Source organism: Helianthus annuus, chromosome 10 (genome assembly GCF_002127325.2).
Source record: "Helianthus annuus cultivar XRQ/B chromosome 10, HanXRQr2.0-SUNRISE, whole genome shotgun sequence".
NCBI classification, from domain to species: domain Eukaryota; kingdom Viridiplantae; phylum Streptophyta; class Magnoliopsida; order Asterales; family Asteraceae; genus Helianthus; species Helianthus annuus.
Genome location: NC_035442.2, coordinates 103653357 through 103725445, shown reverse-complemented (window position 1 = coordinate 103725445; position 72089 = coordinate 103653357). Strand labels below are relative to the sequence as shown.

The window sequence follows — 72089 nt, the reverse complement described above, 5'->3', positions numbered from 1 at the left end:
CGTTTTTATTATATAACAATCAACTGAAAAAGAAAATTAAAAAAAAGAATATATAAACAATTGATCTTCCAAATCTTAACTGTCACCGGTCTCTTTCTTCTTTTTTGAATCATCTTAACTGGCTGGTTTGACTTTCGTATGATTCATTTTGTTTTTTTTTTTTCAAGTAGTTTTTTTGTATCCCTTTGGAAACCCAAAGTCTGACATCAGCATCTTTTTCTTGAAAATTTGTCCATCTCATACAGCAAAATGTTATTAAGTTTACACCCTTCAGCCAACAATCTTGAATTTTCCAATGAAAGATGATTGATTTTTTAATTTTGGCGTTTTACGGATAAAAAGAACGCCACTAAATAAAAGCACCTTAAACCTCAAAATTTGATCATGCTAAAATCAATAATGTTTTTGATGTGTGCAAAATGCAACATATAAATTACATTAAATGTGGCATAAAACTTCCCTTTTTTAGTACTAATGTTGGAAAAAGTGTGTTTTTGTCTTCCTTTTGTATTTTCAGGGTTAAAAGAGCTTAAATGAACAAAAGAAACAAAAATGCAACCAAATCTAACAATAATACAAGAAAAAGAATAAACGTGGCATGCCCGACCCCTCGACAGCATCTCCCCAAGCAAAAACAAGAGAACAGAAAGCTGAACACGCCCCGTGCTCATTGAGCACAAGGGCGTGCCCAAGTGTCTGCTGAAAAGACAAAGTTATAGAAGCTTCTATCACCCAACACGGGGGCGTGCCCACTGGACACGGGGCCATGGTCAACGCTAAGATTCGCAGAATCCAAGCAATCTTGATAGTACAGATACGCTTTTGCACACGGGACCGTGCCCAGCAGACACGGCGGCGTGGTCAACTAATGTAGACAAACTGCAATTAATGAAGACAGAGAAGATGAGTGGACACGGGGCCGTGCCCAATGGACACGGGGCCGTGTCCGGGCTTCTATGCATGGATACAAGAGATTTACTCGATTTAATGCAGATGAATTGGATGCTCGAGCGAGATACGATGTGCTAAGAACTAGGCCCAAGGAATACCCACGACTAGCATGCATGGATCTTCTAGGAGCAGTGAACCAGCTAGACCGCTTCAACAACGTTGTCACCGGCCCACTACGAGCTGCCCTTTGCACTCGGCTTCGCTACGTGCATGAATACAACATGGAATTTTACAGCACATTCGTCTTCAAGAAAAAAGCGGAACCGTTTGATAATGAAGGGGTAGAGTTCCATTGTGGAGGGACCACGTATAGGATCTCAATCGCTCAATTTGGGGCTCTGGTGGGGTTGTACGCTGAAGAGGATGCTGGAGATGAAGAGAACACCGGTGGTTGATCGGAGTGTCGCGCTCCGGTCAAAGATAATATTTATAAGCCCTATTTACCCTTAGCAAATAGCTAGTGGTAGCAAGGGGTCGAAACACGAAGAGTATGTGGTTTGTGAATGGATTCGATTGAATTATCAAAAGTGTCACAAATTATGAAGCTTGCTAAAGTATTTTTGTATTTTTATTTGATTGAAAAATTGTAAAGTAACTACTGAAATTGATTAACAATTAAGATTTTGATTGCAAGAAAGATTGATTAATAAACAATAATAAGAAAAAGGATTCACACCCGGTTTCGGTAATTGCCAACCTAGGGTTTCTACACGTTTTTAGATTCAACTCAATTGCATATGATTAGCGGATTTAGTATACCGTGACTTAGGTACTAATAACTATCAACGTCCCGAAGAACGGACAAGAATACACTCTGTAATCAACACAAGTAAAACCTAACCACGATAATGCACAATTACATATAACCATTTCGTAAAGTCATAACTTTTAACATCGTTCGACAATTTACGAATTCGCAACAAATGTAACACTATTATCAATGGTTTCAAAAATCAACACAATTTGTCACAAAGTTGAAGCAATAAACAATTCGAAACCCTAAATTAACAACTACCTACTCCGGGGTGAAACTAAGATGATTAGCCGCTCATGGTTGAAGAAGCTTGATCACCGGATGTGTGGAACTTGATGTAAATCATCTCGAAGCTTGAACAATGGATGATTGATGGATGACGAAGGTTTGGTGAAGGATGATGATGGAAGGATTGATAATATGGAGAATTAGGGTTTAGGATGAATTGATGATTGTGAATTGGATGGTGATGTTGATCTTTGATTCGGATGATGTTCTTGAAGATGGATGGTATAGCTAGGTGAATGGTGATGAATAATGAATGAATTGAGGCTCCAAGATCAAAGTTCAAACTCCCCAAAACATGTAACTCCCGAATTGAATGACCAAGGAACCAATGAAACTTGAGTTTAACCAATAAAACCTCAAAATTCGCGTTCTGAAGAACCTCTACCCATCGCCGACGGGTCCCACCCCGTCGCCGACGGGCTCCCAAAATCACGAAACTGGCCGACGGCCTATTTAACTGGATACGGGGACTTTTGGTCTACGAGCATTTTAAGGGGGCGTCGCCGACGGCCTTGGACCCGTCGCCGACGGGCTCTCTAACCCACTTCTCCGATTTCTTTGTTTCGCACTTCTGACTGATCCGTAACGCATCCCGGTGCACCGGTTTTTGACTCGGTGACTCGTAAAGCTCCCGAAAAGCTCCTTAAACTTCATCAAACCTGCAAAACACATTTTTGATTAAAAGTAGGCCATCCGAGATTAAAACTTACGTAAAAACATCAAGTTACGCAATAACGAACACCAGTTTCCAACCACGTATCAGTGGTCTACGTGAAATTCAAGAAAATCAACGCCAAGCTGCTTGGGCTCAACTAGGGGAAGGCAACTATAACCCGAGCCGGACTAAGAGCACATAGTTGAGAGACCCTTTTTACCGCTACATTCACAGGGTCCTCACCTACTCTCTTAGTCAGAGACACGACAGCAGCGGTGTTGTAGGGTTACGAGATCTGGTAGTTCTCCATTGCATCCACAACCGTGTCAACCTTAATGTTCCATGCCTGCTACTCCGAAACATGCACCTGAACCAGCTTGCTAATCCCCCGATTCCTATCTTCTTTGGAGGGTGGATTTACCGCCTTTTCAAACACTTTGTTTGTGACGTGGATGATGAACTTTGGTAATTTGGGATGTTTGTTATGTTTGTTGTGGTATTTATTAGTTAAACAGGTACATACGAGGCTTAGAGCACTAAACATTAGTGCTACTAAAGCTGGGACCGGAAAACCGAAGCCAGAAACCTGTTTTACACTTTTGCAGTTTGTCCACACGGGGTCGTGCCCAGCCGACACGCCCCCGTGCCCACCGCCCAAACCTGCTGTTTGTCTATTTTTTGCAGATTTTTGCCCAACACGGGGTCGTGTTCGCCAGACACGCCCCCATGTCCACCTTCTGTAAGTCCTCGTTACTGGCAAACTGACCACGGGGCCGTGTTCATCCAACATGGGGTCGTGTCCAGCTGCCCAGTAACATTAAATTTTGTTTTTAACACACTTTTTACACATTCAATCAACCTAAAAACTTATTTTTTGGACACATTGAGGACAATGTGTAATTTAAGTGTAGGGGGGATGCTAAAACCTTGAATTTTGCAAGTCCTAATCACAACCCTTACACAAAACTCTATTGGAACCGCTAAACACCCCAAATTTTTTCAAAAATTTTTCATTTTTTTTACTTGTCTTGGTTTAATATGGGAATTACAAGTTTTAAAAAGATTATATTTTTACAAATTTACAACCGATAGCGTCGTGAAAAAAAGAACCAACATAAGAAGATTATGAAACGGCATAACAAATCTAGTTAAAATTTGATTATATATACTTGATCACATAAAGACCCATTCCCACAAAAAGTGAGTTTTGAGCCTTTATTGAGCATACAAATACACATCTTTAAACTAAATGCTCATTCTTCGTTTCTTGTGTGAATAGCCGTTTTGTTTCTTACGACTCTAGAACTTGTCATGACGATACATTCCCGGTCCTTACCAACTTAAACCCAAGTAAGTAAATGATGGAGGCATTAGGACTAACCCTTTTTCTTTCAACACCATTACTTTTCTTTTTTTTTTACCACCTACCCAAAATCCCCCTAGTGCCTAAACCTTTTCATTTCTAAACCCACAAAACAACCACCCTTTACCCACCAAAACCCTTTTTATTTTAAACCCTTTATTTTACTAAGAAGCTCGGTTTTTCATATGACATTGCTTATAAAAAAAATGATGAATAATGAAGCCAAGAAATAAAACAAACAAGTTCATCAAAAAGAACTTTGTTTTAAGAAATGCTTCATTAAAATAAAAAAGTCATAAAATAAAAAGTCTTACGAAAACCGATGTTTTTTCGCCTTTCGCCCTTTTTCTACTAACCACTAACCTAACCACCTACCTTTAACCCAAGCCTAACCCTTCCCCCAAAAGTCCTCTTGATATTTACAAAGGTGTAAAGTTAAAAAGGAGGAGGATTGATTGCTTGGCAAGCTTATGGTAGAAGTAAGTTCCATGCCGCTCTCGAGTGTTTCACAAAAATACATTTTCGGCCGAGTGTTGAGTGATCTCCCGTGAGGTATGTGAACTTGTATATAAATGGAATTTTAAAGAGGCATGTTATGCCCAAATAAGTAATTTATCTTATGTAATGTTCTAAATAAATCATGACGAATAGGATTGTAAATAACATAAAAATAAAACCTAATAAAAAACTTGGAATCCCGACACTTAAGACAAGCCCAAAACCTTCTCTTTGACCCGTTCCATTTGGGAGTGTAAGCCACATTATAAAGACTTTTGCTTGAGGACAAGCAAAGATTTAAGTGTGGGGGTATTTGATGTGTACAAAATCCAACATATAAATTACATCAAATGTGGCATAAAACTAACCCTTTTTTAGTACTAATGTTGGAAAAAGTGTGCTTTGGTCTTCCTTTTGTATTTTCAGGGTTAAAAGAGCTTAAATGAACAAAAGAAGCAAAAATGCAGCCAAATCTAACAATAATACAAGAAAAGGAATAAACGTGGCATGTCCGACCCCTCGACAGCATCTCCCCAAGCAAAAACAAGAGAACAGAAGGCTGAACACGCCCCGTGCTCATTAAGCACGGGGGCGTGCCCAAGTGTCTGCAGAAAAGAAAAAGTTGTAGAAGCTTCTATCACCCAACACGGGGGCATGCCCACTGGACACGGGGCTATGGTCAACGCTAAGATTCGCAGAATCCAAGCAAATATTGATAGTACAGATACGCTTCTGCACATGGGGCCGTGCCCAGCAGACACGGGGGCGTGGTTAACTAATGCAGACAAACTGCAATTAATGAAGACAGAGAAGATGGGTGGACACGGGGCCGTGTCGGGCTTCTGTGCGGGCTATAAATAGGGGTGCTTGGCTCACTTGTAACTCATCCCTTGGCAAACCACCTCTCTCACACTTCACCCACCCACCACCACCATCACAACCCACATCCACCACCATCATCCATCATCCATCATAGAGTGTGTGTAGTAGTCTCGGGATCCAAGATTGACGGTAAGAGTTCTTGACAATCAAAGGCCATGTTTGCCTAAGTCTCTTACATCACTTGGTGAAGACAAGCATTTAGTGTAATACTTTTTATTTTTAATCTTTTCACACTTTTTATTTGGTTATGTATTAATGACTTTAATAACTAGTTTCTTATGTTGAATGTGAAACTTCCTTATCATTTGTTCGTGGTCTCTTGGCGTTATTTTACTGTCTATATAAAATAAAAGATTTACACCATTCATATCTCCACGGTCTATATCGAGATATGTTGGCTACCTGGTCGGGAGTTAAGGGATTGGTTTGGTAAGAGTCTTGCCTTGTTTAGTGTATAGATCCTGCAAGGACCTGGGTCAAGCTTAGTAGGACCTCCTTCAATACCCACTGGTATTGGATGGCGGGGGTTCGAATTTCTTGATCCCCTCATATGTAAACTACTATTAAAATATTAACCCGGATATTTAGGATTGTATCCCTGCTGACTCAAACTACTTAGCCGAGGGTAACGTCACCTTCAAAAGAGGGGCCTACCACATTACGCATTAATAACTTAATTAATTATCTATCAATAATCCAACCCTTTAGGATTGTATCCTTGCTGACTCAAACTACTGGGTTGAGGGTAACGTCACCTTCAAAAGAGGGGCCTACTACTATAACTAAGATAATCTCTTAAAAAGTGCAAAGGAGCGGAAATAATCAAAGGTTACACTAAAGGCGAGTCGGATCCAAGTGATTTATCTTGTCTATCTATTTTATTTTTATTTTTATTTTTCAGCATTTTTAGTTTTTATTTTGAGTAAACTGCCATTTTGGTCCCTGTGGTTTGGCCAGTTTTGCCACTTTAGTCCAAATCTCAAACTTATTACATCTCGGTCCCTGTGGTTTGCATTTTGTTGCCATTTTAGTCCAAAATCCAAAAAACCTATTTTTTTTACTGTTGCAACCTCCTATTTTGTCCTGTAGTGCAGGGGCATTTTGGTCCATGTTAATTTATTATAATATTTCAGTAATTAATAACATCTATCTTCAAGAACATCATCAAACTTCATCATCAAAACCCAGAAAATCAAGAACATCATCAAACTTCATGATCAAAATCCAGAAAATCAAGAACATCATCTTCAAGAAAATCAAGAACCCAGAACAAAACCAGAAACCATCACAAAAATCAAAATACAGACAACAAATCAAAACAAAAACCGATTTGTAAAAAGAAACGAGGCTCAGATCTGTATCTTCAAGAACATAATCAAACATTATCATCAAAACCCAGAAAATCCAGAAAATCAAGAACATAATCAAACATCATCAGAAAATCCAGAAAATCAAGAACATCATCTCAAATGTTGACCCGATTTTGACTCGGATTAGGTGAAATCATCACAGCCTCATGGTGAACAAGCATAACAGAACAAGTAACAACACACACCACGAAAGAACAGTTGTCTCTCTGTCTCTCTCTCTCAATACATATACATATATAACGGAGGGTTGTTGAAGATAATCAAAATCACTGGTGGAAAGAGGCGGCAACCACCCTCAGAAACCCTTGCTCCTCTCTGCCTCATAGAGTAAACTGCCATTTCGATCCAGATCTGCAGTGCCACCACCGTCACTCCACCCGCCACCGCCCCACCACCTGCCCTCTTGCTAAAACCATCCAAAAAAGACGCACAGCCGCCGGAGCTTCTGCTTCATTCTTTCACCGCCACCACCATAACCACTGCCACCACCAATCTCTCTGATCTCTAACCCCCACAAACAATCAGATCAAAATATTTCTGATTTCGATTCAGATCTGAAACTCAAAGCTTTTCTCTCCAACACACACGAATGAGAGAGAAACATGAGAGAGAGAGAGAGGGGAACCCAGAGATGACGATGACAATGGTGGATCTGAGTTTCGGTAGGGACGACGCCGGAGTGGTGCTCAGGTGGGACGATGATGATGATTTATTTGGGGATTATGTTGATCGATCTAGGTCTCAACTTAACTGATCGATTTAGAGAGAGAAGAGAGAGAGTCTGTTAGGGTTTTATGATGATGATGATGATTTATTTGGGGATGAAGTTAATTAAGAAAATGTAAAATGAAAAGCAAAATGACCAAAATGCCCCTACACTACAGGACAAAATAGGAGGTTGCAACAGTAAAAAAAAATAGGGTTTTTGGATTTTGGACTAAAATGGCAACAAAATGCAAACCACAGGGACCCAGATGTAATAAGTTTGAGATTTGGACTAAAGTGGCAAAACTGGCCAAACCACAGGGACCAAAATGGCAGTTTACTCTTTTATTTTCATGTTTAAACCTTTTTTCTAAAATTTTGATTTGATTAGACGTTGAGGATAAACCGGTACTAAAAGCTCTTGTGTCCTTGGACGACCTCGGTATCTTACCAACGCTATACTACGCTCACGATGGGTGCACTTGCCCATATGTGTGTTTAGTGTTAGTAAAATATCGTGTTTTATAAATTTAAAACTTGACTAAAGTGTAAAAAGGGCTAAAAATAAACAAAAAAAATATACCACGCACTACGCACATCAGTTTTGCTGTATGAGATGGACAACATTGTTAATCCTCGGTTAAGAAAGATAGCTGTCAATGTTGTCCACCCCCATACAGCTAAACTTTATTGACAACAAACCTTAATAATGTTTTTGTATGTTTTGGCGTTATAAATTGGATGGAAGTTGAGGATAAAGTCAATAAGATTTTTACTCATTGAAATGGACAATATCCTCACTTAAGGATTTTTGTCCATTACATTGAGTGAAACCTTAAAGACAACCCAACTGAATTTCAAAGAAACGTTTTGGGTTAGAAGATATTTGATGTTTGGGGTTTTTGGTGTTTCTAAGACGAATGGTATATATTAAATATGTCGTTTGGGGTTTTGTGTGTGTTTTTAATTGAAGGTCTGAGATGTTGTATATATAGGATTTTTTTGGCCGTTTTTTAGGTATGATTTTATTATAATTAAGTTTGGCGTTTTATATCTAATGGCATTTTTAGTTAGAATGGTGTGTGCTGCATGTTTGGCGTTTTATTTCATGAGATGGCGTTTTGCGTGGAGAAGTCAAAAGACTTTTTACCCTTAATGAAGCGCGTCCACGTAATAAAATTGATGTTATTTACGAAAACGCCACTGCGCCAATCTAGTCCATAGATTGTTTTGATCGGACGATTCATAAGCGTTCTCACCGTTCTCACACTTTCCACTGTTTTCTCTAGATCCTGACCCTATATATATATATATATATATATATATATATAGTTCCATTAACTTAGAAAAATAACCATAAGTGTTTAGTTTAAGCTTTTCACCAAAGTTTGCCTAATCATGATCTCGTTTAGTGATGATAATCACTTGTTAAAACACACTTTAATCATGATTAGGATTTTAGAAAATTTCACCATAGTTTCCCCTATACTATGGGCGTTTTCCACTTTTTTAAAACGTATTTTTAATCAATCTTTACCCCCAATATGATCATCAACTCAAACAAGTCCCCAAAACATCAATTTTCATGCATAATTACATAAACACATCTTCAAGTTTCATGAACTTATCTATATATTTATCAAGACCACTAAAAGTAACCATACTTTTTTATGTTCATCTTTCATTTTAAAAAGTTTTCATGAACCACTTTAGCTTGTATTTTTAAGATCATCATTTTATAAACATATTTTTAGTTTCTTGATAACTTTATATTTTTCAAGAACCATTTTCAAGACTAGTTGTAAAGTTCATGAACTTCAAAGATGTAGATCTTTCTAGATCTAAACATCTTTATGTTTAGATCACATTTCAAGTATAATCATGCAAGATCATCAATTCTACATAATCTATACTGCACTAATCATCAAGATGAATAAGAAAACACATAATTATGTTAGATTATCTTGTTTACTTTTAGGGTTTTCAAGTGTTTAGTTAGTGAGCTTCAAGATGATCATTGTGTACATCCATAATCTACTAAGTATAAGAAGCATAAATAAGGGTTTCAAGGATCTTACAACTAGCTCTTAGGCTAGGGAAGAACAAGGTTGTCACACCCCGGCCGCGTGTAACGTGCAACGGCGGCGGAAACGCCGGGGAGTGTTGTGGACATAACTAATTGTTTCATAACCATGGAAATCAAAGTTACATTTTATTTATTAAATAGAAGTGTTACTTAGTCTTAAACAGGAAACAGAGAGTTCATAACAAAATTTAAACTAGTCTATCTTCATTTTTAGTCTCTAAGGCACAGGTCCGCCCTAGTGTCATGATCATCATCCTATGGAATAGCTCCTGAAAACACATGTGAAAGTAGGTACGTCAGCATAAAAATGCCTGTGAGATACATAGGTTTTGTGAAAATGGGATTCATGACTTGAGTTTAAAGAAATGTTTAATAACAGTCAGTCATGAACCTTGTAATTTGTCTTGCTTTGTAAACCATTTGAAAAACGATAATATCAGATGATATGTATAGATAAGTGTAAGGTTAAACGAATAACCAAGTAAACTGAGTTGAATATGATAAGTTGTTTGTAAAGCAATGTCTTGTAGAAAGTATGTTATTTGTGTAAAATGTAATGTGTCTAAACTGAAATGACTTAGATAACGCTACGATATGTAATATTATACAAGCATTTATATATAGGAAGTACCAGCGGCGTATCCACCATGTTTGTATCATATTACATATGCCACGTTACTCCAATCATTTACCCAAACCAACCACCATGTAAATTATTCATGTATAACTCAATTGTCAAGTGTTATTGTGTAAACCATGTCGAAATGTCTATGTTCAATGTAAACCACCAAGTATGTATATCAATGTCGAAATGTTTATGTTTAATGTAGATAATGTAATGTGTACCCAAAATATATCTTGTATGGTAAGCGAGATGTATCAACTCAACCATATGTAAAATGCACAAAACAAGGTGTTGAAGTAAAACATGGTTTAAATCAACGTTATGTTTTGTGGAACAATGCATGCTCTACTGATATAAACATTTATGCGGTATTGTGAAATATGCATACATCCAAGCCTTGAGACTGTGGCGATAAACCCTTAAACAAACTAAAGGTTTATCTAAGTTATGTATATCGAATTCGGTCATTCCTTCCAGTCCAAACAAACCCAGGATTTCAGGAACGGGAGTTGTCAATTCCTATGGTACCACTACCTACTAACGAATGGCGTAGCTAATGTTAATGAATGTATTGTTCCATGTTAAACAACCCAAATGCTGTACCAAAATGAAGGCATGTGATGTAAACAATTGTACTAAGTATGCACACAATGGGCATAAATAGCATGAAATGCAATGTGAAACAATGTACTAAGTACGCACACAATGGGCATACATAGCATGAAAATGTAATGTCAAGCAATGTACTAAGTACGCACACAATGGGCATACATAGCATGAAATGTATTGTAAAGCAATGTACTAAGTACGCACACAATGGGCATACATAGCATAAAATGTATTGTAAAGCAATGTACTAAGTACGCACACAATGGGCATACATAGCATAAGATGTATTGTAAAGCAATGTACTAATATGCACTAACGAACATAGCAGGTATATGATGTGAAAACATGGAAAGCATGAAAGTAACAGGTAGGCACATGTGTTTCACCCCAAAACAGTTTGGAAAACAGTAAAAAAGGGGTTCAATGTACTCACCTGAGATTGCTTTGAATTCCTTGTGTAATAATCATACAATGCTAGAGATCACGGGATATCAGACGGCACCTAATAGGTAGCTATATTAATATACCGGACAAAATCGGAAGGATCGGATAGTATGCGGGTTTGTAAACCAAACGAGTATGGAGACTCGTGAAATATGGTTTAACAAAGCCTACATACTAAAATGAAACCTATCCTAAGTGCTTACGATCCATTACGACCCGTTTAGGTAGCTTATGCTACCTTAACACGTCGTTCGCGTAGAACGCATTTGGAACGCCTAACATTGTGACCACAAGGTATAACCTCGGAAGGTTATAGCTATGGTCACCTAATATGTTTGGTCGGATCCTAATGATCGACCAAATGGGTCGGGTTCGAAAGTATAAGCGATGGTTTAGATCGCTTACCTTACGACCCTATATAAGCACTATACTAAAAGTGACGAGCTAAGCATGTTAGAACATGCTTAACTAAGTTTAGAAAATAGGTTTGGCATCAAAACAAACGGCCTTGATGCTCACGAGTAGTTTGGTTACAAAATACACAAAAATGCGTATTTTGGCCGAAACTACGACTCGTCACTGAGCCTAGATAACGTGGTAATCAGTAGGTATAGTCACTACGGACTATAACCATCGTGATCACGCTCACGTTATGAAGTTCTAATGAACTTCGTGTTGAACATAGGCTGGTTAATGCAGAAAGTCAACAAAACGTTGACTTTCAGACTCGAAAAGCGAATAAAAGAACGAAAGAATACTTACGGAGGGTCCCCGAATGCTAATCTAGATCATAATAGCTCAGGTATGAAACAAAGGTTCCAACTTAGAGCTTAGATCAGATTTTTGTGGGTTTTAACAAGAATGGGGGTGGGGTATTTATAGTATTTCCCGAACCGTTAGGATCGTTTCTTGAAAAACGTGATCGAATCTCGTGCGTACACTTGTCGAAAAGTGGTGGTTACTGAAAATGACCCTTAATGAGCTGAAAGGGCAAGTGAAATCATGTGGTTGTGGTTTAATCAGCTGAGATTTGCTGACTAATCGATCTTATCTGATCTGCATGTCCCACGCGGCCCGCGTCAGGATTCACACAAGGCTCAAGCGGGCCGCCTGGCCCTGTCTGATCCGCCTAAACTTTCAGCAATTACAGTTTTAGTCCCTGTTATGTATTTAAGCCATTTCCGACACTTCTAAGGCCCGTAAAGCCAACTTTAGGGCCCTAAAATGATGTCTAAACATTGTGGACATGAAACATGCTCAAAAATGTGTCGGATGTTGGTTCGTTTGGCCGTACGATCGCGATGTTCGGTTAATTACAACGGAATGCGCATAAGCGCGAAAAATGATCCAAATGACGCGACGAATGGATTTTTCTCATGCCAAACACTAAGGCATAATATAAGGATGCTTACATAAATTTTTGGATGCCCGGATGTATTCAGAACGTAAGTTATGCGCGAAAGTGCAAACTTGTGCACTTTTTGACACTTTTAGCCCCTGAATGATCCAAAAGTTTGTTTTAGCATACCAAACCCCTCAAAGCCTATTTCTAAGCTATGTAAAGGATCTTTATGGTATGTTTAACTTATGGACATGTTCCGGAATGTTCGTTACAGTTCAAATTGGCATACTTTCGTAGTTTGTCAAATTTAGTCCCTGTAAGCGAATTAACTTGTTTTTGCCATACCAAAGCCTTCAAAACTTATTTCTAAGTTATATAAAGGTTATTTAAGGTATGTTGAGTATATGTTGATGTTCCGGAGTATTTGTCGCGTTAAACTGAGTACGTTTACGCACCAGTTTGCGTATAACTCTCTAGAAAGCGATGTAGAGTTTGAAATTGAACAAAAGTCAAAACATGAAAAATGTAAAACACAACCAAACAAACATTGGGATCAAATAACATTGTTTTATTGATAACTGAACGGTTCACAATGATTACAAGCACAAATGTTACAGTCTCCCCTACTTGTGGAAATTTCGTCCCGAAATTTATTTAGAGGAAACTCGTGGAAAAAGATGCGGATATTTTGCCTTCATTTGATCTTCACATTCCCAAGTAAAATCGGGTCCACGTTTAGATTCCCAGCGAACCTTGACAAGGAATGCGTTTGTGTTTAAGCCACTTGACTTCACGCTCCAGGATTTCTACCGGTTTCTCAACAAATTTCAGTGTTTATCAACACGAATTTCGTCAAGCGGTATGTGGAGGTTCTCATCGGCTAAACACCTCTTGAGATTGGACACGTGAAAGGTTGGATGAACATTTCCAAGTTCAGGAGGTAACTCAAGTCTGTAGGCTACCTTACCGATTCTTTCGATGATCTTGAATGGTCCAACGTATCTAGGTGCAAGTTTTCCTTTCTTCCCAAATCTGATCACAGCTTTCCAAGGTGAGACCTTAAGCAATACACGATCACCGACTTGAAAATCCAAGGGCTTGCGTTTTAGGTCCGCGTAACTCTTTTGACGGCTTCTAGCTGTCTGAAGGTTATCACGAACTTTCTTTACCTTATCTGTTGTCTCTAAAATGAGGGCAGGTCCAGTAAGTTGAGCCTCGCCAATCTCATTCCAGCAGACTGGTGAACGACATTTTCGACCATAGAGAGCCTCGAAAGGAGCCATGTTGATGCTGGAGTGATAACTGTTGTTGTAGGAGAATTCAATCAATGGAAGATGTGAATCCCAACTACCACCAAAATCGATCACACAAGCTCTAAGCATATCCTCCAGTGTCTGGATTGTTCTTTCAGATTGACCATCCGTTTGCGGATGATAAGCTGTGCTCAGATTAAGTTGAGACCCCATAGCAGATTGCATGGTTCTCCAAAAATGAGAAGTGAAACGAGCATCTCTGTCAGAAATGATGTTCAAAGGAACACCATGTCGAGCTATAACTTCATCCACGTAGATTTGAACAAGTTTGTCAGCCGAAAAATCCTCACGGATTGGCAAGAAATGCGCTGACTTGGTAAGACGATCAACGACTACCCAGATGGCATCATGACCTTTCTTTGTGCGCGGGAGTTTAGTAATGAGATCCATAGTAATGTTTTCCCATTTCCAAACTGGGATCTCTGGTTGCTCCAATAAACCCGAAGGACGCTGATGTTCAGCCTTAACCTTAAGACAGGTAAGGCATTTTGATACATATAAGGCAATGTCTTTCTTCATACCAGGCCACCAATACTGGATACGAAGATCCTTATACATCTTATCTGAGCCAGGATGAATAGAATAACGAGACTTATGGGCTTCATCCATAAGCAAGGTACGAAGATTATCTTGGCTTGGGACCCACAAACGGTCCATGAAGTAATACGATCCATTGTCCTTCAGTTCAAGAGCAGGAGTTATGTGATAAGGAAATTACTTATCCATCAATCCTTGTGAAACACAAGATTGTTGAGCCTGAGAAATACGGGCTTGAATATCGGATTGAGCTTGAATAACAGATTGAACACGTACACAATGAAGCTTAGTACATTCCTTGCGACTCAAAGCATCGGCTACGACATTCGCCTTACCAGGATGGTAGCGAATTTCGCAGTCATAGTCGTTTAGAAGCTCGACCCAACGTCGTTGCCTCATGTTGAGCTCTTTCTGACTGAAGATATGCTGGAGACTTTTGTGGTCAGTGAAAACCACACATTTTGTACCGTACAAATAGTGTCTCCAGATTTTGAGAGCGAAGACAACTGCACCCAACTCAAGATCATGAGTGGTGTAGTTCTTCTCATGTATCTTCAACTGTCTCGATGCGTATGCTATGACTTTGTTTCTTTGCATCAGGACGCAGCCAAGACCCAATTTAGATGCATCGCAATAAACGACGAAATCATCATTGCCCTCAGGCAAGGTTAGAACAGGCGCGTCGCAAAGTTTTTGTTTCAAAGTCAGAAACGCTTCCTCTTGTTTGAATCCCCAATCAAATGGCTTGTTCTTCTGAGTTAGAGCAGTTAGAGGAACTGCAATCTTCGAGAAGTTCTCAATGAAGCGGCGGTAATAACCCGCCAGACCAAGAAAAGAACGAACTTCAGTAGGAGTAGTAGGCGTATCCCAATCCTTGATCGCATTGATCTTGGAGGGATCTACATGAATACCTTGTTCGTTGACAATGTGTCCTAAGAATTGAACTTCTTTAAGCCAGAATTCACACTTGGAGAATTTGGCGAAAAGTTGCTCTTTATTTAGGAGTTCCAAAGTAAGACGGAGATGTTGCTCATGGTCGGCTCGCGTCTTAAAAATATATCAAGATGTCATCAATGAAAACGATGATGAACTTATCCAAATAAGGCTTGCATACCCTATTCATCAAGTCCATGAAAACAGCAGGAGCATTAGTCAAACCGAATGGCATGACTGTGAACTCATAATGCCCATAGCGAGTACGGAACGCTGTCTTGGGAATATCTTCTTCATGCACACGGAGTTGATGATATCCAGATCGCAGATCAATCTTTGAAAAATAAGAAGCGCCTTGCAATTGATCAAAGAGAGCATCAATGCGGGGTAGGGGATATCGATTCTTGATGGTGAGCTTGTTAAGCTCACGATAATCGATACACATCCTAAAAGATCCATCCTTCTTTTTGACAAAAAGAACGGGAGCACCCCAAGGTGAAAAGCTAGGTCGGATAAAACCTTTGTCAGAGAGTTCCTGAAGCTGCTTAGACAACTCTTGCATCTCAGACGGTGCAAGACGGTATGGGGCTCTGGCAATGGGATTTGCACCAGGTACGAGATCAATACGGAACTCGACTTGGCGTGCTGGAGGTAGACCAGGTAACTCTTCAGGAAAAACTTCAGAATAATCCCGAACGACAGGAATATCTGAAATAGACTTACCCTTGCCTTTATCTGCTGTAACATGTGCTAAGAAAGCCACATAGTTCTTCCGCAGATACTTCCGAGCTTTAAAACAAGACATGAGTTTGAGACCACCGGCAGGCTTCTCACCACGAACCTGTAGGATCTCGCCTGTCGACAGTGGCACACGAACAATCTTCTCAGAACAAATTATCTCTGCGCGATGCTTGGATAACCAATCCATACCCACAATAACATCGAAGCTTCCAAGTTGCATTTGCGTGAGGTCAATAGGAAAAATATGGTCGTTAAGGTTCAACTGGCAGTTGCGGAGAACAGAATCATGAACAATGGGTTCACCGCTTGCCACTTCTACTGTCAAAGGTTTACCTAGTTTCGTTCTAGACACGCGAAGCATTGGCTCAAAAGACAATGACACAAAACTCTTGTCGGCACCCGAATCAAAAAGAACAGATGCTGGCTGATTATTAATAAAGAACGTACTGTTCACCACTTCATTGTCTGCTTGTGCCTCTTGAGCATTCATGTTGAAGACTCGCCCTCGAGCCTGAGCCTGATTCTGGTTTGCATTCTGGTTCTGGTTGGCTAGCCTTGGGCACCGGTTTCTGTAATGGGTCAGATCCCCACAGTTATAACAAGCACCTGGTGGGTATTGTGGTCGTGCAGCTTGACCCTGTTGCTGAGCAGGAGGTTGAGCAACTTGTTGAGCCGGGTTCAGAACTGCGCGATTTTGAGCAAACCGACAAACATCGGCAAGATGACCTGACTTCCCACAGTTAGTACAGAAACGGCACTGATGTTGCGGCTGATGGTGACTGTTGCATCGATTGCACAAAGGTGCACTTCCTGAATAGGGCTTCTTTGCTGGAGGCTGTGCGGCTTGGTTGGGAGCTGCCTGGTTAGCTTGGGCAGTGACAGCATAGTTTTGGGAAGCCTTACGCTTCTTTCCCCTTTTTGATGAACCAGAATCCCTTCCATTCTTGTTTTGACCTTTCTTGCTATCTTCCTTGTCAGACGACTGTTTCTTGCCCTTGTCACCCTTCCTATGTAATTTATTCTTTCGAATCTGCGACTCAGTCAGTGTCGCTGATAACTCGATTGCCTGACGGAGTGTGGTAGGGTTGCTACCAGTAATAATGTCTTGTACCGAGTCAGGCAGGCCGTCGATGTACCTTTCGATAGCCTTGTCGAGTGGGGCGACCATAGTTGGGCAAAGCAGACTCAACTCCTCAAACCTATCAGTATATGCCCTGTGCTTGCCACTATCTTGCTTCAAATCATCAAACTCTTTCTCCAACGCTCGTTGCTCATGACGAGGACAAAATTCCCTCATCATAAGAGCTCTGAGTTCAGCCCATGTCTGTGCTAGAGCAACATCTGCACCACGGTCTCTCATTACCCCATTCCACCATGTAAGAGCCCTCTTCTGAAACACGCTTTAAGAAAACTCGACCTTGCGATTATCCGGACACTGCACATGGCGAAAAGTATTCTCGATGCTCTCGAACCATTGAAGAAGCCCAATTGCTCCCTCAGAACCACTAAACTTGAGTGGTTTAGCCGAGTTAAAGTTCTTGAAATTGCATGTACCATTGTTTTTATTGTTGGCTTGGTTCCATTGAGCAAAGAGATTTGGGAATTGAGCAGCCATCTGCTGCGCAATAATTTCTGCCAGCTCGGCAGTTGCTATCTGGTGTTCGCGTCGAGGAGGCATTCTAAAAGAGGAAAACATGAAAGGAAACGAGTGAGATGACTGGATGAAGAGAATGAGATGAAACAGAATCAACAAAAGCAAAGATGGTGGTTACGCATCGCAAAGCAAACAAGCGACACGAAATGTCTAGTCAAAGTAAGTGGGTCAAAATAATGTATCGCGAAGACATGTTCGCCTATAAGTGAACACTCACCCCAAGAGTTCCCAAGTAAGAGTGTCTGGTCCGATTATGTGGATTTGTACGAACACTCTAGCCTTAGACAGAAAACTCAGGGTACAGGCATTCACTCTTCCAGCTCACACGTGTTCACACTATTAAAACCCGAAAACCTTGACGAGATTTTGAAAATTCAAAGGGGTTCAAAACCTTATAACAGAGGGTTCAAAACCTAGAAATCAATCATCCTAGAACAGATGATTAATTTTCAAAGCGGATTGGGAATCGAAGTTCCCGTTGTGGTTATCACCTAAGGATAGGTGAAGTGCATGTTTTAAAATCTAAACACAAGATAACTTGTGTTAGGGTCCTAGAAAGTTATAGTCTAGGTCAAAGCATTACTAATAACCTAATTCCCTATAACCAATGGCTCTGATACTAACTCTTCTGTCACACCCCGACGCGGAAACGCCGGGGAGTGTTGTGGACAGAATTAATTGTTTCATAACCATGGAAATCAAAGTTACATTTTATTTATTAAACAGAAGTGTTACATAGTCTTAAACAGGAAACAGAGAGTTCATAACAAAATTTAAACTAGTCTATCTTCATTTTTAGTCTCTAAGGCACAGGTCCGCCCTAGTGTCATGATCATCATCCTATGGAATAGCTCCTGAAAACACATGTGAAAGTAGGTACGTCAGTATAAAAATGCCTGTGAGATACATAGGTTTTGTGAAAATGGGATTCATGACTTGAGTTTAAAGAAATGTTTAATAACAGTCAGTCATGAACCTTGTAATTTGTCTTGCTTTGTAAACCATTTGAAAAACGATAATATCAGATGATATGTATAGATAAGTGTAAGGTTAAACGAATAATCAAGTAAACTGAGTTGAATATGATAAGTTGTTTGTAAAGCAATGTCTTGTAGAAAGTATGTTATTTGTGTAAAATGTAATGTATCTAAACTGAAATGACTTAGATAACGCTACGATATGTAATATTATACAAGCATTTATATATAGGAAGTACCAGTGGCGTATCCACCATGTTTGTATCATATTACATACGCCACGTTACTCCAATCATTTACCCAACCCAACCACCATGTAAATTGTTCATGTATAACTCAATTGTCAAGTGTTATTGTGTAAACCATGTCGATATGTCTATGTTCAATGTAAACCACCAAGTATGTATATCAATGTCGAAATGTTTATGTTTAATGTAGATAATGTAATGTGTACCCAAAATATATCGTGTATGGTAAGCGAGATGTATCAACTCAACCATATGTAAAATGCATAAAACAAGGTGTTGAAGTAAAGCATGGTTTAAATCACCGTTATGTTTTGTGGAACAATGCATGCTCTACTGATATAAACATTTATGCGGTATTGTGAAATATGCATACATCCAAGCCTTGAGACTGTGGCGATAAACCCTTAAACAAATTAAAGGTTTATCTAAGTTATGTATATCGAATTCGGTCATTCCTTCCAATCCAAACAAACCCAGGATTTCAGGAACGGGAGTTGTCAATTCCTATGGTACCACTACCTACTAACGAACGGCGTAGCTAATGTTAATGAATGTATTGTTCCATGTTAAACAACCCAAATGTTGTACCAAAATGAAGGCAGGTGATGTAAACAATTGTACTAAGTATGCACTCAATGGGCATAAATAGCATGAAATGCAATGTGAAACAATGTACTAAGTACGCACACAATGGGCATACATAGCATGAAAATGTAATGTCAAGCAATGTACTAAGTACGCACACAATGGGCATACATAGCATGAAATGTATTGTAAAGCAATGTACTAAGTACGCACACAATGGGCATACATAGCATAAAATGTATTGTAAAGCAATGTACTAAGTACGCACACAATGGGCATACATAGCATGAGATGTATTGTAAAGCAATGTACTAATATGCACTAACGAACATAGCAGGTATATGATGTGAAAACATGGAAAGCATGAAAGTAACAGGTAGGCACATGTGTTTCACCCCAAAACAATTTGGAAAACAGTAAAATAGGGGTTCAATGTACTCACCTGAGATTGCTTTGAATTCCTTGTGTAATAATCACACAATGCTAGAGATCACGGGATATCAAACGGCACCTAATAGGTAGCTATATTAATATACCGGACCAAAATCGGAAGGATCGGATAGTATGCGGGTTTGTAAACCAAACGAGTATGGAGACTCGTGAAATATGGTTTAACAAAGCCTACATACTAAAATGAAACCTATCCTAAGTGCTTACGATCCATTACGACCCGTTTAGGTAGCTTATGCTACCTTAACACGTCGTTCGCGTAGAACGCGTTTGGAACGCCTAACATTGTGACCACAAGGTATAACCTCGGAAGGTTATAGCTGTGGTCACCTAATGTGTTTGGTCGGATCCTAATGATCGACCAAATGGGTCGGGTTCGAAAGTATAAGCGATGGTTTAGATCGCTTACCTTACGACCCTATATAAGCACTATACTAAAAGTGACGAGCTAAGCATGTTAGAACATGCTTAACTAAGTTTAGAAAATAGGTTTGGCATCAAAACAAACGGCCTTGATGCTCACGAGTAGTTTGGTTACAAAATACACAAAAATGCGTATTTTGGCCGAAACTACGACTCGTCACTGAGCCTAGATAACGTAGTAATCAGTAGGTATAGTCACTACGGACTATAACCATCGTGATCACGCTCACGTTATGAAGTTCTAACGAACTTCGTGTTGACCATAGGCTGGTCAATGCAGAAAGTCAACAAAACGTTGACTTTCGGACTCGAAAAGCGAATAAAAGAACGAAAGAATACTTACGGAGGGTCCCCGAATGCTAATCTAGATCATAATAACTCAGGTATGAAACAAAGGTTCCAACTTAGAGCTTAGATCAGATTTTTGTGGGTTTTAACAAGAATGGGGGTGGGGTATTTATAGTATTTCCCGAACCGTTAGGATCGTTTCTTGAAAAACTTGATCGAATCTCGTGCGTACACTTGTCGAAAAGTTGTGGTTACTGAAAATGACCCTTAATGAGCTGAAAGGGCAAGTGAAATCATGTGGTTGTGGTTTAATCAGCTGAGATTTGCTGACTAATCGATCTTATCTAATCTGCATGTCCCACGCGGCCCACGTCAGGATTCACACAAGGCTCAGGCGGGCCGCCTGGCCCTGTCTGATCCGCCCAAACTTTCAGCAATTACAGTTTTAGTCCCTGTTATGTATTTAAGCCATTTCCAACACTTCTAAGGCCCGTAAAGCCAACTTTAGGGCCCTAAAATGATGTCTAAACATTGTGGACATGAAACATGCTCAAAATGTGTCGGATGTTGGTTCGTTTGGCCGTACGATCGCGATGTTCGGTTAATTACGACGGAATGCGCATAAGCGTGAAAAATGATCCAAATGACGCGACGAATGGATTTTTCTCATGCCAAACACTAAGGCATAATATAAGGATGCTTACATAAATTTTTGGATGTCCGGATGTATTCAGAACGTAAGTTATGCGCGAAAGTGCAAACTTGTGCACTTTTTGACACTTTTAGCCCCTGAATGATCCAAAAGTTTGTTTTAGCATACCAAACCCCTCAAAGCCTACTTCTAAGCTATGTAAAGGATATTTATGGTGTGTTTAACTTATGGACATGTTCCGGAATGTTCGTTACAGTTCAAATTGGCATACTTTCGCAGTTTGTCAAATTTAGTCCCTGTAAGCGAATTAACTTGTTTTTGCCATACCAAAGCCTTCAAAACTTATTTCTAAGTTATGTAAAGGTTATTTAAGGTATGTTGAGTATATGTTGATGTTCCGGAGTATTTGTCGCGTTAAACTGAGTACGTTTACGCACCAGTTTGCGTATAACTCTCCAGAAAGCGATGTAGAGTTTGAAATTGAACAAAAGTCAAAACATGAAAAATGTAAAACACAACGAAACAAACATTAGGATCAAATAACATTGTTTTATTGATAACTGAACTGTTCACAATGATTACAAGCACAAATGTTACAAAGGTGAAGATGATGAAGTAAACAAGATGATCTTCAAGCTCCAAGGGTGAGAACAAAGCTCCTACAAAGCCTCCATGTCTTGAATCACCTTAGATCATCTTCATGAGGGTTGTGAATTCTTGTAATTAGGGTGTTAAAGTGTTGAAGATGGAGAGACTAAAAGAGGGTGTTTGGCCGTAGCTTTCTAGAGAGACAGAGAGAGGAGTTTTGGTTGTTTTTAAAGTTGGGGAAATGAGAAGTATGGTGAAGTGTTTGATGGTTATAACCTTCAAGTGTCTCATAAGTCAAGATACCATCTTTCTACATTTTCATCATCAAGCCTAGTATGTAGGAAATGTGTGCGGGACCCACATGGGGGATATAGGTTATGGTTATTTGGTTTAAAAAAAATGTATATAGGCATGTGCTAGAGACTTATGATAGATATTTATGCCATTAGTTGTGTTCTTGCATCATTAGGGTGTTAATGACGTTTAGGATGCTAATATAAGTTTAACTAGTTCATTAGAAGAGTTATTTCCATGTTAGGATATTAAATACACCACTCGTTTCAATACCGGGTCATTACCGGTTAGTATACGGAAAGTGCACGACGATACCAGTAATAATATCTTGAATAAATATTCGATATCCTCGAGATTGTTTAAGATAATTAGCATTATCTAATAGCCTTGTTGGTGCTGCGAAACGCTGAAAAATGTTGCGAAGTGCCGAATTTATTAGTTTATTATTTAGATCGGATAATTTACGTGTTTAGGCATTTTTCCGGAGAGTTTATATATATCATTGCAATTGTTTCTCATAATTAGGGATATTGTATAAGTGTTTAACATGATATGTTTTCATATCGTCAGTTAGTCGTTTCAGGGAGTTTCTGAACTCTCCTAGCATGAATAGTTTGTTCGCATTGTTTACCAACGTATTAGGACATAGTTGTTTGTTTTCGTGACACGGCGATAATGAAAATATAAATTGTAATGTATTTTGTGACACGAGCCTATTTTATGTTGTACCATACAAGTTTAACACGTGTCATGAATAAATAAAAGGCTATATTTTGTTGATATTGGTGTTTATATATGGTATTTGATGTGTTGGTAAATCCAAACATGGTTAAAAATTATGTTGGCAATAATAAGATAAACGCTTATCGCGTAACAAACAAAATGCGAAACGAACGTCGGTGACCGCCCGATTGATGTTAAAATCATAAAAATATTCCGTTATGATTAAAATGGTATTTTTAATCATGTTCGGGAGGAAAAATAAATTAAAACACTAAGAAACTCTATTTTTCGAGTTTAAGCGCGTACCGCATGATACTGCGCGTATATGACAAAATACTGTCAACGCAGCCAGTCAAGGCAACTGATAATTATTTCAGTAATAATTTTGCGAGTTTATTTTTATAGAGTGATAATAAATAATTTAAAACGCCCTTAAACGGGATTAAAACGCTAGTTAAAATACCCGGTGACCACTAAAATACATGTTTTTGCCTAATATATAATACATGTGTATGTATATATGCGAAATGTGTGTGCATATGAGAGGTGGCGGCTAGGGGGAGTCCTCACATTCTCTCTTTTGACAAGTGTTGAACTTGAAAACATCACCTAATGATTAATACTATTTCAGCAGTCCATATTATTACAATTCCAAGATCAAAATAAAAAAAAAATCTTCACTCTCTCTCTATCTCGGCCGAACCCACCTCCCACACCTCCATTTTCAAATTTTGAAGCTTTTCTGGAAGATCCAAGTTCATTCCAAGGTGTTTCCAAGTGGTTTTGAAGGTCCAAAGGTGATTTCAAGAAGAACCAAGCTCCATATCATCAAATTTCGTCAAAAACCCACCAAAACCTTGAATGTACAAAGCTTACTTTAAAAATCTTGTTCTTGGTTCTTGGTGATGTTGATGATAGTGGAAAGCTTCTCTTAATCTTTGGATTGTTCACAAGCTTGAAAATAAGAAGAAATGGGTTTTTAAACAAATAAAAATGGAGGCTAGTGTGTATATATATGTGGCCGTAGGTATGTATGTATGGGTGTTAGAGTTTGAGTTTTAACTTTTGATTGATTCTTGATTGTCACGATTCTTGGAAAGTGAATGCATGTATGATGTGCGTGAAGTGTGTTATATTTTTGATGAGTATTTAAGCCCCTTTTTACACTTTTAGCCAAGTTTTAAATTTATAAAACACGATATTTACTAACACTAAACACACATATGGGCAAGTGCACCCATCGTGGACGTAGTATAGTGTTGGTAAGATACCGAGGTCGTCCAAGGACACAAGAGCTTTTAATACCGGTTTATCCTCAACGTCTAATCAAATCAAAAAGTTAGAAAAATGTTTTAAACTAAGAAAAATAAAAACTAACTAATTGCTGAAAATAAAAATAAAATAAAAACAGATAGACAAGATGAATCACTTGGATCCGACACGTGTATTAGTATAACCTTTGATTATTTTTGCACTTTTGCACTTGTTTAAGAGATTATCTTAGTTATTGTAGTAGGCCCCTCTTTTGAAGGCGACGTTACCCTCAACCCAGTAGTTTGAGTCAGCAAGGATACAATCCTAAAGGGTCGGATTATTGAAAGATAATGAATTAAGTTATTAATGCAAATTGTGGTAGGCCCCGCTTTTGGCGGTGACGTTACCCTCGGCTAAGTAGTCTGAGTCAGCAGGGATACAGTCCTAAATAGCCGGGTTATAGTATTAATAGTAGTTAACTTATGAGGGGGTCAAAGAGTTTGGATCCCCGCCATCCAATACCTATGGCCATTGAAGGAGATCCTACTAAATTTGACCCAGGTCCCAAGCAGGACCTCTAAACGCTGAACAAGGGCAAGACCCTTACCAAACCGTTCCCTTAACCCCCGACCAGGTAGCCAACATACCTCCATATAGACCGTGGAGATATGAATGGTGAAAATCTTTTATTTTATATAGACAGTAAAATAATGCCAAGACACCACGGACAAACGATAAGGAAAGATCACCTTCAACATAAGTAACTAGTTATTAAAGTCATTAATACAAAACCAAATAAAAAGTGCAAAAGATTAAAAATAAAAAGTATTATACTAAACACTTGTCTTCACCAAGTGATGTAAGAGACTTAGGCAAACATGGCCTTGATTGTCAAGAACTCTTACGATCAATCTTGGATCCCGAGACGACTCACACACTCTACGATGGACAATGGATGATGGTGGTGGATGATGGTGTTATGGTGGTGGTGGGTGGTGGATGAAGTGTGAGAGAGGTGGTGTGCCAAGGGATGAGAGAGAATGAAGCCAAGCTCCTCTATTTATAGGCTGAACAGAAGGCTGGACACGGCCCCGTGTCCGCTGGACACGGCCCCGTGCCCGTCTGACATTCTCTCTCTTCATTAATTGTAATTGCGAATTACAATTAATGCGCCTGCTGTACTTTCACCACGCCCACGTGCCCGCTGGACACGGCCCCGTGGTGGGCAATGGAAGCTTCTACTGGTTTGTCTTTCCTGCTGCTTCCTGGGCACGCCCCCGTGTTCGCTGGACACGGGGCGTGTTCAGACTCTGTTTCTTCTCCTTTGCCTTGGGAGGTGCCGTTGAGGGTCCGGGCAGTCTACTTTTGTTCCTTTTCTTGTATTTGTGGTAGAATTAGTTGTCTTTTTGCTTCTTTTGTGATTTTGAGCTCATTTCATCCTGAAAATACAAAAGGAAGACAAAAACACTCTTTTTCCAACATTAGTACTTAAAAAGGGTTAGTTTTATGCCTTAATTGATGTGATTTATATGTTGCATTTTACACACATCAAATACCCCCACACTTGAACTTTTGCTTGTCCTCAAGCAAAACTCTTTAAATGTGGCTTACACTCCCAAATGGAATAGGTAGAAGAGAATGTTTTAGCTTGTCCTAGAGTGTCGGGAATCCAAGGTCTTTATAAGTTTTATTTTTATTTATTTACAATCCTATTCGTTATGATTTATTTTGAACTTTTCATAAGATAAATTACTTATTCAGGCATAGCATGCCTTATTAAAATTCCATTTATATACACGTTCACATACCTCACGGGAGATCACTCAACACTCGGCCGAAGGTGTATATTTTTAGTGAATCACTCGAGAGCGGCATGGAACTTACGCCTTCCATAGGCTTGCCAAGCAATCAATCCTCCTCCTTTTTAACTTTTTACCTTTGTAAATATCAAGAGGACTTTTGGGGTTTAGGGTTAGGCTTGGGTTAAAGGTGGGTGGTTGGGTTAGTGGTTAGGAAAAAGGGCGAAAATCGTAAAAAGCGTCGGTTTTCGTAAAATACCTTATTTTTAGTGACTTTTTATTTTGAAGTATTTCTCCAAACAAGCTTTTTTTATAGCTTTTGTTTGTTTTTTACTTCATCATCATTTTTTTTTTCGTCACATAAAAAGGCGAGTTTACGGAAAAGCGAGCTTGTTACTAAAATAAAGGGTGAAAAAATAAAAAGGTTTTTGGTGGGTAAAAAGGGTTTTGGGGTAATGAAATGAAAGGTTTAGGCTCAAAGGGGCTATCTAGGGGGATTTTTGGTAGGTAGTAAAAAAAATGAAAAATAATGGTTTTGAAAGAAAAATGGTTAGTCCTAATGCCTCCATCATTTACTTACTTGGGTTTAAGTTGGTAAGGACCGGGAATGTATCGTTGTGGCAAGTTCTAGATTTGTAAGAACCAAGCGGCTATTCACACAAGAAACGAAAAATGAGCATTTAGTCTAAATATGTATATTTTTATGCTCAATAAAGGCTCAAAACTCACTTTTGTGGGAATGGGTTTTTATGTGACCAAGTATATATAATCGAATTTTTAACTAAGCTTGTCATGCCGTTTCATAATTTTCTTATGTTGGTTCTTTTTTTTTTTTTTATCACGACGCTATCGGTTGTAAACTTGTAAAAATATAACCTTTTTAGAACTTGTTATTCCCAACTTAAACTAAGACAAGTAAATAAAAAAAATGAAAAAGTTTTTGAAAAAATTTGGGGTGTTTAGCGGTTCCAATAGAGTTTTGTGTAAGGATTGTGTTTAGGATTTTGCAAAATTTCAAGGTTTTAGCATCCCCCCCCACTTAAATTACACATTGTCCTCAATGTGTCCAAATATAATGTTTTTGGTTGATTAGAATGTGTAAAAGTGGGTTTAAAAGCAAAGTTTTGTGTTACTGGCATCCTGGACACGGCCCCGTGTTGACCGGGCACGGCCCCGTGGTCAAGTGCCAGTAACAAAAATTAGAGAATTGAAACAGAAGCCTGGACACGGGGGCGTGTCCGCTGAACACGGCCCGTGTCCAGTTACCTGAACTGGGTGATTTTCTGCAGGGGCTCAGCACGGGGCCGTGTTGGTTGGGCATGGCCCATGTTGAGCCTTCTGTGATGGAGATTTTTGTCGGGTTGCTCTGTTCTTCGTGCATGGTTCCATTTTTCTCGTTCCCTTTTTCATCCATTACCACCATGAGTGTGTTTTATTCTGCAAAAACTAAAAGATTAAACTAAACTAAGGATAGTTCCGCGGAATGCCTCCGTGGTGCGCCACGTTTATAAGGGTCCTTGGCTAGACCCGAGTCGAGGTTATATATCTTCTGAGTGGGATGCCTGGCTTCCCATGTTACACCGTCGGAGAGCGGCATCCAGGCTCGAATCAATAACCTTCATGTAATTGACTGGGTCGTCGTCCCCTATTCTCTTCCCAACTCCGAACTTCACCTCATCATCCCCATACCTCAAAGTGAGTGTCCCGTCATTCATGTCTACCACTGCTTGTGCCGTGGCAAGGAAGGGTCTCCCTAGTATAAGGGGGACCTCGGTGTCTTCCTCCATATCGAGTATGACAAAGTCAACTGGATAAACGAATCTGCTTACCCTTACCAAGACATTCTCGATGACACCTTGTGGGAACTTGACGGATCGATCAGCGAGTTGTATGCTTATTTTTGTAGGGCTCGTGGTTCCCAAGCCAAGCCTTTTGAACATTGATGAGGGCATGAGGTTAATGCTAGCCCCTAGGTCGGCCAAGGCATTGCGAACGGGCGATTCCCCTATTGAGCATGGAATCGTGAAGCTTCCGGGATCGATTTTCTTTTGGGGTAGTTTATTGAGTACGAGGGCAGAGCATTCTTCGCCTAAATTAACTAATTGCAAATTTTCAATTTTCTTTTTATGTGTAAGGAAGTCCCTCATAAATTTAGAGTATTTGGGCATTTGGGTTAGGACTTCGATAAAAGGAATATTGACATGCAATTGTTTTAACAGACTTTCGAATTTTGCGAATTGCTCATTGGTCTTTTGACGAATTAACCTACCGGGGTACGGAACTCGAGGAGCCTTGGTAGGCTCTGGTGATGGAGGAGAGTTCTTTTCCTGCAGAGGTGTTGGCATTGTTTCTTCCGCAGGTGGAGGTACTTCTGCAGGCCTTACGGTGCGGTTTTGTAGTGTGATGAGGTGAACTTGCGCCTTTGGGTTTGTTTCGGTATTGCTAGGTAATGCGCCTTGCGGTCTCTCGGAAAAATTTTGTGCTAGTTGATTTATTTGTTTTTCTATGTTTTGAATGCTAGCTTGTTGATTCCTAAAATTAGATTCTAATTGTAGAAATCTTTCCGAGTTTTTCTTATCAGTGTCAGAGACGAGGCGAGATATAGTATCTTCGAGCCTTTCTCGTCCACCTTGTTGTTGAGTGAAATTTTGTGACTCATTTCTTGATTGCTGAAAGTTTGTACGTTGGGTTTGTTGGTTACTACTATTGCCGGGTTCCCTCCAACCAAGGTTTGGGTGGTTTCGCCATCCTTGGTTGTAAGTTCCCGTTGGAGGACCCGACGGCCTAGGTCTATTATCAATGTAGTTTACCATTTCTTGTTGATCGTTCGTTTCTTTCATGCAACTCCAATTTTCATGTGACCCACCACACCCTTCACAAGCCATAACCGAGACTGTTTTTGTCATTTCTAATTTTTTTATTTTTGAAGAAAGGGCCTCGATTTGGGCTTGTAAAGAAGTGCTTTCGTCGACCTTATGGGCGCCCGGGGCGATAGACTTATTTCCCCGGGGGGTGTGCCATTGAAAATTGGTTTGAGCAATTTCCTCAATCTGATTATATATTTCATGTGGGCGTCGGTTACCTAAAAGTCCCCCGGAGCTAGAATCAAGTGTCTGCCTAGTGTGTGGCAACAATCCATTGTAGAAAGTGGACACTTGTTGCCATATTGCGAGGCCGTGATGGGGACACTTGCGTAATAGCTCCTTGAACCTTTCCCAAGTTTCATATAAGGATTCCCCGTCCTCTTGTGAGTATGTATTAATTTCAGCCATTAATTTAGCAGTTTTAGCAGGAGGGAAATACTTATATAGAAATTTTTGGGCTAGTTCATCCCAGGTGTTTACCGATCCAGCTGGGAGGGTGTTGAGCCAAGCTTTCGCTCGGTCTTTTAGTGAGAATGGAAACATACGGAGGCGGATGGCGTCGTTTGATGCTCCATTGATCCGAAAGGTATCACATATTTCTAAGAAATTAGTTATATGTAGATGGGGATCCTCGTCCGCAAGCCCGTGGAAGGTTGCGGAGTTCTGGAGCATTTGTATCAAATGCGGTCGAAGTTCGAAGTTATTGGCTTCGACATTCGGAGCATTGATAGCGGCGCCTAGATTACCTACGGTGGGCCGTAGATAATCCATAAGGGTACGTTGGTCCGCCATTGGGGGTGGATCACCCGAAACCTTCTCTTGGTTTTTGGCTTTTAACCTTTTTCTGAGAAAGCGTTCGGGTTCTTCTAGCGGTTCCTTTATGTCTTTATTAGAACTGGAGCTCATACACTACGTGAGGATGGCGTCGGGTTCCAAGTCCTGCAATAAAAACAGAAAAGAATGTTGGTCAGAAGGTTCACCACGGCCCCGTGTTGAGCGAACACGGCCCCGTGGTCGGAATTGCAGTGGTTGTTTTCCAGATCCCAGTTACTGGAAGTTGGACACGGCCTCGTGTTGCACCGGCATGGCCCCGTGGTCAGCCTACTGTAACTTGAAAAACAAAAACTGCCAGTAACGATGCTGAGCACGGCCCGTGTCCGACCAGGCACGGCCCCGTGCCGAGCTCTGCAGAAGCTAAAAATCTAAAAAAAAATCCTAAAAAATTAAAGAAAAATAAAAATATGATTAGGCCGTTGATTCCTAACTTTCTTAAAATCCTTGTGTCCCCGGCAGCGGCGCCAAAAACTTGATGTGCGTGAAGTGTGTTATATTTTTGATGAGTATTTAAGCCCCTTTTTACACTTTTAGCCAAGTTTTAAATTTATAAAACACGATATTTACTAACACTAAACACACATATGGGCAAGTGCACCCATCGTGGACGTAGTATAGTGTTGGTAAGATACCGAGGTCGTCCAAGGACACAAGAGCTTTTAATACCGGTTTATCCTCAACGTCTAATCAAATCAAAAAGTTAGAAAAATGTTTTAAACTAAGAAAAATAAAAACTAACTAATTGCTGAAAATAAAAATAAAATAAAAACAGATAGACAAGATGAATCACTTGGATCCGACACGTGTATTAGTATAACCTTTGATTATTTTTGCACTTTTGCACTTGTTTAAGAGATTATCTTAGTTATTGTAGTAGGCCCCTCTTTTGAAGGCGACGTTACCCTCAACCCAGTAGTTTGAGTCAGCAAGGATACAATCCTAAAGGGTCGGATTATTGAAAGATAATGAATTAAGTTATTAATGCAAATTGTGGTAGGCCCCGCTTTTGGCGGTGACGTTACCCTCGGCTAAGTAGTCTGAGTCAGCAGGGATACAGTCCTAAATAGCCGGGTTATAGTATTAATAGTAGTTAACTTATGAGGGGGTCAAAGAGTTTGGATCCCCGCCATCCAATACCTATGGCCATTGAAGGAGATCCTACTAAATTTGACCCAGGTCCCAAGCAGGACCTCTAAACGCTGAACAAGGGCAAGACCCTTACCAAACCGTTCCCTTAACCCCCGACCAGGTAGCCAACATACCTCCATATAGACCGTGGAGATATGAATGGTGAAAATCTTTTATTTTATATAGACAGTAAAATAATGCCAAGACACCACGGACAAACGATAAGGAAAGATCACCTTCAACATAAGTAACTAGTTATTAAAGTCATTAATACAAAACCAAATAAAAAGTGCAAAAGATTAAAAATAAAAAGTATTATACTAAACACTTGTCTTCACCAAGTGATGTAAGAGACTTAGGCAAACATGGCCTTGATTGTCAAGAACTCTTACGATCAATCTTGGATCCCGAGACGACTCACACACTCTACGATGGACAATGGATGATGGTGGTGGATGATGGTGTTATGGTGGTGGTGGGTGGTGGATGAAGTGTGAGAGAGGTGGTGTGCCAAGGGATGAGAGAGAATGAAGCCAAGCTCCTCTATTTATAGGCTGAACAGAAGGCTGGACACGGCCCCGTGTCCGCTGGACACGGCCCCGTGCCCGTCTGACATTCTCTCTCTTCATTAATTGTAATTGCGAATTACAATTAATGCGCCTGCTGTACTTTCACCACGCCCCCGTGCCCGCTGGACACGGCCCCGTGGTGGGCAATGGAAGCTTCTACTGGTTTGTCTTTTCTGCTGCTTCCTGGGCACGCCCCCGTGTTCGCTGGACACGGGGCGTGTTCAGACTCTGTTTCTTCTCCTTTGCCTTGGGAGGTGTCATTGAGGGTCCGGGCAGTCTACTTTTGTTCCTTTTCTTGTATTTATGGTAGAATTAGTTGTCTTTTTGCTTCTTTTGTGATTTTGAGCTCATTTCATCCTGAAAATACAAAAGGAAGACAAAAACACTCTTTTTCCAACATTAGTACTTAAAAAGGGTTAGTTTTATGCCTTAATTGATGTGATTTATATGTTGCATTTTACACACATCAATGTATGATCAAAAAGGTGTCATATAAAGGTTCTTGTGATTTGAGTTGGTTATGTGAAAAAGGAAAATTTTGGAAATACATTTGTATGTATGCATGTGTCGTGTATGTATATATATGTATATGCACATGTGGGTTTTGTTAGTTAGTATAATTGAAAGAATGTTGCAAACATTTATGTTAACATGATGATGATATGATGAAGATATCTTTGAATATTTGAACATGAATTTAAGATGGGTATTGATGCATTAAGTTCTTGTGATATGAAGTTGTGATATACATGCATTAGGTGCTTGTATATGAGCATGCATGATGATTAAAGGATCATAAGTTGATGAATTTGTTATGTTATGACAAAAGTGAGTTAGATCAGATTACAAACACTAAAAATATTATTATTTGAAGTGTTATAATGATAGGAAATTTTGTCATAGGTTAGATAGCTTTACATGTGGTACATGAAGCTTGAAAAATGGTAAAATGGATGAAACTTGTATGATTTAAGTGGTTTGCATGAAATCTGAGTTGTCATGAGTATGAACACCATTTTACTTAGTAAATAACACGCATTATGTTAAAATATCAAGTCATTATGATTTGGGATGGTTATAGTAACGTTCGATGCAAAACTATGCGGTAAAACGGTTAAAAATCGGCTTTTCGGAGGGTTTTTATAAAACTGTTTTAGATCAGTAAGTAAACTGATATTTTTGATATAAATATAAGTATTTTAACTTATATTAAGTTTACTTGGTGTTTGTTTAGTCACACGTGACTTTCGACGCCCGAAAACGTTAGCGAATCACTGAAACACACGTTTTTCAATGTACACTGGAATGGGTTGTTCATGGGTGAACCTTATGTGTTACAATGTGCTATGTGATTTAGAATATGTGTATGATGATATGTTAAGTCGTGTTACAATGTGCTATGTGATTTAGAATATGTGTATGATGATATGTTAAATGTTGACATGATAGCGGGATTTAGACTATGCATGTACACTTGTGTGTTTAAAGTGGTAACATCGGTAAAGTTGTGTTAAATGGGTAACTTATTTGTCAAGCATGAAAATTGATACATAGGTTAACTTAATAAGTTATTTCATGAATAAATGCTTTAAAAATGATGAAGTGTATAAGTTGACGAGATTACGCGTGTTACGATATTAAATATATGTGCAGGTTTATGTATATATATTACGACGCGCAAATCGTAGATATATTGCTTATAAACGGGTGTGTTTACGGATATAACATAATAAGGGTCACCAATAAAATCGTTCAAGTCGCAAAGCTCTTAATATATATATATATGTAGGGTAGGGTTCATGAGTGAACAATGATTTATTTGTGAATAAAATGAACTTATCCTGACCATTGATTTTGTAGATCTAGATTTTTTCTTTAATGGCAAGATTGTAATTATCTTTTGTAACTTACATATATTTTAATAGACATAAGGGTATAACTGTATATTTCTATCTTCATTTAATTAATTAATTTTTTCTTTCTCCTGATTTCTCTTTCCAATTAAAAGAATATTTAATTACATTCTCTAGATATTTTTTCTCTCACATATTACCTAACTTAATATTTCATAATTTAAAAAAAAAATACAAACATTATCAAATATTGTTCCATCTAGAAAACAATTAAAAGTATTTAATTACATTCTCTATACATATATGTATTAGATCAATGTTTGATGAAAAGATGTATAGTGGAAACAATATGTAGTCATACACAAGTGTATAAGTCTGGTATATATCGACATGTATACACTATGTAGTTGAATAATACACAGGTGTATACGTCTGGTATATACCGGCGCGTATACACATATGTACTTGAATAATACACAAGTGTATAAATCTGGTTTATACTGACCCGTGAAAACAAGATGTAATAATACACAAGTGTATAAGTCTTGTATATACTGACCTGTATACACATATGTTAAAAATCATAATTTAATTAAGTTTAATATTTAATTTTAAAAGGAACATAACAGTTTATTTAAAAAAAACATTAGCCCTTCAATCTCTTATAATTAAAATAATAGAGAAATAATTAAAAATGAGAGAGAGTTGAGAGAGGAGAAAATTAAGGGATTTTAATTAAAAGTAATTGGCTAATGTCAATCTTACCCTTTTAATCTAAAAATTGATCAATGGCCAAGATTAGTTCACTCAGTTCACTCTCAAGAAGTTGTTCACTCATGATCCTAATCCTATATATGTATATATGTATATGAACATATATATATATATATATATAAATACGCCAACATAATAAAAATAATGAGTTTTCGAAAAGTCTTAAAGTGTGTGAAAAATTCTAAGTATCGGAGAAACTTAGGTATTTTGTGAATTGTTGATTATTAAATCGTGCCTATGTAAATTAGGACGTGTAGATCAATTGTGGGATTGCGCTAATATAATCACGCACCCAAAGGTGAGTGTCACTAAAACCCCCTCTTTTTACTATTTTGTATATGTTTGTGGGAAGAACACGCATTAAAAAGGATTAAAGATGTTTTTGTATAAAACATACCTTTGGTTATATTAAATGTATATTTTCATGGAAAATATATGGTTTTGATGATATAAATATGTTTCGGGTAGAAACGGTTTTGACGAATAAATATGTTTCGGGGAGAAACGGGGATTATTACGATGTTTGGAAGAAAACGACTGTGTAGATTTAAAAATGCTTAAATCTAAAGTTGGGACGAATTTGCTTGATCTCAAGAGAATAAGCATCGGATATAGGCTTATGTCTCGGTGGGGACTTCGAGGAATTCGTACAACGCGATATATTAAGTTTATCAATATTAGTAGGATATATATTGTTCATGAGGCAGGCATTATAGATGGCCCGTTATGGGCGCATGCACAAATATTGTCGTTTAATCATTTAAGTATTGCACACGTGGAATTTTTGATAGATCTATCGGGTTGACCACCCCATCGTGACTAGTAGCTTCGTGTCAAGTCAAGCGACGAATTGATATTCTGTTATTGTCTAGCTTTGATTATACCTTCATTGTTAATATATAGCTCGTAATGTCTTGCAAACTTACGAATCTGAACATATGATGCTATCAATTTAATATGTAAACTTGGGAAGATGCTTTGTTCGAAGGTTTTTGTGAAACGCTTGCGACGACTGACCCTTGGATTTTTTTTTTAAGAAAATAAAATGACTTTCTTAAAATTATATGGATGTTTTGATAATAAACACGTTATTAGAAAGTTTTCCTTGGATCAAATTGTTTATAATTTGGATATGTGAACTCACCTTCTTTTGTGTTGACACTTGATTTTAACGTGTTCTTCAGGTACTTGAGTTCGGCTTCGGGAATTTTGGCGTATCTTGTGGTTGTTGATACATGTCTTGTTTAAATAAATGTTTTGGACAACTTTTAAAACTTGGGACCTATGTATTAAGATCCATAAGGATCAAGACAACTTAACTATGTTATGGTTGTGGTGTGCTTTTAAACATTAAGCTTTAAAATATGTTTTAATTAAGTTGAATGTCCAACATTAACAATGCATCGTTCACCAAGATATTTATGGGCACCAACTTTCGTCACCACTATGTTTATATCTCCGCTGCGACGTTTTTGGGGTGTGACAGAAGTTGGTATTAGAGCCAATGGTTGTTAGCGATGTTTTCTGGGAGAAACTCTAGACTTCAACCAAAGAATTTTGAGATTAAATTCCAAAATTCGCGAAGCCAATAAGTTTTGAATAAAAATGGATTTTTTATCATGTATGAAAACCATTGCGTGTTTATGTGCATAGGTGTTAATCTGTTTATTTGGGCTTTATGTGTTATTTTTCATTTGAACACACACTTACTTTGTACGGTTACATATGTCACACTTACTTAGTTCATTAGAAGAGTTATTCCGATTGTAACGGATGGTGACCCCATTTTCCTTCAGGGGCGGAACTAATGAGGAGGGAAGGGTAGCCCGGGCTACCCCTCAACCATCAACCAAACCATTGACGGAGTACTCAACAAAGAACTTTTTCTTAGTTTAAACCTTGAAATTTTGTATCTTTAGGTATTTAGATCTTAAAGAGAATAGTATCTTAAAGAGAATAGTGACTGGTGCAGATACAATCTAAAATATTTTTCCGGTTGTTTTTCTTTTCAGGTCGTTCTCCGACGGCAAGGCTTGCATGTAAATTTTGGAAACGAAAAAGGAGGCTGCGTGTAACTTTTGGAAAGAAGAGAGAAGAAAGAATATTTGTATATAAACCTAATATATATATATATATATATATATATATATATATATATATTTAAATTTATTTATTTTCACTTCAATCTAGGAATCTAGGAGATAACACAGTGAGACATGAATTATTTTATTAGTTATTTTAAAGTACTTTGTATTAATTCCTCAAGAGTTAATGCCAAAATGGTCTCTGAGGTTTGATCAGTTTTAAATCTTTTGAATCTGATTCCCTGTGGTTTCAATTTTATTGTCATTTTCATCCAAAATCAAAACTGAGTCTGATTTTTTAGTTAACCACACTAATTATTGTCGTTTTCCTCCCTTTTAACGAAGGGCAAAATGGTCTTTTAACGTTTTATTATAACAAATTAAAAAAACAAAAACAAATTCACAAAGTCCCTTTATAAAACCCTAACCGTCCCTTCTTCAACCCCAATCCCTTTTGTGATTTTTTTTTAATTTGTTATAATAAAACGTTAAAAGGCCATTTCGCCCTTCATTAAAAGGGAGGAAACGACAAAAAGGAGAGTGGTTAACTGAAAAATTAGACCCAATTTGGATTTTAGATGAAAACAACAACAAAACTGAAACCATAGGGAACCAGATTCAAAAGGTTTGAGATTTAGACTAAAGTGACAAAAGTAACCAAACATCAGGGACCATTTTGGCATTTAACTCATTCCTCTTACGTAGTTACATTTGTTTAACTTAATTATTAATCAGACATGAATTATTTTATATACTTTGTATTATTAAAAATATATATGTTATTAATATATGCATCATTTCATTTAATCCATATTTTACTATTTTATTCAATTGTTTCTCATACGAATGTGTAAAAACCTAAAAAAAAAGATGAATTAAAAATTAAAATTACGAATATGAATTTTAATTATTGTGACTATACGTGAACCAATTAATGGTTATTCAATTACTATTTGAAAGCGAGTAAGCATACAAAAAGTAACGAAAGACCTCCTTTGCGTAAACCATTTAGTTAAATACACTAACGAATGCAAAATATTACTATTATGACCCTCAAGTTGAAAACTTCTAGTTTTGTCAGTACTCTCAACTTTGTCGGCGAAATGCAAATTAGTGCAAATGTCTTTTTCTTCTCTTTTTATTTATCAGATACACTTAAGCAAATATTATAATATCTCAAGGTTCAAAAAAAAATCGGGATACCCCTGAAATTTTCTTCTAGCTCCACCACTGTCTTCCTTAGTAAATTTTGGAGAGAGTTGTTTAAGCACATGGGTACGAGGCTAAAGTATTCAGCTGCTTACCACCCACAGACCGACGGTCAGACGGAAGTTGGTGAATCGTGTCTCCAAGGCTACGTTAGAGCATTCGCAAGTGACGAACCCACTTCATGGAGCCGTTATTTGTACCTAGCGGAATACTGCTATAACACTCCGCACCATTCCTCTATTAATATGTCTCCTTTTCAGGCCTATATGGAAGACCGAATCCGGATGTTCTTCATTATACACCGGGCGCTTCTGCTTCACTTATTAAGCATGAGAGACTTAATGCAAACGAAGGCGCAATGGTGCATGTCTTCATTAGTCAACACACATCGGTTGGATAAGGAATTCACTATTGGTAATAAGGTTTATTTGAGGCTTAATGCTTACAGGCAACATTCGGTATCATCACACTCAAGTAAGAAGCTCTCAAAACGGTTCCACGGGCCTTGCAGAATTTTAGAAGGTATCGGTGCAGTCACTTACAGGCTGGAATTACCGCAGACATAGAAAGTACATCCGGTGTTCCATGTTTCGTTACTACAACAGGAATTTGGTAATCCAAATCAGGTTGCTATTCCAGATTTACCGAATTTCGAATACCACCAGCTAGTTCCACACGAAGTTTTGGATTCTCGCATCATCAATGGAGTTCAACAGTTACTAATTGCATGGAAAAACAAGGCTCAAGAAGAGGCAACTTGGAAACAATGGGAAGATCTACAAAAGCATTTTCCAGAATTTGTGGCCACTTTCACTACTGCTTAGCTCGAGGACGAGCTGCAATTTAAGAGGGGGCAGTTGATACAGCTCTGGATTAGCCCAGTTCGATAGAAGGTGTGCGGCCCAAAAGGAAGCTTATGAAGCCCATGCGTTTGAGGGATGACTAAGCCCAGTTCAATTATTAAGAGTCCATTATTTTAATTCTGCATGTGTCAATTAGTTCACGAAAGTTTGAGTCAGCCATGCAGTCCATATGGCCAAATAAAGTGCATGCATTTAGAAGTTAGACGGCTAGCTCACTTGGTAGAGGCTCTTGCCTCTTAGTGGGAGATCTTGGGTTCAATCCCAAGCAAGGGTGAGTTATTTGTAAATATAGGAGTTTGGGAGGGTAACGTTAGCCATTCAAAAAAAAAAAAATTAGAAGTTAGTCGAGTCATGGAGTAGTTGCTAAATTAGTGGAGTCTGTTGCAATTGTTTATGTATTTAAATTCCTTGCATTTGCATTTGCATTGAGAAATATTAAGAAAATTGCCCCAAATACTCTCGTCTCTTTCCTGCTTTTCTTTGGAGTTCAGCCTTACTCGAAAAGGCTAATCACCACCATACACATTTACAGTTTGTACCTTATAGGGGTTGAGTAAGGCTGTGAAACTGGCCTGACCCAGGCAGAACCCGACTAGGTTCAAGACCGATTTTAAACGAAAAACAAAACATGTTATGATTGTAATGAAAAAAATGATTTATGATATATTTTTATGATTTGGGGCGCATTTTTTCAAGTTACAGGAAATTAGAAACATTTATGTATTTATCTATTTAATTAAATGAAAAGTTAGCTATCAGTGAGAAGTAAAATCATCCATAAGAAAACAAAACATGTTATGATTGGTTTATGTATGGGAACTCAAATGCTACCAAAAGGATGGCATGGGTCTGCACGAACTCTGTTCCTAATAGCGTACACCCGACACCGAGAATTCCACCACTAATATGTCACTGAATGTACTAGGGTTGTCCAACATGACAACCGACGACATTCTTTTAACAATACAACATGTGAATGCTCCCTTGTTAATATCCACTGGTAACTTTTTTTTACCCAGGTAAGTAATGTGACCAACGAGTTATTCATTAATACCATGGTTGTAAAACAAGGTCTCCAAGGTCGAGTACTCCCCAAGTAAGCGCTACAAGGTAGCCTGCCGAAACGACTTTCTTCAACTCCGCCGTCGGAATCGATCAAACGTGGTCAACCTTGGTCAGAATCGGATCTAGGAGGTCAACTCAGGCCGAGTTTTATTTTAAAACAACAATAAAACACAATATCTATGTCTATCATATTAGTGAATGAATATCATTCTCACGTAATTTGTTATAGATATTAGTAAATTTATGTTATATGACATATATTTAATTTTCGAAAACTAATTTCTTCATAATTAACATGTCCGAGTACTCCCCGTGTACTCTCCACGTAGGCCGAGTACTCTCAACTCCCCGGTTGACCGACTAGGGGCCGCCTAGCGACTTTTGCAACCATGATTAATACCACTTACATCAAGATCAGTTTGACGGATGTGTTTGGTGCTGAGAAGTACCTCTGTTTTGTAGTCAACTGACCATGTAACACCCACTAGTACAAAATAGCTTTTTTGGTGCTGTATTTTATGCTTTATTTTATGTTGTACCATAGAGCACTAACAAATATACCACCAAATAATGGGATTTGTTGGTGCTGTTCAATAAGAGCACCAAAAAATCATTAAATCTTTAAACAGGCCACCATTAAATCTTTAAACACACCACCAAAAAATTAATATAGAACTAACACGTGTCAAATAATAATAATTCTATATAGCACCAATAAACAAATCTCCATAGCACCAAAAAATAAGACAAGAAAAAAAATATAAATTTTTAATATTTTTGCAGAATTCCATAATTTTTAGTAATATTTCCCAATATAATCCAATTACACACAAATGCACATGCTCACGACAAAAGTTAACTAGTATTAAACAACCCAACAACCCGTTCAAGTATACGGAATTACAAAAGTATGAAACACAAACTAATGCTTACAAGATCAAAACATCTTTTTAATAAATCCCGACATTAAATCTACCACTAAATTCTCAATTTAAGATTCTTCAAAATACCCTTCTTCATTCCAAAGCTAAAAAGAAATAAATACAAAAGTTAGATTTCAAATATATATAATTTAATGCAATAAACAAAGTTTATGAATATTTACGAAAACTCACTCGGTTAACCAAATCATATTGTATAGAGTCGATAAACTCTTCATATGTTTGATTACCATATACCCATATTCCTAATTGCCTTTCTGTTGTTTGCACTGCATCATATTTAGAATGAGTTACTTTAACCAGACTATTTTAAACAAATAAAGTATTCACATACCTGTGACATGTGCCACTTAAAATTAATCTTAAAAACTTCTTCAATGATCTTGACGAGCATGTAATTTTTATGGGTCTTCCCTTCATTTATAGAATCAACAATATAGCCAAATTTGAAGCCCGGGTAAACAATTATAAGCAACCAATGTTTACTACAAAAATAAAAATTATAGAACATATTAAGTATGTGTTGTATGCGTATGTGTATGTATGGTGAGGAATTTATATTACCCGGCTAAGTATGGTGCAAGATAGAACACTTTTTTAGAATGAAGCTCACGTATTTCTTTTACGTTTTTTTAATGTCTTCAATAAGTGTTTTACACCGTGATCCAATGATTTTTTGTGGATTGAAAAAAGCACTAGAATTGGGCGACTCAAAGAACTGCCTAAAAAATGTGACAAAGTTAGTAAATTCAATATACACACATGTATATATTGGATTCTTATAGAAATAAGTCTTTAATTAGTTACCAAACTCATATAATTGCCTTGAGGTTGCACTACATATCCCGGAGGTTGGATTTGTACAAATGGGTCGACTTCAAGCTAAAATAACAAAAAAAAGGTGTTATAAAATGCACAAATAAATCAAAATTAATATAAACTACTTGTGGACGATAATCTGAAGTCTTCGTGGTGTCATTGGCTTGTGTTTATGACGAGGAACTTTTATGACAAGGTGATCCGTGACTCGAGACCATTCTCGAGGCACTTGATTTGCTTGGTGCATCTCCATTCAGAAGCTACAATTTAACCATAAAAAGCTACAATTTAACTACATCCTCGCGCATGTGATTATAATCGACTCATAATTGTAGAATGATGTATAAATGTTTTTAATGTAATAGTTTTATATGTGCTATACACTCTCGGATGACGAAACTGTTTTGGCCATCGTGATATGAAAGAGTAAAAAAGTTCTTTACCCACCGTAGTATATAAGCTTAAATTTCACATCTTATATTTAATTCCTAATTAGTTCTTTTAATGTTCTCTAAAGATATACATACAAACATAAATTTACATGGCTGAAAAGATTCAGACTTAATATAGTATTTACAAAAGCCCCAAAAAAAACTTGTAGTTATAAATAACAGAGCTAACCATGCTTTTGTGACCTGCAGTTTATATATTGGAATAGAAGTGGGTTAAAACAACAGGTTTGTCAATCTCCATTAACCTCACATACATATATGCATATTAAAAAGGATGTCAAATTGCCCAACCCACTGTACATCAAATGTCAATAGCAGTTCCTCAAGATATGTGCAACATGTCATAATAACATAAGTAATATTTTAAAGCTTTTTTTCTAAATTTCTTTGTTTTTTTATCTTTGACTATAGAAGATTGAAAAGGGGGAAAAAGACGAACTTCCAATTGACAGAGGTGGAGTTGTTTGAAGTGAGAATGATTGAAATCTTAGCCTTCACTACACCCCCAATTCACTTTAAAGTGATTAAAAATTCAAAAAAAAACCCTACATCCATTACACTCAACCTCTCGAATCACTATACCTAAAAACCTTACATACATACTAACAAACATATACATAAACACCGTATAAAGAACTGAAAATCAACAAAGATTAAAGAAAAATTACATGTTGAAATGCATGGTGGTGGTGACGAACGACGGTGGTGGATGCGAGTGGTTGTAGTGGTTGCGAGCGGTGGTGGTGGCTGCAATTGGGGTTGTCGGTCAAAAAGGGTGGGACAGAAGTGGAGCGGCTGCGATGGATCGAAGGTGGACGCAGGTGGGACGGGCGGTAGATCGGAGGTGAGGTGGGACCGTGGGAGGGAGGCTACAATTTGGGAGAATGAATTGGGGGGAATGAAACATATAAAGATGAAGTTAGATTTCGATTTGAATTTGAATTTCGGTATATAAGTATTTTGGTGCTATCTAAAAGTTTTAGCGCAAAAAATCAATTTTATTGTATATTTTGGTGCTATTAACAACCTTAAGCCTCAAAAAATCAATTTTATAGAGGTGCATAACTTGTAAACATTTAATGGTGCTTTGTAATCTATTTTTTAGTGGGTAATTATGTTATTTCGTGTTTTGTATTAGGCAATACGTAGTGGGGCGCCAGAAGGGGTTATAGCGCCTGTATAGCGCCGCGAACACCGCCCCCCCGGCGCCATGTTCGAATTTTTTTGGCCAGCGCGAAGATCTTAGCGGCGTTATGGAAATTGTTTTGAATTTTTTTGACCGTTTGTAACGGTCAATTTCATTAAAAAAAAAATCAATTTATTTTTCAACTTTCCTTTAAAATCAATCTCATCTCTTTATTTTTTTACCACACACATTCAAACTCTCATCTCTCCCAAATTTTTTTACAATTCTTCATATTTTATACAATGAATCCATTCAACCGGGGCTTCATTCCTCCGCGATCTAGTGGCAATCCTACTCGTCCCGTGGCACCGGTTCCCACTAGACCCAATCCTTTCGGCTCCGGTTTTCTCGACTACAATCAACAAAGTCCCGGGTTCATGAATCTTTTGAACCAACCGCTATCATGGGACCCTAATCTCTACGGGTGGAACCCAAGTCAAAACATGGATGGGATGGGGTCGTCTCAAGCGTTTGGGTCGGCTCAAGCGTTCGGCTCCCCACTACACGAACCCGATGTTGTTCCGGAGACGCAACCCGAGGTACCGGATACGCAACCGGAGACGCAAAAAGGAAAAGGAAAAGCAAAACGGGCACATAAAAAGAAAGTTGAAACCAACACCCGAACGAAAAAAAATGTGCAAACGTGGGAGCTCGAAGAGGAGTATGCGTTAACCCGCGCTTTCATCGATGTTTCGGAGGACCCGGTCATAGGTATGTTTATTTTTTTTTTCTGTTTTTATATTTTTTTTTCTGTTTTTATATTTTTTTTTCTGTTTTTTTTATTTTCGGTTATTTATTTTCTGTTTTTAAATTTTTTTTCTGTTTTTTTTATTTTCAGTTTTTTTTTTATTTTCTGTTTTATTATTTTATGTTTATTATTTTATGTTTTTTTTTTCTGTTTTTTATTATTTCCAGTTTTATTTTCTTTTTTTAATTACTTTCTGTTTTTTATTTTTTTTTTCTGTTTTTTATTATTTCCAGATTTTATTTTTTATATTTTGAGCTAACATTTAATATTGTTTTGTGTGTAGCAAACAATCAAAGTAAAACCGTATTTTGGAACCGAATACGAGAACTCTTTTTCGAGCTCATGGGTAGGGGAGAATACCGCCTACCGGACTCTATATCGGGGAAGTGGACCGATATAAACAAGAGGTGCACAAACTTTCAAACCGTGTACCAACGCTTGTATTCCGGATGGAAAAGTGGAAGTAGCGATGAAGACATTACGCAAGAGGCATTGGTCGAGTATACGGAGGCTAATGGCCATTTCCCGTACATGAAGTGTTGGCAAATCCTTCGCCATAGCCCCAAATGGGCCGTCGTAACTACTCCTAGTGGTCGTTCGGGAAATACACGGCCATCAAAGAGGTCCAAAACAAACGAGTCCGGTGAACCCGAAACGCCAACCTCCGACGCTCGAAACATCGGCTTGGACGAGGATATTCCGGATGACGAGCCGGTGGAGGAGCTACCAAGACCGCCCGGAAGAAAAAGCCGGGCGAAAAAACCCGAGTCCTCGTCGATGTCTATGGGAACGGATATGAGTCACGCATTTTCGGAGATAAACAAGCGGCTTCAAGACATACACGAACTCGGTAACAAACGTTTGAAGGAGAACGAAAAAGTTACGGAGATTATGCGGGATCGACAATGGGCTCACGACTTTGACTTCTACTCCAAACCGCATGACCACTTAACGGGAAAAGCTTTGAAAATGGCGTTGGCTCAAAAGGAGCGGATTGAAAAAAAATATAATCTTTGATTGTGTAATTTTTTTTATGCTAGTTTAATGTTTTTTTTCTAGTTTCATGTTTTTTTTTATTTTATTGTACTTTTTTTTATTTAATGAAATGAATTTTATTTTTAAAAAACTTACAAAATGAATTAAAAAATAAAAAATGAAAAAAGAGTAATGATTACACAGGGGCTTTATGACTACGGCCTCAAATTACATAAAGCCCCATAAAGCCCCGGAATGATGTGGCATGCCAAATGGCGCATAACGCCCCTTTGAGGGCTTTATGACTACACATGCCCTTATAAAACACCACCAAAAACATGAAATTAACACCACCAAAAAATTGATTTTGTACTAGTGACCTGTATATGACTGCTGAAACAAAAGATTATATATGACTGAAGTGTTTAATCCCATCTAATTTGGATCAAATGACTAGCAAGGGTTGTTTGTTTATCTCTTAATGAGTCTTTTAATGGTTCAGACCTCTTACTAGTTCAACACTTAATGGTTCAGACTGTTTGTTTCGTGAGCAGATGTCTGAATGGTTCAAACATTTGCCTCCGAATGGTTAAACATTATACTGAGTCTGAATGGTTAAGACCTCTAATCTGAATTGGTCAGACATTTGCCTCTGAACGTTTAAGCATTATACTGCCTCTTAATGATTCAGATCTCTTACTGGTTTAACACTTAATAGTTTAGATCTCTTAGTGGTTTAGCACTTAATCATTCAAAAGTTGCCAAATAGCCCTTAAATCATACTAGCTACGTATTTCATGTTTTTTTTTTTGTTTTTTTTTTCCTCGAGCTTTTTTTTTTGTGTAGGCTTTCTTCAACTAAAAGCCCATTATTTTTTCTTGGGCTTTTTCTTTGATGCTTTGCTAGTTTCTAAGTTTCTTCAACTAAAAGCTCATTGTTTTCTCTTGGGCTTTTTCTTAACGCTTTTGATATGGTTCTTGAACAATTTTGCCAAAAGAAAATAGAAAGAATGCAGATAGAAAATAGAAAGATGTAGAGATTTGTTTAACTCAATTCCTGCCCTTTCATTAATAAAACCTATGGCCTTATATAGTCTTTTCTAAGCAAACGGAAATGAAGAATTCAAAGCTAAACTCCTAATAATTTGGAGAACATTGGGCATCCCCACGTGTTCCTTTATTCCCTCAAGACTAGTTCCACTACTTATTCAAACTAATAATTCAAATAAAAAAGAAATGAACGCTGCAAACAAACTGTTGCATGCATGAGACTAATTTGTACTTGGGCTCCTGCATATCCAGCTTGTGCTTCTTAGATGGCAGCCCAGGCCCATAACAGCTTTCTTTTTTAAGTAGAACCTAAAGAAGAGATGACTGAATAGTGCGTTGATACTTGATTTGATTACAAAGGTTTGTTAATTTTGATCATGTTTTATAGGCCTTTTTTTATAAATATGAGAATCATATTTTCTTTTAAGTGATTAGCAGATTCATATCTATCTTTCGGCTTTTTGTTTGTAAATTTACAAATTACTAATGGTTTGAGTAGTTTAATTTATCCAAGTTTATGATTATTTCAATTTCGGTGTCACCCTTAAGGTACATAATAAACAAATAATAATTTAAAAAGATTTTTTTTTATGTTTAAAGCAAAATCCATTTAGTAATTAAAGATTGTTTGAAGCAAAATCCATTTGTATTTTTTCTGGCGTTGTAACCCATTAAAGTTAAGTGTTCAGTATACTACAGTTGTATGTCGTATCCTTTGTAAATTGTAATGTTAAGCCAAACACACACAAAAGTTAGTGAAATTTGTTCTCAAATAAGTTTAAATTTACGATGAGTTTGGTATACTAAAATTTAGTCTAATCGAAATGAACAACTTATGTTTCATCTCCATAACATTATCTATTGTTGATTTTGCATGGAGGGTAACGCCAAAAAAAGTTTTGAGATTCTGACTGTTTTTAACCTGTATATACGCACTAATAATTCTAGTGTCCCATTGTCATTAATACAAGCATTATTTGTACCACATTTATACATGAAGTGGTTGTACCATCAAAACCCTAAAATTAGATAACCATCAGCATAGGAACAAAACACATTCTGCAGCTTTTCACCCAATCAAGGGTTCAAAAATGGCGTTATCCCTACTTGCCATGCAACATAATCATCACACTGATTATATCATATCTGACTGCGATTTTCTTATTATATGTGATCATGTGTACGTATTTTGAATTTGAATATTTTTCTTAAGCGGTGGTGACTTGGATTTTGTAATAGAAACAAGTATCTTTCATAAGCAGTGGCTAATCTTGATCATTTCAAACCATTGGGTCTTGGCTCAGTGGCCACCGACACCCCACTTAAACCTGCTCGGAGACCTCTGTGAGGTTGTAGGTTTGAATCGTGGAAACCCCGAGTTGGGGGGTATTTTCCGCCAGGGATCGTTGTCGGGTCGTGAACTGGGAAGTGAGATCACTTCCGCGGTCAGGGGTACCGTGCACCTACCTTTTAATCTTGATCATTTCACAGCAAATTAACATTTAGCCATATAGGACAACCATCTTACTTACATGTGAGTCTAACAAAATGAATTTGGGCTTTTGTTTTGATTGCATGTTGTTGGTTAAGGGGAGTTGAGTTGACCTTCATAAACAATGTAGTTAAGTTGCATGAAGGTATGGTAGGCCAATCAAATTAGAGGTCGCAATATTGGTTGTGTAATGGATTGAGTAACTTTTAAATATTAGGAGTACGGGTTAAGTGTACGTCAGCCTCACATGCAAACACTATGTTGTCTTAATTTTTGTAGATGGTTATGAAGTTATGATATATTTGGCTATAGAGGCTTTATTTTGTCACCTCCGCGTAATGTAGGTGACACGCCAAGTAAGGGTCTATTGCGTCTTATTAATAACACCGATAATATGGAATGAAGCCCCTTCAATTATTACCTAATCATTTTTTAAAATTTTATATTTATTTTTTATAACATTTAAATAAATAAATATTAAAAAACATAACATTTAAAAAAAAGACATAACATCTTAATTAAACCAACATTACATAAAAACATCATTTTTTTAAAGACATAACATTTAAAAAAAAAGACATAACATCTTGAAAAAGACACAATTTTAAAACATAACGTGTTTAGATATTTTGCTCGAATGACTTCTTTCTCCATATCCATGATTATACGGTTTTCTTCGGATAGATGAGAGGGAATAGGTTTTAGAAGGAACTACATGTCAGCTGCCCTTTGCCTACTCACTTGCAATTGGATCTCTTATTCCTTTAGCAGGAGAATCTAGCAAGTTTCAGGTCTACTTTGGAGTATCCACTTGATCCACCATCGATATTTGTTGTGGTTGTAGAAGTAGAAGTCGACTTACCTTTTCTTGCTCTTGCAGCTATTGCCTTGCTTTTGTCTTTACCTGGTGGACGTGGCAATTCTTGTGGTTCCTCAAACTCTAGCTCGTTGTTGAAGTCGTTTAGGTCTAAGTAAGAACGAGCATCAGAATGACCTACGGACGAGCGTGGTTTAGGCATGCCTTAAGAAGTCTTGAAACACTTTAATGTTTGGCCAGGTTTGACTGGTGGCATAAGATACCACTTCAGAGAATTTTTAAGCATATCCCAAGGTTTTACCATGGTAAATGCGCAACAATATGTTGTTCTAAACTCATCGAAGGCGACAACCATCACGTGTGTGTGTCACTTGTACCACTCGGCCAGTGTTTATTGTTTATATGGCGGTTCACAATATTATTAGAGTTGCTGCATTTCATTTCAGTCTCATTAATGACCACTTGCCTAGTAACAATGAATTACTGATATCATTGTAGCATAGATCATTAACAACTAAATGTATTGGTTTAACCTAATGTAACTCAAGGTTGGCCTGCATGTACTCATTTTTCAAGCTCAGATTCTGCTCATTGATTATATATTTTTTAATTTACGTATAAATTATAACTATGTTTAATAATTTATATAAATTTTATATCCAACATAATATATAATATTTAGTTACTTTAGAATAGTTATATAGGGAGAGGATCAAATAGAAAGTTTATTTTGTCGAGGAAGGATAGGAAGTAATATGATTATGACATGTGGTAAAATTTAAAACAAATGTGAAGTGTATTTAGTCAATTTTATCCAATCTTTTTCCTTCTTCTCTCTGTAACTTCAAAACCCACCATTTTCAAAACCCACCATCTTCAACCTTTTCTTCACTTTCTATCTCAATAATCACTTCATTATAATGCGATTTTCATCCCCAGTCAATGATTCAAACACCCAATCAACGTGTTCTTCAACTTTTTTGAAGAAACGCAGTTTAATTTCTTACAATATCTCATTTTTCCTGTGATTTTGAAGCAAATCACTCGATTCGTTCCATTTGATCGCTGATAATTGTTTCTAGCATTCAAATTTCGTCAATCGTTGAAAAAATCTGAAGAAATCGGCTTCGATCTATGTAAGAAAATTTTGAATCGCATTTTTACGATCTGCGTTTTTTTTTTTTTTTTTGTATTTTCAGTCCATTGCGTTTTAAAAATAACACATTTTATTGTGTTTTAGTCCATTGCTTTTAGGTAAAACACATTTTATGTGTTTTTAGTCCATTGCGTTTTAGGAAAAAAAACACTTTCTTTTGTGTTTTTATCTATTGCGTTTTAGGAAAACACATTTTTATGTGTTTTTTGGTTTAATACGTTTTAGAAAAACACATTTTGAAGTGTTTTTAGTCCATTGCGTTTTATGTAAAACACATTTTTTATGTATTTTTAGTCCATTGCGTTTTAGAAAAAAACACTTTCTTTAGTGTTTTTGTCTATTGCGTTTTAGGAAAAACACATTTTTATGTGTTTTTTGGTCTATTGTATTTTAAAAAACACATTTTAAAGTGTTTTTAATCCATTGCGTTTTTGATAAAAACACATTTTTATGTGTTTTTAGTCCATTGCGTTTTATAAAGAACACTTTCTTTTGTGTTTTCTAGCTATTATGTTTTAGAAAAAAGACATTTCTTTGTGTTTTTTAGCCATTGCGTTTTAGAAATAAAACATTTCTTTGTGTTTTCTGGCCATTGCGTTTTAGAAATAAGACATTTATTTGTGTTTTTTTGTCCATTGTGTTTTAAACAGCTGGGTTTTCGAAAAAAAATTGAAAATATAGCAATAGTATACTCGTTTTAAAGATAAAAAACGCTCGTTTTTTGGTGCAATTTTTATAAAAAATAATGTTGTATGAAAGAGTTATTAACGTTTAAAAATTGGAGGAATTGAAGGAGAGAGAAACTATTAACTTGGATTGATTAGAATACCCTTAGACAAACCCACACGCTTCTTTTTTTTTCTTCAGTTTCACTCATTTAATCTTAGCCCTTGATTAAAAAATAGATGGTCAAAATTACTCAATAGTCTTCCTCCCCAAACAAACTTCCTAGTATATCCTGATCCTAATTACAATGTATAAATTATTATGAAATAAATATATATTGAAAAAATATATAAAAATATATTTTTTAGACTTGCGAGCTAGTTTGAACTCGATAAGTAAGGCTCATGTATTAAGTAAATATGCTTGTCAAACCCCGAACACGCAGCGGATTAGATAACCGGGGTATGATGATTGTTTACAGCTCATGACAACTAATTTAAACGTCAAATATTATTAATATTCCAATTAAAAAAATGTCACAAAACCAAGTAACAATTCAAATAATCCAACAAATCAAAAAACACATAAATAAATCAAGTTTATTCTCTAAGGCATCATCCCTATGTGTTATCATCAACTCTTCAAACTTGTTCCCTTGTATCATGTGTAAAAATATTTTTAGGTTAACATACGTTGGTGAGTAAATCTATTGTTTAAATAAAACAACTTTGTTTAATTACTTAAAAGTTGTTAACATGCGATTCAAAAGTAATTAAATGATAAAAATAAATAATAACAATAATTAAATAAGCCACAACCAACCAATATGATGATGAGATAATGTAAAACTACGATAATCATGAAGAATGCGTTAAATATAATAATGCAGTAAATGCGAGACTCAAGTCCACCGACGAGTGAATCTAAATGTTGTGGTGATACTAGGCTACAACCCATGGTCGTGGGGAACTAATGTATTGCAAAATACATCTAGTTTCCGTGTATAGTTTGTACAATTTTCGTTATTTTTTGTTTCATTTTAGTTAGAATTTGTATATTACTAAATAAATTGTTTATGATTTCCAGGTCTCAGGAGATAAAAGAAGCTTAAACGAGCAAAAAACGAGCTAAGTAGGAAAAAAAACCGAGCCCCAGAACGCGTACAATTGGTCGAGAAGTTGAACATCGAAGAAATCCAGGAAAAACACTATGTCGCGTCGGTGCGACAAGGAATGTGAAGCCCCCTCGCGTCACGCGAGGGCTGATAGTTGACTCGTTGGCCTAATTGGCTCTCGCGATATGCGAGAATTAAGTGTGATACCCCTCACGTAATGCGAGGGGCCTAAAATCATAGAAGGTTTCGAGCCGGGTCAGGATTTGCATGTTATAATCATGTTAAAACTCTCCTTCAACATAACTTAACTCGAGGACAAATTTGCTGAAGACCTAGGCGATTTTGGAGCTAGAAACAACGAAAGTTGCAGAATTTATCGCTCCGGATCATCAAGGTTGAAGAATCGATGCATAAGTGATGTGTACAAAATGCAACATTTAAATTATATCAATAAAGGCATAAAACCAACCTTTTTTTAGTACTAATGTTGGAAAAAACGCATTTCTTTCTTCCTTTTGAATTTACAGTACCAAATGAGCTTGAAAGAAAAAAAAAAAGGAACAAATAAGCAGCCAAAAACCAACATAAATACAAGAAGAAGGAATAACGTGACATGCCCGACCCCTCGGCAGCATCTCCCAAGAGAAAAACAAGAAAGCAAAGGCTGACCACGGGGCCGTGCCCAGCCAGGCATGGGCCGTGGTTAGACCTCACACATAAAAACAAGACCAGTAGAGGCTTCTACGCCCATCACGGGGCCGTGCCCAGGTCACCATGGGGCGTGGTCAACTCTCAGATTTGCAGAATCTTGATAGTACAGCAAAGAGTTGACCACAGGGTCGTGTCCAAAAGCCATGGGGTCGTGTGGGGCCCTCTGCTGATAGTTGCAATTAATGAAGGAAGAGAAGGAGTTGGCCACAGGTCGTGCCCAATGGACACGGGGCCGTGTCCGGGGTACTGTTCTGACTATAAATAGGGGTGCTTGGTTCACTTTAAAGGTATCCTTTGGCAAACCACTTCTCTCCCACTTTGCCACCACTCCACCACCACTACAACACCAACACATACCACCATTATCCATCTTTCATCTTTAGAGTGTGTAGTAGTCTCGGGATCCATGATTGATAGTAAGAGTTCTTGTCAATCAAAGGCCATGCTTGGCTAATCTCTTACATCACTTGGTGAAGACAAATCTTTAATGTATTATTTTTGATTTTAATCTTTCGGTACTTTTTAATTGGGTATGTATCAGTGACTTTAATAACTAGTTTCTTATGTGGAAAGTGAATTTTCTTTACCATTTCTTCATGATGTCATTGATTTGCTCATTCGTGTCTTTACGGTCTATATAAAACGCGTTAACTACTTAGAAGGGGGTTAGAAGGGTGGTTTGGTAAAGTTATTGTCTCGTTCAGTGTATAGATTCTGCGAGGACTTGGTTCAAGCTTACTTGGACCTCCTTCAATGCCCCAAAGGTATTGGATAGCGGGGGTGCGAGTAGCTTGAACCCCTCATATGTAAACTACTATTAAAACATTAAACCGGTTTCTTAGGATTGTATCTTTGCTGACTCAAACCACTTAGCAGAGGGTAACATCACCTTCAAAAGAGGGGCCTACCACTTTTCGCATTAATAACTTATTTAATTATCTTTCAATATTCCGACCCTTTGGGATTGTATCCCTACTGACTCAAACCACTGGGTTGAGGGTAACGCCACCTTCAAAAGAGGCGCCTACTACTATAACTAAGATAATCTCTTAAAAAGTCCGAAAGTGCAAAAATCATCAAAGGGTATATTAAAGAGGAGTTGGATCCAAGTGATTCTATCTTGTCTATTTTTTTTATTTTTCTTCTTGTATTTTTTAGATTTACTTTCATGTTAAAAAAAGTTTTATAAAAAATTTAGATCGATTAGACGTTGACAATAAACCGGTATTAAAAGCTCTTGTGTCCTTGGACGACCTCGGTATCTTACCAACACTATACTACTCTCGCGATGGGTGCACTTGCCCTAGTGTGTGTTTAGTGTTAGTGCAATATCGTGTTTTATAAATTTAAAACTTGACTAATGCGTAAAACGAACCTAAAATATTAATAAAATCATATCACACTTCACGCACGCCAAGTTTTTGGCGCCGTTGCCGGGGACACAAGGATTTTAAGAAAGTTTAAAATCAACGGCCTAATCATTTTTCAAAACATTTTCGAAACTGCGCGCTTCTGTTTGAAGTTGGTGATCAGAAGAGTTACGCCGATAAACGTAGTAAGCCCCTTGAGTTTGAAGTTGATGATCACGTACTCCTAAAGGTTTCACCTTGTAAAGGGGTGATCCGATTCAGCAAGAAAGGAAATCTAGCGCCACGATACGTGGGTCCCTTTAAGATTCTGGAAAGAATTGGCAATGTGGCCTACCGACTCGAATTACCGGAGGAACTCAGCAACGTGCATCCAACTTTCCACGTCTCGAACCTCAAAAAGTGCCTAGCTGAGGAAAATCTTCACGTACTTCTCTAAGATTTGCAAATAAACGAGACCCTACACTTTGTGGAAAAGCCTGTAGAAATCATGGATCGAGAGACCAAGAAACTTCAACGCTCTCGCATTCCCATAGTGAAGGTTCGCTGGGAAGGTAAACGTGGTGCTGTGGGAACTCGAAAGTGACATAAAAGCTAAATATTTTCAACTTTTTGTTACGTCTACTACTTAATTTCGGGACGAAATTCCCTAAAGTAGGGGAGACTGTAACAACCCATACTCTGGTTGTTCCTACTGTGATCGTATTTGTTTCTTAAACGCTTGTACTCATTGGGATTCGATTAACGCTATGGGTTAAACTATATTTTCAACGCATTTTAAACGCATATTACAATGCTTATTATAATGCTTACCACCTAAACGCATTTTATCGCAACTTGCATCGCTTATTTAAACGCTTATCACTTAAATGCTATCGCAACGCAAACTCAACGCAAACTCGAAACGCGGATTTAATTATATTATGTGTGTTATTTATGTGATCATTTGTTGAATGTTATGTGGTTATCAACGCAACGCTTATACGCTCAAACGCTCACTCGCAACTCAATTAAACACAATGCAACGCTTAACAATCGAACCAAAGTTGGAATACTAACAAACGCAAACAAGGTCATCCGAATGGCCATCCGCCCGGATGACCATCCGTCCGGATGACCATTCGTCCGGATGGAACCATCCAGACACTGCCACTCACACACCAACTTAAACCTCGCTCTCCCCCCTATAAATACTAGCCGTACACCCTCATTTCAACACTTTGACACTCCCATCCGCCCCCCAAGTCTCAGATGCGATTCAAGGCCATTTTTGTAAGCTTTTTCCCTCAAAATCTTGTTCAATCTTCATCTCTATTCACTTCTTCTTCATCTTCTTCATCAAAATCACACACACACTTTAACTTTTCTCGAAATCACTGATTTCGGACCTCTCGAAGGTGGTTTCCACTCGTTTTGCTTAGGCAAACTATTGTGGAGCATCATTTAACCGAGATGGGTTCAAGATCTAAAGAATTTTCACACTTTTCAACTTAGTTATGAAAGATTTTAATACTTTTACAACTTGTTTTGAACTTTTCTTTAGTTTTTACACAATATTGATGGAATCTGGACTCAACCAGACTCTCGACTCGTTCCTTAGTCGAGAGTCGGCTTGAAAACGGATTTCCACCGGAGAGATGGACCGATTAACGGGTCGAACATGAAACTTCATCAAGAACTGCACGTTTGTCCGAGTGGGCTGGGCCCATTCGGCCGAATGAACTGCATTTGGTATATTCGATTGTTTGACACGTCATCACGCTGTCTCCGTTAACTTAAAACTTTTAAGTAGAAAATTTTACAAAACTTCAAACACAGACCATCCGCCCGAATGGCCATCCGTCCGGATGACCATCCGTTCGGATGACCTGACCCTTATAATACCCAATGTTTAAACGTTTTTAATCGAACTCCGAAAGTTTTAACGGTTCATAAACACCCACACACGATCCGAATGACCATCCGTCCGGATGACCATCTGTCTGGATGGGACCCATTCGTTCGGATAAACTGTTGAACACTTAACCCGTTCGACATTCTGTTTACAACCATTCAGCCCTGAGGAAGACTTATGCTTCAGTTTCCGTGCACAGGCTGACCCAACGCGCTCCCTTCAATCCAATCCAGATGGTGTTTACTTGCTAAGCACACACTGTGAGTATACTCTAACCCATTTTCATTTAAACACACTTTTGGGTGTTACATACTGATGTGCGTCGTGCGTGATATTTTTATGTATATTTTTAGCCCTTTTTAACATTTTTAAATTTATAAAACACGATATTCTACTAACACTAAACACACATATGGGCAAGTGCACCCATCGTGAGCGTAGTATAGCGTTGGTAAGATACCGAGGTCGTCCAAGGACACAAGAGCTTTTAATACCGGTTTATCCTCAACGTCTAATCAAATCAAAAGTTTAGAAAAAGGTTTTAAAGTATGAAATTAAAAACTAAAAATGCTGAAAATAAAAATAAAATAAAACAGATAGACAAGATGAATCACTTGGACCCGACTCCCCTTTAGTGTAACCTTTGATGTTTTCCGCACTTTTGCACTTTTTAAGAGATTATCTTTGTTATAGTAGTAGGCCCCTCTTTTGAAGGAGACGTTACCCTCAACGCAGTAGTTTGAGTCAGCAAGGATACAATCCTAAAGGGTTAGATTATTGAAAGACAATTAATTAAGTTATTAATGCGTAATGTGGTAGGCCCCTCTTTTGAAGGTGACGTTACCCTCGGCTAAGTGGTTTGAGTCAGCAGGGATACAATCCCAAATAGCCGGGTTAATGTATTAATAGTAGTTTACATATGAGGGGATCAAGCCATTCGCACCCCCGCCATCCAATACGAGTGGGTATTGAAGGAGGTCCTAGTAAGCTTGACCCAGGTCCTTGCAGGATCTATACACTGAACAAGGAAAGAACCTTACCAAACCATTCCCTTAACCCCTGACCAGGTAGCCAACATATCTCTATATAGACCGTAGAGATATGAATGGTGTAAATCTTTTATTTTATATGGACAGTAAAATAATGCCAAGACACCACTGGCAAATGATAAGGAAGTTTCACCTTCATCATAAGAAACTAATTATTAAAGTCATTAATACAAAACCAAATAAAAAGTGCGAAAAGATTAAAAAAACAAAAGTATTACACTAAATGCTTGTCTTCACCAAGTGATGTAAGAGACTTAGGCAAACATGGCCTTTGATTGTCAAGAACTCTTACTATCAATCTTGGATCACGAGACTACTACACACACTCTATGATGGATGATGGATGATGGTGGTGGATGTGGGTTTTGTGATGGTGGTGGAGTGTGGGTGAAGTGGGAGAGAGGTGGTTTGCCAAGGGATGCTTTTGAAGTGAACCATGCACCTCTATTTATAGCCTGCACAGAAGCCCGTACACGGCCTCATGTCCATTGGGCACGGCCCCGTGTCCATCCACTATCTCTTTCTTCATTAATTGCAGTTTGTCTACATTAGTTGACCACGCCTCCGTGTCCGCTGGGCACGACCCCGTGTGCAGAAGCGTATCTGTACTATCAAGATTTGCTTGAATTCTTCGAATCTTAGCGTTAACCACGGTCGTGTTGAGCTGGGCACGCCCCCGTGTTGGGAAATAGAAGCTTCTACAACTTTGTCTTTTCTGCAGACACTTGGGCCCGCCCCCGTGTCCGCTGGGCACGGGGCATGTTCAGCCTTCTGTTCTCTTGTTTTTGCTTGGGAAGATGTTGTCGAGGGGTCGGGCATGCCACGTTTATTCCTTTTCTTGTATGTATGTTAGATTTAGTTGTATTTTTGCTTCTTATGTCCATTTGCGCTCATTTAATCCTGAAAATACAAAAGGAAGACAAAACCACACTTTTTCCAACATTAGTACTAAAAAGGGTTAGTTTTATGCCTCATTTGATGTAATTTATATGTTGCATTTTACACACATCAAATACCCCCACACTTTAATCTTTGCTTGTCCTCAAGCAAAACTCTTTTTAATGTGGCTTACACACCCAAATGGAATGGGTAGAAGAGAAGTTTTTGGCTTGTCTAGAGTGTCGGGATTCCAAGATCTTTATTAGGCTTTATTTTTATGTTATTTACAATCCTATTCGTTATGATTTATTTAGAATGTTTCATAAGAAAAATTACTTATTTGGGCATAACATGCCTCTTTAAAATTCCATTTATATACAAGTTCACATACCTCACGGGAGATTACTCAACACTCGGTCGAAGGTGGATTTTTGTGAAACACACGAGACCGGCATGGAACTCACTTCTACCATATGCTTGCCAAGCAATGAATCCTCCTCCTTTTTAACTATAAACCTTTGTAAATATCAAGAGGACTTGGGGAAAGGTTAGGCTTGGGTTAAAGGTAGGTGGTTTTGGGTTAGTGGTTAGTAGAAATGGGCGAAAGGCGTAAAAAGCATCGGTTTTCGTAAAACTTTTTATTTTTGTGACTTTTTATTCAAATGAAGCATTTTTCAAACAAAGTTTCTTTTGAGGAACTTGTCTGTTTATTGCTAGACTTCAATCTTTTTTTTTATAAGGAATGTCACATGAAGACTGAGCTTTTTACTAAAATAAAGGGTTTAAAATGAAAAAGGGTTTTTGGTGGGTAAATGGTGTTTGCTTTGTGGGTTTAGAAATGAAAAGTTTTAGGCTCAAAGGGGTTAACTAGGGGGATTTTGGGTAGGTGGTAAAAAAAAAGAAAAATAATGGTGTTGAAAGAAAAAGGGTTAGTCCTAATGCCTCCATCATTTACTTACTTGGGTTTAAGTTGGTAAGGACCGGGAATGCATCGTCATGGCAAGTTCTAGAGTCGTAAGAAACTGTAACAACTGTCAATAAAACCCGTAATTAGGATAATAATTATCCAATAAGAAAACCCTAATTAAGACACCCAAGTAATTTGGCATAAACCCTGAAATTTCTGGAATAATCGGAATCAGGATCAGGGCCCCTAAAACTCGAGGGGGGCAAACCCTAATTGATAATTATCTAAATTAAACTGTTGCTAAATGTTGATTGGTTGAATTTTTGAGTCACCAAAGCTAAGACCCGAACTCAGCTAGGCTAGGAAGTAGGCTGAACCCTTTACGGACCGTAAGGGTTGGTCCTTACGGACCGTAAGCAAACCGGGTTCCCTTACGGACCGTAAGGCTCAGGGTATACGGTCCGTAAGCATGTCGAAATTTCTGCTATAAATAGCCGACCTTGGCATTAGAATTTCGATGTTAGAACGACGTATAAACAGTCTGTGTACGTCGAGTTAGAGTAATTACAGTCCAAATCACACACACACGATCACGAGACGCTGCCACAATCAGGGTAATAACTCGATCGCTATTACGATTCAACGTCCGATCGATTATAACTATCCAACGGTAGTCCGGGTGCTGCTCAATTGAGCGTGTACTTTGATTATTCGTCGTGATTTCGACTTGAATATTTGAGTGCTGTTCGAATTCAGACTATGCTCTGTTATTCGTTGTGAATCCGATTGAATTATCGAGTATTGCACTGATTAATCGTTGTGAGGGTTTAATCTCGTGAATTGACGTAACTGTTGTATTAGTTACTAACCTGCCTGTGTGTGCATTGTGTTAAACTAGGTGTAATCAAGGCTAATCAGTAGGCTTGTCTATTTGCTCGTAAATCTGCAATGTGAGTCATTCTTCTTTTTAAACTGTTTTCTCACAGTTTGTGAGTAAGTATTACAAAACTCCAAGTTATTTTCAAAGGTTATAATTACAGGGATTAAGTCTTTGTAATCACCAAATTACAGCTAGTATGTGGGGTATTGTGCACATTACTAATTTTATCACTCTAGGTGAGTGAATCCTCTCTATTGGGGCGACGGGACCCAATAGTGATATGACCACAGTCACAGATCCGGTCGAGTGACAAATACCCATTCTTGATAATTGGTTGATAAAAACATTGTAATTCCCCTTAATACTGTAATTTATAACTAACGGGTCGTTTTAGAAAACTGAATGATTCACTCAGTATTTCCCCGCTGACAAAACCTTTTTCAAACATGTTTCAGGTGATCTGTGTGATCCAGGAAAAAGTGCAGTAAAGCACTATTAAGCTCAGAGAAGTGGCTCAGTATGAATAAATCAATAAAACATGTTTTGGAAAATAAAGATTTCTGTGTGAAATCAACTTATTGTAAATTATGGGATTTATCCCTTTAAACTTTGTGTAATATATTAAACGAGCTTTTTACGGTGAAAAGATCCTGTAATAAAAGACTTCCGCTGTCACATAAATACCACAGGTACCACGGGAACTGCCTCGCGGCCCCGACTCCATCCAGGGTGGGTCGGGGAGCCGTGACAGTAAAGGTGGTATCAGAGCTAAGAATTAATAAATATTGAGCCACTGATCGAGCCGCTGATTAAGCCTAATACTAAATTAAGTATTTGACAAAATACTTAATTCTACTAGTTGATATTCTGTGATTATATGTTTTATTAACTGATTATTTGTTAGTTACAGTATGGGTAAGCAGAAGCTGTCTGCTATCTACCACAAACTAGATGTTGCATCTTCTTCTAAAAACCCAGTAAACCTAGAAGAAGGAATCTTTGTCCGCAAAGCAAACTATGAGAATCCTCTTTCCCCAGAGAAAAGGGATTCGATACTTAAAAAGAGTCAGGGGACAAAGAAACCCCGAACCAAGAGAGTTAGGTTTAACCCAGAAGTCCAAGAATTTGGTAATAGTGCACCTTGGGAAGATAAAATAGACGGGAAATGGGCAAATCTCTATATGCTAGCTACTGTAGCAGAAAATATCAACCTCTAAATTTCCAAGTAATCGAGTCTAATAGAAAAAAATCACTATCCAGTAAATAAATAAAACCCAGTGTGTTTATTTCTGTTGTCTTCTGTATAAATTATGCAATAAAACTTCAGTGCTTGTTTGTTAAACTTTGTTCCAAAGTTTTAACATTGCATTTTTATTTTGCATATATACTATGCAGCATGAATGAGATATCGGAAGCCTTCTAGAATCTCAATTTATATCCAGTGCCTATCGAAGTCTCTTACGACTTTACTGGTTACGTTGCTGACATAGAAGAACCTGTGGAATTCCAAGCTCCACCGCTGGAAAAAGCCAAACCTAAAAAGAAGAGAAGATACGTAGGATGGAGGAAAGTACGCCGTAGGAAACCAGCCACTAGGAGACTCCCTAAAATAGAAAATCCTGTGATCGTGAGCAAGGGAAAGGAAATAGAAACTGGAGAAAGTTCGAAACCACCAGAAAAAGAAATAGGAATAGATCTTAAGCAAAAGGGAATAGAGATTGGCGAAAGCTCTAAACAACCAGAAGAAATTACGTTCCAAGACGAAATAGACCGTCTCTTAGAAAACTGTGAGGTCATAAGCCCAATCCGCACTAACTTGTACCCTTACCCGGCTACAGTTCAATTTCCCTTAAACGTAGCACCAGCTATTCCTGAACCTTTAATCCACACCCGACCACTAGGTGAACTGGAGGAATGGTGGACAAACGACTGGCAATTCCAAAACATAGTCAACAGTCCTTATAGTTTCCTTCCACAATTCGACCCAGAACCAATCCCGAATCCTCCCATGAGTAAGGAAAACCTAGCTGAACTCCGTCAGTTCGGTGAAGAACTGATAAGTACCGGCAATAGGATCAGGGAAGTGGGGGAGCAACTATCTTGGAAATACGATGAGAGGGAACATCGTTACTAGAACTGTCAGTTAAACCACAGGAAGCCGTATTGTATAATAGTGTAAATAAGTAACTTAACACTTTGTAAAATGGGCAATAAAACTCTGTAAGATACGGTGTGTACGGATGCATATACAATATACTATAACAAAAATGAAAGTCGAGAAATCGACAATTTCGGTTATGCTTGTATGTTGTGATAAATTATGTGTTCATCTGTGCTAACTTTGTTATTAATAAGTTAGACACTAATAATTCCTACCAATTAGTAGATGGAAAACGCTAACAATGAACCAATTAATGAAGTAAATCAATCTGAGCAAGAACAGGAAGATCAATATATAACTCGACAAGATATCGAGCACTTTATCGCCCAAGGGATAGCCCATGCTATTCCAGCAATTGTGGCTGCTGTTCAAAAACCTGCCGAACCACAACAATTAAATCCTAGTAAATGTACTCTGGAGGATAACGGCAGTAACAGCATAAATGGAGGCGGCAATCATAACGATCATGATCCGCAACAAGTCCCACTTCTAAAAAGAATAAAAGCTGCAACGTCTGGTTGCACTTACAAAGAGTTTCTTGCTTGCAAACCCGCTGAATTTGCAGGTAACGAGGGGGCAACTGCAACACTGCGTTGGTTAGAGAAAACCGAAGCAGTAATCGCAATAAGCAAATGTGCTGAAGAGGATCAGGTGTTGTATGCATCAAATCTGTTCAAAGAAGGAGCGCTAGAATGGTGGAATACGGTCCTCCAGGCAAAAGGAAGAAGGATAGCCTATGCCATGAGTTGGGAAGAATTTAAGAGTCTTGTAGAAAGAAAATTCTGTCCCGAATATGAGAAAGACCAAATGGCAAACAAATTCCTAAGTCACCGTATGACAGGGGTAGATTGCCGAGGCTATACTTCGACATTCTTTGAATACGCAAGGGTAGTGCCAACACTGGCTTCGCCAGAACCGGTACTTATTTCCCGTTACATCTGGGGGTTAATTAGTGAAATCCGAAACATCGTCAAAGCTGCGAGACCTCGTACTATTGACGATGCTGTAGAATTAGCTAACACCCTAACGGATGAATTGGTACGCACGAGAGAGGAAGATCGCAAGAAGGAATTAGCTCAAAAGATTACCCAAGGATTTCGTATGGGTAATACCAAGAAAAGAGGAACGGGGCAATCCTCATCATCTTCCTTCTGCAAAACTTGCAAAAAGAAGCATTATGGACAATGCAACATGGTTTGCAATTTTTGCAAGACAAAAGGACATCGGGAAGAAGACTGCAGGAAGAAAACAAGAATTTGTTATAATTGCAGAGAAAGGGGTCATTTCCAATTTGAATGTCCTAAATTAGCTAAACCTGTAGCCAACCAAGTCAAACCAGCTGAAGGAGCAACAAAGAGAAATGCGCGGGCATTCCAGCTAACCACTCAAGAAGCCGAACTCATTCCAGATGTGATAGCTGGTACGTTCTTAGTACATAACGTATTTGCAAAAGTATTATTTGACTCTGGTGCGAACCAAAGTTTTATCAATACTTCATTTTGTCAAGATCTTAAGTTACCTTTAACCACTCTTAGGCAAATCTTCACAGTCGAAACCGCAGAAGGAAATTCTGTGTAAATAAATAAAGTCTGGCAAGAAGGAAAAATAGAATTATTAGGCCATAAGTTTTCTGCAAATCTGTTACCAATGAATTTAGCCGGATTCGATGTAGTGTTAGGAATGGATTGGTTGATAGCCAACCATGCTCGAATCCTATGTGATAAAAATGCTGTAGAAATTCAATCCCCTTCCGGAGAAGTAATTTTAATTACTGGAGATAAACCTCGAAAGCCACTGAAATTCATTTCAATAATGAAATTGGCTAGTTATCCGAGAAAGCAGGAAATGGTGTATATGATTTCAGTAATCATTAACACTAAGGATAAAGAACTTCAGGATATCCCGGTAGTGTCAGAATACCCAGACGTTTTTCCAGAAGAATTACCTGGGTTACCACCTGATAGAGAAGTAGAATTTAGAATTCATTTAATTCCAGGTACTGCACCAATAGCTAAAGCACCATATAGATTAGCACCTACCGAAATGCTAGAATTGAAAAAGCAATTAGATGAATTATTAAGCAAAGGATTCATACAACCTAGTTCATCCCCTTGGGGTGCACCAGTGTTGTTTGTGAAAAAGAAAGATGGATCGATGAGAATGTGTATCGATTATAGGGAGTTGAATAAAGTTACTATTAAGAATCGATACCCATTACCTAGGATTGATGATCTTTTTGATCAATTACAAGGAGCTAGGTACTTCTCAAAGATAGATTTAAGATCCGGATACCATCAGTTGAAAGTACAAGAAGAAGACATACCTAAAACTGCTTTCAGAACTAGGTATGGTCATTATGAGTTTACAGTCATGCCCTTTGGGTTAACGAATGCCCCAGCAGCATTCATGGACATGATGAATCGCATTTGTAAACCATACTTGGATAAATTTGTAATCGTTTTCATCGACGATATACTTATTTACTCCAAAAGCCAAAAAGAACATTGTGAGCATTTATACGTTCTCTTAACTTTGTTAAGAAAAGAAAGGCTTTATGCCAAATTCTTGAAATGTGAATTTTGGCTGCAAGAAGTACAATTCTTAGGACATGTGGTAAATCACGAAGGTATCCATGTAGATCCTGCTAAGATAGAAGCAATTACAAAATGGCAAGTTCCACAAACAGCAATGGAGATAAGAAGTTTTCTAGGCTTAGCTGGATACTATAGACGATTTATCAAAGATTTTTCTAAGATAGCCGTACCTTTAACTAAGTTAACCTGTAAAGCTGCTAAGTTTGAATGGGGACCTAGACAAGAAGAAGCCTTTAAGATTTTAAAGCATAGATTGACAAATGCACCAATCTTAGCTTTACCTGAAGGAACAGAAGACTTTGAAGTATATTGTGATGCTTCAAAATTAGGCTATGGATGTGTATTGATGCAACGCAAGAAGGTAATTGCGTATGCTTCTAGGCAATTGAAAAAGCACGAAGAGAATTACACGACTCATGATCTAGAATTAGGAGCCATAATCTTTGCCCTTAAGATCTGGAGACATTATCTGTATGGAAGTAAGTTTACTGTCTATACAGATCATAAAAGTTTAAGGTATATATTCGGGCAAAAAGAATTAAACATGAGGCAAAGAAGATGGATGGAGATGCTGAGCGATTACGACTGTGATATTCAATATCACGAAGGAAAGGCAAATGTAGTCGCAGATGCCTTAAGTTGTAAATACCATGAGAAACAGAAACGAGTCCGTGCTCTGAGATTAAATCTCCAAGTAGATTTAATGACACAAATCAAAGAAGTTCAGAAAACAGCAATCAAAGATGATGCTGAAGGAATGAAAGGTTACCTAAAAGAACTAGAACAAGGAAATGAGGGAATTTGGAGATTCCATAAAAAACGAATTTGGGTACCTAAGCAAGGAGAGTTAAGAGATAAGATCTTAGAAAAAGCTCATAAATCTAAGTATACCATGCACCCAAGGAATAATAAGATGTACCAAGCTTTAAGAAATAATTTCTGGTGGATAGGAATGAAAAAGGATATAGCCGAATACGTATCCAAGTGTTTAACTTGTTCACAAGTTAAGGCTGAACACCAGAAACCTTCAGGATTACTTCAACAATTAGAAATGCCGGTATGGAAATGGGAAATCATAACAATGGATTTTGTTACTAAGTTACCCAAAACCAAAAGAGGTAATGATGCAATTTGGGTAATTGTAGACCGATTAACCAAATCAGCTCATTTCTTACCAATGAAAGAAACCTTTAGCATGGAAAGGTTAGCGCAACTGTACGTGGACGAAGTAGTATCCCTACATGGAGTCCCACTCTCCATCGTATCGGATAGAGATAGTCGATTTACTTCTCATTTCTGGAAAAGTTTTCAGAAGGCAATGGGAACTCGACTAAATCTAAGTACTGCATATCATCCACAAACAGACGGACAGAGTGAAAGGACAATCCAAACGTTAGAAGACATGCTCCGAGCATGTGTAATTGACTTTGGTGGTAATTGGGATAGCCATTTGCCATTAATAGAATTCTCCTATAACAATAGTTATCATTCGAGCATCGAAGCTGCTCCATTCGAAGCACTGTATGGACGCAAATGCAGAACTCCAGTATGCTGGGCAGAAATAGGAGAAAGTCAATTATCAGGTCCAGAAATTGTACAAGAAACTACTGATAAGATAACCCAGATCAAAGAAAGACTGAAAACAGCTCGAGATCGTCAAAAGAGCTATGCAGATAATCGTCGCAAACCTTTAGAATTTCAAGTCGGAGATAAAGTACTTTTAAAAGTTTCTCCTTGGAAAGGAGTAGTACGATTCGGTAAGAAAGGAAAGTTAAGTCCAAGATACGTTGGACCATTCCCTGTGATTCAACGAATAGGACCAGTAGCTTATCGTTTACAACTACCAGAAGAATTAGCCGGAGTACATGAGGTATTTCATGTATCCAATCTCAAGAAATGTCTATCAGACGAATCCCTGGTAGTCCCTCTACAGGATGTAGAGGTAAACGAAAAGTTAAAATTCGTAGAGAAACCATTAGAAATTTGTCACAGCCCCCAATCCTTAGTTCCCGGGAGCGGGCGGCCGTGAGCCAGTTTCGGTGGTATCACATTTATTTATCCAATTTGGCAGCGGAAATTTTCATCAGAACCGTAGTTAGGAAATATTTTAATCAGAGTAAACCACCATGTTTTATAACATTAAACATATGGGTAAAACCCAAGTTTTCAATACACACGTTTCATAGGAATAAATCCTATTTATTTGAATAAAAACATCCATTTTATTATTAGGTAACTTTATTGCCACTTTTCCAAGCCTCCAGTGCTGTCCAGCTGGCTTCTATTTGGCTTTCACATTTTGTTACCTGAAACGCGATTTAAAAACATTTTGTCAGTGGGAAATACTGGTGAGTGATTCCCAGTTTAATCAAGTTTAAGTAAAAACCAATTTGCAGTATTGAGGGCACATCCGCAATTACATTTATATCCAAGACATCACAATTAACATCAGTGGTACGGTCATACTCAACATATGGGATGTTACCACGCCAGTAACCAATTTTGTATACAAAACCCCAACATACCCACTATAATTGTATTCTTTACAAATACTCAATAACTGCTTTGTATATATTTAGTTAAGTGAGGTTTTGTAAAAACAGTAAACAAAAAGGTTTACAAAAAGTGAATCAACTCACATTGCTGTTTTAGGTTTTTCGTAAGGGTTTCCTGGAGATAATCTATAAATTACACAAATGCACGTGTGTTAGTATAATAACCCATTTTAACATTAGTAATACCCTCCCCGAGACGGCATTCCAACGACTACGTCGGGCAGAACCATGACAGCCGTTACGGAACCCTAGATCAATCGGGCAGCGTATCTAATACGTCTCCAGGGGTTATAATACTTACATCGTAGCAGAATCTCGCTATTTTAGGGGGTATAATGCCCGGGTATAGTGTATACTATTCAGAAAATTAAGAAAGAAAGAAAGAAGTTGAGCGAACGGACTGAAGGCCCGTTGCCTTCTATTTATAGTGCTGAAATCGGACATCCTCGCGGCCCGCGTGAAGTTAAGGCCAGGCCTTACGCGGCCCGCATGGCATAGGGGTCTAGGCTAGCTGATCCGGGTCACCACCTAGGTTCAACGCGTGTTGGGCCACGTGGCGGCCCAAGGCTGCGCCACAATTCAGGACGCTCGCGGCCCGCATGGATTTAAGCAATCTTGTACGCGGCCCGCCTTAACTTATGGCTTTGGCGAAGTCTGGCTATATCCTCGCGCGGCCCGCGTTAAGTTGAGGTGAGGCCCCATGCGGCCCGCCTCAACTTAATTTTTATTGTTTTTATTTATATTGTATGTTTTTTTGTATTTTTGGGCTCGGTTTTCACATACAGGGTGCATATAAAGACATATTGATATATTTAAAATATATTAGGGTGTCGGAAATATTATGAGGATGTCGGTTTTATCGAGGGTTGTTATATCCTCCCCACCTTGTTTTAGAGCTCGTACTCGAGATCTACTGGAACAAGTGTGGATATTTCTTTTGCATTTCTGATTCCAGTTCCCACGTGTATTCAGGTCCTCTTTTGGAGTCCCATTTCACTTTGACCAGAACTAATCGCTTATGCTTGAGATTTTTAATTTTTCTATCTTCAATCTGTAGAGGCTTCTCTACAAATTTGAGTTGTTCATTAACCTCTATATCTTTGAGAGGTACTACGGGTGATTCATCAGCTAAACACTTTTTGAGATTAGATACATGAAACACATCATGTATTCCTGCCATTTCCTCTGGCAGTTGTAGCTGATAGGCTACCGGTCCTATTCTTTCAAGAATTTTGAAAGGTCCAATATACCTGGGACTTAGCTTTCCTCTTTTGATGAATCTTAGCACTCCTTTCCAGGGAGAGACTTTCAATAATACTTTATCTCCCACTTGAAATTCTAATGGTTTGCGTCTGTTATCAGCATAGCTCTTTTGGCGATCACGTGCTGTTTTCAGTCGTTCCTTGACTTGAATGATTTTATCAGTTGTTTCTTGTACTATTTCGGGTCCAGATAATTGTTTTTCCCCAATTTCTGCCCAACAGACTGGGGTTCTGCACTTTCGTCCATAAAGTGCTTCGAATGGTGCAGCATTGATACTTGTGTGATAACTGTTATTATAAGAAAATTCTATTAAAGGTAAGTGTTCGTCCCAATTACCTCCAAAATCAATTACACAAGCTCTAAGCATGTCCTCCATTGTCTGAATTGTCCTTTCACTTTGTCCGTCCGTTTGAGGATGATAAGCTGTGCTTAGATTTAACCTGGTTCCCATTGCTTTTTGGAAACTTGACCAAAAATGAGAGGTAAAACGGCTATCCCTATCAGAAACAATTGATAAAGGAATGCCATGTAATGAAACAATTTCATTTACATACAATTTGGCTAATTGTTCCATACTAAAGGTTTCCTTCATTGGTAAGAAATGAGCTGACTTGGTTAACCTATCTACAATCACCCAGATTGTATCATTACCTTTCCTTGTTTTAGGCAATTTGGTAACAAAATCCATTGTTATCAATTCCCATTTCCACACTGGTATTTCTAATTGTTGTAACAATCCTGAGGGTTTCTGATGTTCAGCTTTAACTTGTGAGCAAGTTAAACATTTAGAAACATAAGCTGCTACATCCTTTTTCATTCCTATCCACCAGAAATTTTTCCTTAAATCCTGGTACATTTTATCACTTCCTGGATGCATCGTATATTTAGACTTATGGGCTTCTTCTAATATACGGTGACGTAAATTTCCTAATTTAGGTATCCACATTCTCTTTTTATGGAACCTCCAAATTCCATCTGTTCCTTGTTCTAATTCCTTAATTATTCCTTTTAATTTTTCAGTATCCTCCTTGATTACTGATTTTTGTGCTTTTCTAATTTGATTGTTTAAATCTACTTGTAGATTTAATTTAAGATAACGTACCCTTTTTGGCTTTTCGTGATATTTTCGACTTAAAGCATCAGCCACCACATTGGCTTTTCCTGCATGATACTGGATATCACAATCATAATCACTAAGTAATTCCATCCAGCGTCTCTGTCTCATATTCAATTCTTTTTGCCCGAAGACATATCTTAAACTCTTATGATCCGTGAATATGGTAAACTTACTACCATAAAGATAATGTCTCCAAATCTTAAGGGCAAAAATTATGGCTCCTAATTCCAAATCATGGGTCGAATAATTTCCTTCATGACTCTTAAGCTGTCTAGATGCATAAGCTATAACCTTTTGACGTTGCATCAATACGCATCCATAACCTAACTTAGAAGCATCACAAAAGACTACAAAGTCTTCAGTTCCTTCTGGTAACGCTAGTATGGGTGTATGGGTTAATCTTTGCTTAAGGATTCTAAAGGCTTCTTCTTGTTTTGGTCCCCATTCAAACTTAACAGATTTACAGGTTAACTTAGTTAAAGGAATGGCTATTCTAGAAAAATCTCGAATAAATCTTCTATAATAACCGGCAAATCCTAAGAAACTTCTAACTTCAGTTGGTGACTCTGGGGTTTTCCATTTGGTAATTGCCTCGATCTTTGTTGGATCTACATGAATTCCTTCATGGTTAACTAAATGTCCGAGGAATTGTACTTGTTCTAACCAAAACTCACACTTTGAAAATTTAGCATAAAGTTTTTCCTTTCTCAATAGACTTAAAAGTAATTGCAAGTGTTTTGCATGCTCTTCTTTACTCTTAGAGTAAATTAGAATATCATCTATGAAAACAATTATGAATTTATCCAAATATGGCTTACATATTCGGTTCATCATGTCCATAAATGCGGCTGGGGCATTGGTTAAACCAAATGGCATGACAGTAAATTCATAATGACCATACCTTGTTCTGAATGCGGTTTTAGGAATATCCTCTTCATGTACCTTTAATTGATGATATCCTGATCTTAAATCGATTTTAGAGAAAAATCGAGCTCCTTGAAGTTGATCAAACAAATCATCAATCCTCGGTAGTGGGTACCGATTCTTAATCGTGACTTTGTTCAATTCACGGTAGTCAATGCACATACGCATTGATCCGTCCTTCTTTTTAACAAATAAAATCGGCGCTCCCCATGGCGATGAACTTGGCTGTATAAATCCTTTCTCCAACAATTCGTCTAATTGTTTCTTTAGTTCCTGCATTTCAGCGGGTGCCAAACGATAAGGTGCTTTGGCAATCGGTGCTGTTCCTAGTAACAGATGAATTCTGAATTCAACTTCCCTGTCTGGCGGTAGTCCTGGCAATTCTTCTGGAAAGACGTCTGAAAATTGGGACACTACTGGAATGTCTTTTAACTCTTTTCCTTTAGTGTTAGTGATTATAGAAATCAAATACACTATAGATCCTTTCCTTATACAACTTGCAGTTTTCATTACAGAGATGAATTTAGTGGATCTAGATGGTTTATCTCCTTTAATTGTGATCTTTTCACCTCTTGGTGATTTTATCTGTATTGACTTTTGATCACATAAGATATTGGCTTTATTGGTTATTAACCAATCCATTCCTAATACGACATCAAATCCTACCAGATTCATTGGGTAAAGGTTTGCAATAAATTTTTGATTAAAAATTTTTATTCTCACTCCTTGCAAGATTTCAGAAATCTTAATGGTTTCTCCATTTGCTGTTTCTACTAGACATTCTTGTGGTAGTTTAGTTAATGATTGATTTAGGAGTTTGCAAAATGAAGTATTAATAAAACTTTGGTTGGCACCAGAGTCAAATAATACTTTAGCAAAAATATCATTAACTAAAAACGTACCAGCAATGACGTCCGGAATTAGTCTAGCTTCGTCTGCAGTTAGCACGAATGCTCTAGCATTTTTAGGATTTTTGTTGGTTGCAGGTGGAGCCAATTTCGGACAGTTTGTCCTAATGTGACCTTTTTCTCCACAATTGAAACACATTCCATTACTGGATTTCTTCTTGCAATTCTCTTCCTTGTGTCCTGGGGCCTTGCAAAAATTACAGTAAGTAGAGCATCTTCCAGAATGCTTCTTTCTGCGGGCTTTGCAGTAGGGTGCAGAGGTAGAACCTACATTCCTACGATTGGAATTCCCAGAACGGAATTCTTGAGTAAGCCTTTGGGTTAGGTTTCTCCTCTGGTCTTCTTCTCTAGTACGGATTAACTCATCTGTCAAGGTATTGGCTAGTTCTACAGCTTCCTCTATGGTTTGGGGTCTAGCTGCCTTGACTACATGTCTAATCTCTCCAATTAATCCCCAGATATAACGGGAGATTAATACCGGTTCAGGTGATGCAAGGGTAGGTACTATCCTAGCATATTCAAAGAATGTGGTAGTGTAACCCTTACTGTCTACTCCGGTCATTCTTAGATTCAGAAACTTATTTGCTATTTGTTCCTTTTCATTGGGAGGGCAGAATTTCCTTTCTACCATGTTCTTAAATTCCTCCCATTCCATGTTATAAATCCTATCACTTCCTCTTGACTGGAGGATAGTGTTCCACCATTCTAAGGCTGCGTTTTTAAACAGATTTGAAGCAAACATTATCTTATCTTCTTCAGCACATTTGCTTATTTTTAAAACGGCCTCAGTTTTCTCCATCCAGCGTAGAGCTGCAATGGGTCCTTCATTGCCCGAGAATTCTATTGGTTTACAGGACCATAATTCCTTGTAAGAACAACCATATGGCATGGTTCTTCTTCTTTTGGAAATGGGCGCTTGAAGTACGGGTCCATTGTTCACGCTGTTTTCCAGTTCACTTGGTCGTTTACTGCTATGCTTACTTTTATTATTCGCTTCTTGAACCGTTTGAATAATAAATGGCATTGCATCTATAATTCCTTGTGCCACTATATGTTGAACGGCACTATTATCCATTTAGTTTCCATTGTTATTGTTGTCCGGATTCTCATTAACCACGTTAATGTTACTCTGGTTATCGTTATTCAGATTATCTTGATTTCCCTCGTCGGCCATCTGAATTTTAAACAATTTACCAAATATTAATATCACAATTAATATTTGAATATAGGCAATTACATGACACGCACGTTTAATCAAAAACGTCGAGCATTGCGACTTTTACTCTATTTATATAGTATGCATCATTACATACTAGTACTGAAATTTAAATTACAATACCGGCTGACATGTAAAGCTACAATACTAATAATAAGCATCCGTAGGTTTTTTTTTTTTCTAACACATACACACATATATTATTTTATTATTATTATTATTATTATTACTGTTTCTACCATCACCTTCACTGATATGGATTCATCCAAAAATCCATATTACGCTCATCGTATTTCCATACGAGGCGTTCTCCCACCTGTCGCATACGATCACTGCTTTCTAAAATTTCCTCCCCAAAAGTCCTAAGTTCCTGGACATTTTCTGCACTCATTGGGGGTGCAGGTTCTAGGACTGGGTTTGGAAACTGAGGTACGGGTTCCTGATATGGAGGTATAGGGGCCTGGTACGGGTATGGATTCTCTAAAATTTCCCTAACGTATGCATCACTAATGTTGTAGGGATCTTGAGGATCTAACCCTGGATAAGCTCCTAAGTTGGGCATTGGCACATTTTCCTGTATTGGGTTTTGTTGCACGTAGTCCCTAACATCGTCCCACCAGGGGTCGTAGTTGTTTGGGTCTAGAGGATCAGGTGCAGGTATCCTAGGTATCTCCTCCGGGTTGTAATCAGGCATTTCTATCTGGTCTTCTACTTCCATGGGTTGGTCAGGATTTTGTGGTTGTGGTGCTAGCATTTGTTCCAGGTTTGGTCAGCAGCAGTGGTTGCTAAAATATGGATATTAGCGATACCCCTATTGAGCATATCCTGATTATAAGCATCAGTTTCTCTTTTTGCTGCGGCTAACACTCATTGTTCCTGCAACTTTTTCATTCTTTTCCTACGCTCGTGCGCTCCCCTACTGAACCATCCCCTCTTTTTCTGAGGAAATGGCTCTTCAGACTGAGCCTTAAACAC

At 38.0% G+C, this 72089-nt stretch overlaps 1 protein-coding gene, 1 long non-coding RNA gene and 1 other non-coding gene across 5 annotated transcripts; 2 read left to right on the top strand and 1 right to left on the bottom strand.

The window, feature by feature from the left end:
• Positions 1–29202: 29202 nt before the first annotated feature.
• On the top strand, positions 29203–29309 carry LOC118483583. The gene has a single exon (XR_004870871.1). It is a non-coding gene; the product is annotated as a small nucleolar RNA R71 (small nucleolar RNA).
• Positions 29310–40117: 10808 nt separating this feature from the next.
• LOC110885228 lies at positions 40118–42406 on the bottom strand. 3 transcript variants are annotated; one of them, XR_004870165.1, is made up of 7 exons: positions 42155–42406; positions 41157–41294; positions 41023–41097; positions 40780–40937; positions 40550–40700; positions 40390–40484; positions 40118–40301 (listed from the first exon to the last, which is right to left on the bottom strand). It is a non-coding gene; the product is annotated as an uncharacterized LOC110885228 (long non-coding RNA). The 3 variants fall into 3 exon arrangements; XR_002561970.2 differs by having other exon boundaries at positions 41160–41294; XR_002561969.2 differs by lacking the exon at positions 41157–41294.
• Positions 42407–42688: 282 nt separating this feature from the next.
• Positions 42689–44455, top strand: LOC110885229. The gene is made up of 2 exons (XM_022132915.2): positions 42689–43383; positions 43704–44455. The coding sequence occupies exons 1-2, from the start codon at positions 42915–42917 to the stop codon at positions 44435–44437; spliced, it is 1203 nt and encodes a 400-aa protein (XP_021988607.1). The 5' UTR covers positions 42689–42914; the 3' UTR covers positions 44438–44455.
• The last annotated feature ends 27634 nt before the right edge of the window (positions 44456–72089 follow it).

Bases quoted from the DNA above. Each gene is read 5' to 3' on its own strand.
- LOC110885229 (XM_022132915.2), top strand. From the start codon at position 42,915: ATGAATCCATTCAACCGGGGCTTCATTCCTCCGCGATCTAGTGGCAAT. The intron at 43,384-43,703 runs GTATGTTTATTT...TTTTGTGTGTAG, and splicing joins TTCGGAGGACCCGGTCATAG to CAAACAATCAAAGTAAAACC.